Source organism: Ischnura elegans (assembly GCF_921293095.1).
Source record: "Ischnura elegans chromosome 13 unlocalized genomic scaffold, ioIscEleg1.1 SUPER_13_unloc_4, whole genome shotgun sequence".
Taxonomy (NCBI): Eukaryota; Metazoa; Arthropoda; class Insecta; order Odonata; family Coenagrionidae; genus Ischnura; species Ischnura elegans.
The window spans coordinates 2,158,947-2,231,035 of record NW_025791660.1 but is presented as its reverse complement, the minus strand read 5'-3'; the positions used below and the strand labels follow the sequence as shown (position 1 = coordinate 2,231,035).

Here is a 72,089-nt window from a genome sequence, read left to right as displayed (position 1 = left end):
TTATCTCCTCCTAAAAGAAGCATAAAATGATATCGATATGCAAAAAATGTGTTTTGAGAGTCACAAGGTATGTCATTACAGCTAATGCGATTTATGAGAGTGCTCAATTCACAGGATAAGTACATGTATAAATAAATAAGTACAATTTTTATTATGGAAGTCGAGACAGAAGGCATACAATGGAATGTAATGGGTGTAGACCACAGAGTCAATTGGATTTCGTATCCACTGCTGTTTATGATTTTTTTATCGTTTTGAAAGGATGGAAACTCAGATATATTTACGTTTGCTGTCATCCATAGAGAATTCATATTTTATCATAAATATTATTGATTTACTTCTTGGTCACATGGAAAATATTAGCTAATATATGCGTTTATATGGTTTAAGAAGTAGTTGCATTTTATCAACTGCTAAGATAGTTCCAATTCCCTGTCCATTCATATTTTGATGCTTACTTTCAGCCTACTTCTATGGAGAATGGAGAGCTGATTCAGAAAGAGACAATGGCCATGGAGTCTATGACGGAGGCATTGGGTAAGTGCTCTTAAGTGCTTGAAAATGACTTCACAGAAAAGACTTGTAACTAATTCTTATTAGGCAAATGTCCCAAAACTGGATTTCAGAATCCAATCAAATTTTGCGATCCTGGCATGAAATTTTTTGTGCTTTCATTCCACGTTCTATTCCTCAGAAGCATGTTATTCATCAATATTTCTATCAAGGTTGCTGAAAATTTTATTTTTATGCGCGGCTTGACACCAGGTCCTCTAGGTGACAACTGGACAGCTTAAGCACTAGACTAATGCTCACCCTTTGCAGAGTGGCTCTTATACATGAATACATTTGACCTGCAAATGTTTAACTGGATTTGTAGTTTGAAATATTGGTTGTACATGTAACCCCACATGAGGACTGATTTGAGGACAACTCGCAATGGACTATAACAACAAAATTTGGTTGAATTCTGACACTAGGTTTTCAGACACTCCACTTGTGAAGGATGTAGCATCTGAATTGGTCATTCTTCTATAATTTCTTAAGTTTATGTAAACAGTTCTGCTGGTTAATGTAATCAGGTCGGCAATTGTGTATTAGAACTTTCTTCATGTTTCAGTGAAAGAAAGAAATATTTGCAGTCATATGCATTCATGTGGGAATTCCCCCATACTTTACCTAATAAATATACCTTTAATATTGGTTAACAGAAAACTAGTACTAAGAAATCACTTGTGAAGCATACTAAGCATGAGATTCCAGCTCTCATGTCAATCGTGGCGTCCATAGACAAAGTTGACATGGAACTTGTTGAAATGAGCACAAATGGTTTGTTTCAGTTTTGAAATAATGGGAAAATTCGGCTTTGATACACACCCCATCCAATTCACTCTTTTGTGCTCATGGCAACTGTGCATTATTAGGTCAAACAAGAGAAGTGGACATGGAAGAAGTGAACATGGAAAAAAACTGATTTGGCTAAAAATGAGATAAACTCAATTTTAATGCCTTGTGTCCAGAAGTTATAGTTCTGCAGAGTAATGACCGTAACCAACCAGCCCGTGCTTTCTTATTCTTTGTAGCTAAGATTTCAAGGCTATAGTTTCATCCAAATTTTTGAAAGTGGTATAATGAAGTACAGTGCAACCTCGATATAACGACACCCCACGGTACACTAATAAACACTCGCTATAGCGAATTGTCGCTTTACCGGAGGTGGAGCAAATAATAGCCAATGTACCTGTTGCGAACAGATATACAGGAACAGGAGTGGTGCGGCGACAGATAAACATCTATCCGATAAACGTAAGCATAAATCCAGACGAAAGGCGATGTTTTTTTGCATCACTAAATTACCTTACTCATATAACGACTAACTATTCAAACAATTTATAAGCGCCGCACTGAATAAAAATCGTGCAAAGCATTGTTTCGTCAATCATTATATTTATCGAACGACAGTTTACCACATAAATTTGAGACTGAGCACTCCATTAACTTCATTTCTAACAGATCGCTAGCAATTACAGAGGTTAAGGAGTCTTGATGAAAGTCTTCCGGCGGTGAAACCCTCGCTATGGCGAGAGCTAACACCGAAAGGATCTCGTAAAAACGAATTTTTTAACACGCTTATTATAGGGTCAATTGAAGGTGCATCGGCCATCTCTCGTTATAGCGGGGGTGTCGCTATAGCCCGTACTCGCTTTAACGAGGTTCCACTGTACAACACATCACCCTCATTGACGGTGGGTATGAGAAGTTTGAATAATTCGGATGTAATTTAACTTATAACTGCTAGGTATATTTTTTCATTAGGATGCTATACTTCCATTTTGTACATTGCTTTACTTTTTAAAAACCACGGCTTTAATGAAAATTGATTCAGGTCATATTCAAAATTGAAATAATATCTTGCATTGTGGTCCTTTCTGCAGCTAATCGATTTACTATAAGGGAAGAGCTAGGGATTTAGAAATTGGATACTTGTCGACCACCTGGTATTCAGGAATCATTGATATTTTTATCTTTTTCAAATTAAGTCTATAAATCGACAGTGAGGAAATACAAAAGATATTGCTGCAGACTTACTCATGAATCCGGCATTTAGGGTGATTGCTTGCTATGCCTAATTTATGGTGAATTGAACCCTGCCAGTGTTAAGGAACGATTTTAGGTCGCCCTAGGATGGAGCTGGGAAGTAATGTGGTTTGAATGCGTTACGAATTGTACAGTTTGCCGATTAAATTCCTGTTTGCATGCAAAGCCTTTTATCTAAATGGTGGAAGCATTATTCAAACACTGCAAGCTTTTTGTCATTTTAAGATTATACATAACTGGTCTGTTCTGAAGGAAACCAATCCATCCTGACTCATTCATGCTTTCAATCAAAGACTTGCAGAAAGAGATAGGGGCGGCACTGTGAAGGCACATTCAAAGAGAGAATCAGAACTCTTTCCACTCTACTGTGATGGGGTGTGCATTCACTGAAGCTATAAATTAAAACTTTGGATCCAGATCCGATGCCATCTGCAAATTCGGATCTGATGTATCTAATGAATGGCGATATCAATGGATATTTGGATATGAGGCATCCTATCTGACCATCCTTAATGTTAACCTAGGTATGAGATCAATAATACCCTAGGCCTTTAAACTTGAAAGAATTTTATCAATATTGCAAGGTACCGTGGTTACTTAAGTTTCTTTAGAAATTGAAGGGACTGCCCTGCAGAGAAATTGATCTTCAATTTTTTCCATTGTTGTCCTTGGTTTTGCACCTCAAATATTTCGTTTTTTGAATTCGTGTTATCCTTGAAGGTAAAATCGTAAAATATTCCGCGTTTTTGTCCACCTATCTTCCCCTCAATGATTCCTTAAGCTAGCAGTCATTTGTTTGTGGGCTTAAATAACCTTCTGGCACCTGCAGTTCCAGTCCGTTTTTATTCTGTATATCTTACGTGTGGTACTGCCGGGAAGTACATATTTTTGTTTAATAATAAGGGTAATTGTTTCAATTTAACATTGTGTATGTCATGCCATTTGTAAATTGACTTAACGGTTACTTTGATGCTTAATATGGTGCACTTAGGTGTTTTTTGAAGTAGATATTTGAGGTTAGCATATAATAACTTGCTGAATTTCTCTCAGCAGCAGCGCCAATCAATTTGTGAAAAAACGTTTGGAAACCACCATAGAAAATTGACTTACACCTTTTTTATGGGCATAGCATCTAACTGTAACATTGGTTGAAGTGGCTATTTTGATATTTTTCTAATGGCTATTGTAAATTAGGCCAACAAATCGTAGGTTACATGCTTGACTTTACTTATTTTAAATGTGGATTTCTTTTCTAGATCTCCCAGCTCCTGAAAGAGCCACCGGTTTTTTTGCTCTCCTTGAACCAAAAACTAGAGCGTCACATTCAAGAAAAGCATGGAAGGTGACGGATAAAGACATTGAAGTGTGTGGTTCCCTGCTTGCTGATAAAATAACTCTGTGCTCAATTCCTGGTGATGGACAGTTTCATTCGAAATCTAGGCATGTGTCTAAAATCAGAGGAGATAGAGCAACAACGACTGTTGCGGGGAGAACAGGTGGTTGTGATAATCCAGACTCCACAAAGGTTTTCAGGGTTACTGACAGTGGAAAGAATGACACCAAGGCAGTTGTGCGAGAAAACAAAGAGATAAGTACTAGCATGATCAAACATCCTGGGAAGCGTGCCAGATCAAAGGACAATTGTTACCATTGCTTCAACTGTGGGGATGCATTCAATGCCAAATATGATCTCATCGAGCACCTCAAGATTCATTGTGGTTATGGCAGTTTGGATATAGATGCAAATATGTCAATCGGAAAACATTTGGCCCTCAAAACCCTTGTCTCAAGAGGAGAAACTGATAGTTCTTATCAGCCCACCTCATCCAAGAGTTTGAATAAGCCACTATGTAAAAGGCAAGGGGTGATACAAAAAGGAAATGGGGTTATTAAGGAAAACTTTGGTGGAACAACGGAGAAGAAAAATGTGAGGGAAGTGAGGAGAAGCTCCATTGCAGATGGGAAATCGTGCACAGATAGTCCACGCACAACAAAGAAACCTTATTCCTGCGGTGAATGTGAAAAGTCTTTCTCTCGAAAGGGTCACCTTATCAATCACATTCGGACTCATATGAAGGCGAAACCTTTTTCATGTAACGAATGTGAAAAGTCTTTCTCTGATAGGAGCAACCTTCTCCGTCACATGAGGATTCATACAAAGGAGAAACCTTATTCCTGCGGCATATGTGAAAAGTCTTTCTCTCTAAAGGGTCTCCTTGTCCAACACATTCGAACTCATACGAAGGAGAAACCTTATTCCTGCGGTGAATGTGAAAAGTCTTTCTCTCAAAGGAGTACCCTTGTCTATCACATTAGGACTCATACGAAGGAGAAACCTTTTTCATGTAACGAATGTGAAAAGTCTTTCTCTGATAGGAGCAACCTTCTCCGCCACATGAGGATTCATACAAAGGAGAAACCTTATTCCTGCGGTGAATGTGAAAAGTCTTTCTCTCTAAAGGGTCTCCTTGTCCAACACATTCGAACTCATACGAAGGAGAAACCTTATTCCTGCGGTGAATGTGAAAAGTCTTTCTCTCAAAAGAGTACCCTTTTCTATCACATTAGGACTCATACGAAGGAGAAACCTTTTTCATGTTGCGAATGTGAGAAGTCTTTCTCTGTCAGGAGCAACCTTGTCTGTCACATGAGGATTCATACAAAGTAGAAACCTCATTGCTGCGGTGAATGCGAAAAGTCTTTCACGGTAAAGAGTCATCTTGCCTATCTCATTCGGACTCATACGAAGGAGAAATCTTATTCCTGCGGTGAATGTGAAAAGTCTTATACTACCAAACGAAACCTTGTCTTACACATGCGTGTACATAGGAAAGAAGCCTTATTCTTGCATTGATTGTGAAAAGTCGTCTCAATAAATTCACGTTTTCTGTCATTTAAAAACAGTCTAAGGATTCTAATTAATTAGTGTTCATTAGCTTAAAAGGTTAATATTTATTATTACTTTGATAGCTGCATGCTTGAAATGAAAGAATTGCGTCATAATGTGAAAATAATACAATAATATTCATTTAGGTCTGTGACCTAATTTCTCAATGTTCAAGTAACTTTACTTTATTTTCAAGGGTCTAATAAATCATTATTTTATCTTTAACTGCTATTATAATGGTAGATGGAGTGAATGGTAGAAAAGTGTTCGAATTTAAATGGAAGCCATGCATCTGAACACTTTTGATAAAAGTTTAAGGCATTCAGCCTCAAGAATATTTTTTAATGTAGTATCAATTCTAATTGTTTGGTTAATTAATGTTAGTTTGTCTGATCGATGTTAGTTCATGTAGTGCTTCTATGTAATATTAAATTGATATTGAATTATGAAATATCAAATTGATAATGTATGACTGATTATGAGAGTTCTAAACTATAGAGTAAGTATATTCTAGAGGGCTTACGGCATAGGAGGGAATCGTATTGACTTTTAATTTTCAAGAAGCCGATAGATTGCTCCGGAGTTGCGAGCAAGAGGCGAGAGTTCCATCGTTCAAGGTCGTTCTAGTTCCCTCCCTTCTTTCCCTTCCTTCTCTCTCTTCCCACTTCCAAACTCTCCGTCCGTCTTCATCGCCTCCGGCTGAGGGAAGACGATCTTCGCCTCGGACCGAGAGAATAGTCTAATAGTCTCTCTCCTATCAGCATGCGGAATCGAGACGTTGCGGCAGGGTCCTATAAGAGGGGCTATTTCACGCTTGGCGAGCTGCGTCCTCCACGAATCCATCGATCTTCTCATCTGCTTTGATTTCCTCATTATTACTTAAACAGTTTTACAACATGCAGCTGTGAACAAGTGTTGAAACGGTCTAGTGTACTTCAAAGATCGAAGTCTAAAGGCCAGGCAGAAAAGGGAAGGAATTTTCAGGGGGCCTTGGGCGCTATAAATATATATTCTTAAACGAAACGAATAGGCTATCAAGTTAATAGCGTCACGAAAATATTTACTTGACCACCATGGATTATGACGAAATTGTGATAGGAGATATGCTCGAATATCGAATGGAGTTTGGAGTGGTTTTTATATTCAGCATGGTAATACTATGCGAAACTGATTCCTTTGACGAAGAACTGCAGCCTTTCGCAGAGCGGCCCTGGAACATAGGGAAAATTGTGATTTAATAACGCCAATGGTATTTTCTCGGAATACTTGATACTGAGCTACATTGTGAAACTTAATGAGCACCATTAAATAAGGGAATGAAATATTATCCGTGTACAGCAGGGCGGATCGCAAAAATCGATTTTTTCAAATCCATCTGGCCCAATGAAAAAAGTTGTGGGACTGATCGAAAATAAGACTGGAAAATCTTGAGATCTCTACGTGAACCCCTGACCCTTGCTCAAATGCAATTCAGGACATAGGGTCAAAATTCGAAAAATATAATATTTTTATTCATTTCCTATAGAGTTTGCCGAGTTACTGCCCTTTTAGGACAAAAATTTCGTGCATTTTGACGCATCTACCTCCTTTTAGCCACAAAATGCTTCATTTGAGTCCGCGACCGCGAAGAAAACATTGATGTGAGTAAACTCTTTTCGGGGTTCAACAAAATTTATCCCTTAGGATGAGCCCCGAATCGGAGGTTGAAACGTTGGCCATTATGGAAAAATTAACCCGGTGGGAATCCCGAGAAGACTTTACCCACACTGCGAGGGATTTTGGAATAATGCTTATAGCAAAGGGATGATGCCTCATTTTGGGGCGATATTTGCTTGGTACCATCATAATTTTTTAATTAATTTAATTTTTATATCTACTTTTCACTCGGAAAGGAATCGTTAATCGCAGATTTTATAACTTTTGCTTATCTTCCGACGGGGGAGGCAAACCTCCAAAAGTGGGACCCTATTTATTCAACTTACGCCACACATTCCCCTTGAAACTTGTATTGATAAGTCCTCTTCTCTTTCTCTCATCACATATATATTCAATACTGCTTCATTCAGGGAAACTTATGCTCCTCCTTGCACTTACACGCAAAAATATCGCATAATTTAAAACGTTCCTTTAAATTTGTTTGAGTTCTATACTTCGATAAAACCCTACATTTGGCCTATTCTAATTTTCCGCAAGTTACAGTACTTCCTATGAAACCACTAAATCCATTTAGTCACATTCATAATGGAAGAGAAGCGCGTCACCATAGTTCGCACACATTTATAGCCACTCGAGAGGCCTCTTCATAGACAGCAGGCTCCTTCCCTACGTTCTCGGATCTAAAAATATTTCATGACTTCTCCAAAAGTTGGTAACATCGAGTTGTTTAACGCCGACTAGGCGCCAAATAAGGGACAAGTCTAACTACGCATCGATTTTTACCCTCTACCATCTTATTATTCATATTATCAAAGATGAACACCCTCCTAGCAGCACACGCGGGAAAAATTTTGCTGCATTCGAGGCGTTGGAGGGAGAGAAGTGAGCGGGGAGGGAACGGGATCGGCTTGCTGTTCTTGTATCCGCGACGCTGCATGGGCGTTGGAATGTTTTCTTTGCGGGCGCGGACTCAAATTAAGCATGTTTTGGCTAAACGGTGGCAGATACGTCAAAATGCACGAACTCTTTGCCCTATGAGGGCAGTAACTCGGCAAAATCTGTAGGGAATGACCATAAAATATTATAATTTTCGAATTTTGACCCTCCCCCCCCCTTAATGCATTTGAGCGAGGGTCAGGGGTTCACGTAGAGGTCTCAAATTTTTCAGGCCTTATTTTTGATCGGTCCCAAAACTTATTTTCATAGGGCCAGATGGATTTGAAAATCGATTTTTTCGATCCGCCCTTAGTGCTTAGGTCTGTGGACAAAATATTAATATTACTGAATAGGAGAGGGCGAGGTTGAGAAAGGGCAGGCAAAAACCTAATAAATTTGGAAAAGAAAAATGGGATAGAGCGTGAATAGGTTAGAGAGTTTCGGTGTCCCAACGAGGGATTAGCGAGTGTCGGTGGTAAAGGAAGGGTCGGGAACTTTACACAGAGTAACGACGCGATATGTGGGGCTCAACAGGGAGTAGAAGGAAGAGGAATAAAAAAAACAACGGGAAATCCAAATTGTGCGAGAGAGCGCCGCACAGTGGTGTGGATACGGAAAAATGCAGACAAAAGTAAGTTTTTGGACTTTTTGGAAATCAACTTTTACTAAAGAGTTATGTTGCCGTATGGGGTACCACACCCCATGCGTACTTTTTATGAAAAGAAATTGTTAACATAGATATTTTGCGTCACTGTTGCGCTTTTTCTAACGGAAACGTTCTTTTTCTGTTTTTCGAAAATGACGTATTTTAGATAATGATTTTTACTTTACTGCGCTAATAATTTTGGACAAAAAAACTTTGTACTATACGAATATAGATATTATACTATCTTAATATCTATATATCAACCCTTTAGGGATGTTGATGATTGCTGCAGGAGTGATTGAAGAGGAATGTCTTCGAAAAAATTGCTTAAATGTTGAGTTACAAAACAATGACGTGGATTTGCGCGAAAACCTAAGTTGGCGACAAGAAGTTAGAGAATTATAAAGACATAATTAAAAAAGCAGCTGTAAGTATTTGATAATAACAGAATAATAGCGATTTTCGTGCGTATCCGCCGTACGCTTGAGAGTAAACACGCGAGAATCGGCGCAATGTGGGCACGTGGTTAAATGTGTCTTCCTATATTTCATTGAAAAGGATTTAAAAAGTAAGAAGGCAAATTGGAAGAGAACAAATTCCCCAAGACCGTACTCTTTGGTGGGCAAAGTGGAGAGGTGGTTGGAAAGTTAAAATGCTGACGGGGGGGGGGAGTAAAACACTGAAATCAAGCAAAACCACTGTGAAACCAAACAATCGCGCAACTCAAACACTCACCTTGCAGATTTTCTCTGAGGAACAAATTTCCGCGTAGGTCTCATTCACAAACACACACTTCCCACCCCCTACTTTGCCCACCAAAGAGTACGGCCTTGGGGAATTTGTTCTCTTTCAACTGTTCAGCAACCGCAGATAAATCAGTCGCTTAATAAAAGAAGTTGAACCTTTTATTGTTATTTTATATTTTATAACTATCCAAACTTACTAAATGTAACGATAAAATAATTTCGTTTCTCGATGTTAAGCGCATTTTTGACGCAGGGAGAGGAGGAGGAAAATATTTTATTTTATCGCATGCATGCACGACTTCAATCGCGTTTTGGTAATCTTTTGATTTAAAGACGACAGGCTGCTTGCACTAATATTGGGAAAACCCACCATTGACTTTCGTTCCTTCCGATCCGAAGTGGCAGGAGACCCGTAACCTGAACACCTGCTGCACCCAAGGGAAGTGAGAAGCTGTCCTTAGTCGGAACATTCTGCTATTTCACTATGGTGCACCACCCAAATTGACTTGATTGCTAAACTAGAGGCAGTTTGACTGCAAGTAAAACACACGTGTTAACACTAGAATGACCGGGGCAAGCCGCATGCCTATAATGACCGCCAGCGGTCAATTGATCATTCGCCCTTTTCTTGCGCTCTCTCATTCGTTTTCCCTTTAAGTTTTTACGTAACGAGGATAGAAGTGTTCTGAATAGTTTTTCATGTTTTAATTAGTTTCACGGTCAGATTTAGTGTTCACTTAACAAAAAATATCAATTACTTCAAATACTATTTCTGTAAACACAATGCGTGTCACTTGAACAGTTAAAAAATAATCCATGGCGTATTTCAATTCTCAAGTAGCATTTCATAACACGTTATTTGCTGAAAATTTCTGGGTTAAGAAAATATATATTTGAGAAAAAATTTAAAAAAAGCATTAATATGAAGCAATAAAAATTTGGTGTCAAGGTTCCTTAACTCTCTTAGCACGTTTGCAAATATCTTGATTACGTTCACGGCGTTCAAACATGTATTTGGGAAAGACTCATAAGAGTTTAAATGAAATAATTTTCATTAAAAACAAAAAATTGGACCCAAGATTCGTTGTCCCTTCTTTACCGTGCATACTTACTAGGTACTAGATACTTACTAGATAGATTACCTCTTAGTAAGATATATTTTGGAGACCAAGCGCGAAGGGACAATGAGAGTGGCATAGGGAGAACCGATCGACCCAGAAATATATATTCAATCACGTTCAATGTGAGCGTTGCAGAAAACATCTGTGGGATGTGCAGAACGGAGGAATGTTGAAGGATACCATCAGAAGAAGCAGCGATCAAGGGAAAGCAAGGCGGAGTGAAAGCGAACAAGTTGACGGGGAGATGGTTGAAAATATCCATGATCGGCTATATGACAGGCGGCACGAACGCAACAATAAATTTCAGCTAAATGAATGTTTATCACTGACCATAGAATGATCTACCGATTTGATCGATAGAATTTTCTTCCTTATAGGAAAATCTACTAAAATTGGTAGCATATTAATTGCGTATTGCTTGGTTTCGCTTATAGTAGGACCTGCCCGCCTTTGTGACGGTGCAGGATTCCTCGTCCCGTCCTTCCTTCCCCGTCCTTTCCCTGGAGGCGTCGTCGGGCTCCTATCGCGGCGGCGCCTCCTTTCCTTGTTCCTTTCTGTCCTTCCCCTTTTGCGGGCGAGGAGAAAAGCTGACCGCTTCCTCGCCTCCTCCTCTCAGGCCTCCTCGCCTAGTCCTCGCCTCAGGAGTGTATCCAGCGAGCCCGACCCAAGGGTTTCGTTTTCATTGACCATAGAATGCCTATTAGGCTTAGTTAGCGGTGACTCTTTAGGACGACGCATACCATGGTGTTGCTTGTGTCTCTCCTTCACATAAAATGTAAAATCATACGTAAGGAAATGAGAATCAAACTTGAGTATCAGTCGTGTGTGTTAAAGTGCACGCTATGATATTTGATGAAACTGACGCCAAGGATGGGCTAAGTGAGCTAAATTACGGTATTAAATGCAATAACGGCCAATTGACCGCTGACGGTCATTCTAGGTAAAAGCTGACATTAATCTGGGCATGAATTTTTTTCACTCAAAAAACTTCATTTTCAGATAATGTGTTCCAAAATATCAGAAGTCAAAAATCTTAGCGTTATCGGTCGGAAAATAACAAAATGATGCACGTAATAACATCGCGAAATGTTAATTTACCGCCTCCGGTCATTTTTGTGTTAACATATGTGGTTTTTACCCTCCATATACTTACACTTGAATAGGTTTGATTGCAGGTCCGCCGCTAGAATGCAAATCCGCGCAAAATTTAAATGCATCACATTTAATTAATCGTAGAGAGCGCAACTTGGTGGATATCCATAATAGCACGAATACAAGGATCAAGAACTGAAGATGTGGAAATAGCAAAGTTCTTGACCCTTGTATTCGTACATCACATTTCTTACAATGCGGTCCAACCATATCCCTCCAAGTTATACTGTGGAAGACCCAGGTCCCTATGGAATAATAGGGGTGTTAACCTCAAACGAAAATACCCATTTAAGTAGATGATAACGGTGAGTTTTGGCTAATAATTCACATTCGTGAAAAAATTTCTGCAATAGGTGCATTACATTTTCTTTAGTGCTCCGTTGAATTTTGTGCGCCTTTGAAACGGCCAGGTTCGGCGGGAAGTCAGGCTCGAATGGCTGTGACGTCACACACAGCTACTTCCCTGACTGCACGCTTTCGGTGAACGCCGTTATCCGAGCCGTGCTTGAATTTGTGGATGCCGTGGTGAGAAATGCCTTCGGATTGTGGTTTTGTGAGGGCTAATTCTAATACTGTGCCTAATATGAGTGCTCTGATGCTCATTTTTCATCATTAATAAATAGAGGGCAAGGCAAGAAAAATACCTAAATACGCAATATTGACGTTTTTAGCGCTCCGGAAATTCAAGGAGTCAAGCAGGCAAGTTAGGAGTCAATGCATATTAATTATGATAGCACTGTTAAATATTTTAATCGTACTTATGAGTATATTTTGCATCAAATACTTAATTTTGTTACGATTTACTCAACCTTGGCTTCCATTTTTATTCGAATTATCTCCTAGTAAACTCTGAAATGGTTCTCCAGGGGTGCATTTCATATTATATCACAAATCCCTGTCACGCAATGCTCGTTTTTTTAGTTTTAAAGGCTTTTGATAATATATAGCGTATAAAAACTTAGATGACATAAGGGAACTAATACCGTAAAATAATCACTTTTGTTCGTCTCAGAGATGTCTGAATCATGATATGGAATGGCGAATTATTGTAAATATTTATTATTGTGAATGTTACTGTAAGGCTCCTTGCACACGCACGGATTTTGGACGGCCGGTAAAATACCGACCGAAATTTTACCGGTGAAGCGCTGCTTGCACACACGACGGATTTTCACAGGTCAAAAGATAAGTTGCTTGGTTGTTGAGCTGGCGCAGGGGATCCGCAGTGGCATTGGCCGGTAGCTAACCGACTTTTTACCTGTGCCGGTGCGCGGTCGGTCAGTGTGCTATCTCCTATGCCCTTCCATTGTTCACCATTGGAAAGTTGACGGCCGTCCAAAATCGGCGTGTGCTATGGGTCTAAGGGTTGATAACTATTTCAGCGCTGCCAGAAAATAATACGGCGATTCAGCAGTTTGCTATATCCAACTTAAAAGAGAATAACATATACACTATGAAAGGGAGAGTTTGTCCTGAGCACAAAATCAGAAGAAACCACAGGAAAAATAATTTTTGTCACTTATTCTTCCGCCATACCCAGAGGAACAAAATTTACAAATTCATTTGGTTAACAAGGTACAAAATACTTGATGGCATTACATTTTTTATACTCACTCCATGTCAAAGCTTGATTTATTGGATCAGAGGGCTTATGAATTTTAATTTCAAAACATTCAATTATATACTGTACATTGCTGTAATTGACTTAAAAGACAAAGGTAGATCAAATTTGTTATGCTTCGGAAAAAATATTAAATTTTTTAAGCGATGTGAAATAAGAGGTAAAATTGTGTGGATAGTAGAAGAAACTCTGGTCTTACTGATTTTTAATTGGTCTCCTAATCTCTTTAAGTTGTCATTTAATTAAATTTTGATGATGGTGATGAAAATGTCTCTGGTGGCAATCTTAAATATTCCAGAGGGAAAATCAACGACGTACATTGGATCATTAGGTATTTCTAAGTACCTCTTGGGGTAACTTCATTATTAAGTCAGTTATAATATTGTTTTCACCAACTCCAAAACTCTCGGCTGAGAATGTGCTCGAGAATATTTCATCAATAAACATTATGTTTGGTTACTGTATGGCAATCTCTGGTGTATTAAATCTAAGACTAAGTTAGCATCAATTAACTTCGGTGTTCATTGAATAGTAGCATAAACATTGTTCTTAATCTTTTGTAAATTATTTCCCTTCAAATAACTTAAATTGAAATTGTTTTCGTCCGTTCGACTTATTTTGGAAGACCGCAAGTAAAACAATAAACCACGTTAACTGACGTTGTAATGCTGGCATTGAGTATAAATTTAACACTAACATTAAAATAATTTTCACAGCAATAATGAGATGTCTTGCCGTTGATGTTTTCGGTCATCTCGCATTGCTGCAGTTAACCATTTCCTTCGCACACGAGAATTAAGAGGCACAGCAATAAAACGTTTTCCCGGATTTCTTATTGTGGTAGAATTACAAAGCGCTAGGAAGCAATACAGTATATACGCCTTCTTCCTAATTTCCTCCATTTTCACCCTCGTTGTGTCTTCTCTGACGCAGGATCACAAGTTTTTCGACGGGGTTGACGGGCTCCGCGAGAAGTTAGCTGTGTGTGACGTCAGCATGCCTTCGGCAACTATCGTGCGCTCTCGAAGCGTTTGAGCCGGCCCTCGGATTCCACATTTTCGCTTAGTCTTTTTGGGATTAAATTTTTGAATAGAAAAGCGCTGAAACTGCCGCCGGTATCCTCTCGGTGTGCACTTTCATTTAAGACAGTAAAAAAAATTGGTGAACAACCCTATTCTCTTTTTTAACTCTTACGAATTTCGGTCGAAACTGTTTGAAACTTTCAGTTGCACGCTTTGCGTCGATGCCCACCACTTATTGACAAGTACTCTATTGGTTATACTTTTTTGTGATTTGTAGTGATCTCGCAAGGAAGTTCATGAGTTTGGATAACTATAAATTATGTGGTTCTGTGACTCAATAATTCCTAACGACCACAGAAAGAACAATTATTTATTTGGCACTTTGGCGTCATTTATTCCCATTTTTAGAAATAGTTTTGAGATGAGGAGAGATACTAAGTCGTTGGATTTTTCCCTTGAATTAAAAATGAAATTTTCCTAGCGTGTAGGCTCTTGTGTAGCCTTTGCAAACAAGAGATTTTAGGTGTTGATTTTCTCGCGGAGAGTACTGCTGGAAAAAATACAGGAGATACAAGGGAAAAACGTGGACCCACGAAAAGTGATTTTGAACGAATTTAGAGCTAAGTAAGAGATTTTGTTCAAAATATATAACGATCATTTCCACAACAAATTTCAATGCAGAAAATTTATAAGAGATTTGTAAATTTTTACGAGTGCTGTGTGGATGATTTCTTTGATGAGTAAATTGCTTTAAGGCCTGAAAAAGTAGTTGGAGTGAAAATGTGAGTGCTACTGTGGGAGTTCATCGGAGTCTTCAGGAAGGAATTGTGAGGGTACCCCGTTCAGATCTCTGACCGAGGTGCACCGTTGCACCTTTCTGCAAAAAATTGATTGACAACAATTTATATGTTAACTGAAGGTCCAATTAAACACATGTTCTCATAACCAAAAAGAGTGGCATTAATGCATAATTTATGCTTCACTGCTTACTGTGAGCCATTGTAATAGAATACATAAATCGTGAAGCATAAATACTTATTAGGATGAAATTCTTCCTTTAATTTAAAAAATAACTATTGTTACTTGCCAGACAAACACAAACTGACAGACAATTCTTGCGGCGAGGTTATGTTGTGCTGCTCAGATGATCTCTTTTACCAACATCATATTGCTGAGAACATCGTAATTTCTAGGTACACGTAGGTTCAAGGTGCACCGCTCTTTCCTACTGAAATGCATACTATTGGAACCCTTCAACAGGCAAGCAGATATCTCGAAGGAGTCCTGGTACATGGTCATTGTTTAGATTGTTCATCTTTGTTAATTACTGACCAAGATAGAAGAAAAAAGATGCTGAGCGAAGCTCATGGCCCCTTTGAGTGAACTAATGAAGTGGACCAAACTCACATGGGGCTGGCTCTAGGTTATGAAGCATGGAAAAGATAGATAAGGCTTTGAACATCTAAGGAACATATTGTACCTCAAACTGAAGAAGCTGACCCTTTTTGACGTTCAGAAGATAGTTCAGTTGAAGAAAGGCAGTGACTTTGAAGACCAGCTTGGTAAACTCGCCGGCTTGTAGCAGAATTTCATCAAAAATCTTTTTAAAAACCTGAACACATAAAAATCATGATGAGATTTTATTCTAAAAAACATTCCTTGAAAAAACGAAGTAATCAGTTTTTTAGGGATGGACGGATCCAGGATTTTTATCGGAATTGAATCGGATCCTTGATTTTCGGAGCCGGATCTTTCGGATTGGAATTTCAGGTGGAATGGAAGATTTCTTGATAATGGCTTTTGTCTCTCTCTCTGCTTTGGCCATGGGGTTCTTTCCTAGTTTCCGGTAGATGGTGTCAGATAGGAGTTCTGATATCTTCTTTTGGTACTCCTCCTTTTTTATGAGAACGGTGGCGTTTCCTTTGTCCGCAGGCAGAATTAAGATGTCTTGGTTCTCACGCAGAGCCTTGAGGGCAGTCCTTTCTTCTGCGGTCATTATCAAGTAATCTTCCATTCCGCATGAAGGAAAGAGAGGCCTGATAATATCTGCGCCCAAACCACCAAGGCTGTATGGATTACCAAAGGTACACAAGGAGGGTGTACCCCTAAGACCCATCGTAAGCCAAATCGACGCGCCTACCTATCGTCTTGCAAAATACCTGGCCAGAACGCTGCAGGACCACACATGAACGACTAATACGCACGTAAAGAATTCCGCCCATTTCGTGGAAATGATAAGGGACATGACCATCGCAAATGAAGACATCATGGTCAGCTTCGATGCTGTCTCACTCTTCACCAACGTACCCATTGCAGAATCAGTGGCGATTGTGAGAACCCTCGTTGACTCAGGAATACCAAAAGACTTTCCTGACCTAGTCAACCACTGCCTTCGGAATTCCTTCTTCTTGTGGAACGGTGATTTCTATGACCAGTCAGACGGAGCAGCGATGGGATCGCCACTTTCACCTGTGGTGGCCAATCTATTCACGGAGAGGTTTGAAGCGGAGGCCATCAACACCTACGATAAGAAACCTAAAAAATGGCTGCGGTATGTTGATGATACATTCATTATCTGGCCCCACGGAACAGAAGAACTGGACCGATTCCTTAATCACCTCAACAGTCGGCACCAAAACATCCGGTTTCCGGAAAAGGAGAGAGATGGCAAGCTACCATTCTTGGACGACATGGTCAGGGGGAAAGGTGATGGGAGTCTTGGACATGCCGTCTACAGAAAGGCCACTAAATCAACCACTACCTAAACGCAATGTCACACCACCATCCCGCCCAAAAGGCCTCTGTGGTATCCTCTCTACTCCACCGCGCCTTCACTGTCTCCGACGCCGATTCCCTGGAATCCGAGAAAAGACTCCTAACCACAGCTCTACGCAAGAATGGATACAAACAGAAAATGGTCCTTAAAAAGGGGGGAAAATGTCGCCAAGCTTCACGCCCGGCCACCAATGGAACGTCACATCACTGAGGAGGATTCGATGACACCAGCAGCGAAACTGACTATCCCGTATATCGCGGGGACTTCGGAGAGGACCGCCAGAATTCTCAAAAAACATGACGTGGTCACCCGATTCAACTGTGTGACCAAGATCCATGACGCTTTGCCCGGGCCGAAAGACCAAATCCCACAGGAGCTATACGAGGGTGTCTACCAAGTGCCCTGCTCATGTGGGAAATCATATGTAGGAGAGACGTGTCGAGGGATGGCCACAAGGATGAAGGAACACGCCCGAGCCATGAGACAGAAGCAGTTCAACTTGTCGGCCATCGCAGAACACGCATGGAGTGGGCCGGGACATACCATTGAGTTCGACATGGCAAGTATACTGGTAAAGGAGAGCCGTTACTACCCACGGCAAATAAGAGAAGCCCTGGAGATATACAAAACGAAGAACTTCAATAGAGACCACGGCTACCCGATCGATAAGACATGGAAGAGTGTCCTGGCCAATCAGCGCCCAGGGGCCTGCCTATATAACTCAGCGGAAAATTAAGCTTCTCCACTTCGACCTGAGGACGGAAGCAAGATGGCTCTCGAAACCGTCGTCACCCAAAACCGACGAACGCGGCTGGAGCGCCCAAAACCCATACGCACCATGGGTTAAAATTGTTTTGCACGTCTTCGCAAATGCTTTTCATCCACGTTTCTCTAGCCTTCCGCACTTTACGACATATTTTGTTCCTTATCCTCTTGTAACGATTCTGTCCTTCCTCTGTTTTCGCAGCCTTGTATTTTCTTCTTTCATCAATGAGATCTAATACTTCCTGCGTGATCCATGGTTTTTTCATAACGACTCTTCTTTTACCAAGAACTTCTTAAGCTGCTGCCTGCAGACCACTTCTAATGCTTTTCCAACTCTCTTCTATTGGTTTGTTGGTCGTATCCTCCCCTATTTTATTTTCTACAGCCTCTTTAAAAGCCAGTTAATGCTGAACCTCCCTCAATTTTTCAACCTGCCATATGTTTTTTCACGGCTTTCTTCAACTTTTTAAATTGAAGGCGTCATTTCATCATAACTAGGTTATGGTCACTATCGATATCTGCCCCTGGATAGCTTTTGCAGTCCTTCACCTGGTTCCTGAATCTTAGTTTCACTAGAATGTAGTATATTTGGAATCTTCTACGGTCTCCTGGCATCTTCCACGTGTATCTTCTTCGCAGGAGATTTTTGAATAAAGTGTTGGCAACCACTAGCCTGTGCTCCGTGCAGAATTCAAGTAGCCTTTCTCCTCTTTCATTTCGGTTACCCAACCCATATTTCCCAGTTATTATTCCGTCTTGACCTTCGCCGACGACGGCGTTCCAGTCACCTAAAATAATAAGATTTTCTTCCCCTCTTACCTGCTTGATAACTTCCGCTATATCTTGGTAGACATCTTCTACTTCTTCGTCTTCATAATCTGACGTAGGCATGTAAACCTGTACCACTACAGTAGCTACGGGTTTAGTATCTATCCTCACCATTACTATCCTTTCATTAAACTGCAGGTAGCTTTTAACACGCATCCCGGCGCTCTTTCTAAGCATTATGCCTACTCCAGCATTACCATTTAGCGATCCCGTGTGTATCATTCTGATGCTTCCACTCCAAAAGTCTCCTTCCTGGGGCCAATTCATTTCGCTGATGCCTAATATATCGAGGTTTATTCTTCGCATCTCCACCTTCAAGTTCTCTAGCTTACCGCAGGTACGAAGTGATCTGACGTTCCATGTTCCTATCCGTAACATTCTATCTCGTTTGACCGATGTACCCTCTCGAGTAGTCCCCGCCCGGAGATCCGAATGGGGGACTAGTTTACCTCTGGAATATTTTACCCGAGAGAATTCATCATGTCATTATATAAATTGAGTGGAGTAGCTGTGACTCCTCGGGATGATAATGTGGTGGTTTCCCTTGCCTTCCACATCGCAGTACTACAGCCGTTAAAGTAAATGTTACCACGCCCGTAGTGGAATGCGTGTCGCTGTACCGACCAGTATGGTCTCCACCTTCGCACGTTGGAAGAAGAGCTGCTGCACTCTCCCTCGAGTGATGAGAGGCATAATTATTGGCGGCCCCCAGTCGCCAAGTCACGGTATCTTCACAGGTTTTGGTATCTTTTAAATGGTCTACCTTACCCAAGGGTAGACCAAATCCCCCTCAGAATACCGCCGCTTTTTGTCCACGACTCCTTATTCGACGAGAGAACTCGCTTATCTCGCAGCTAACCTCTATATCTAAAGGTCGACCCACCTTCCGCAACCCGGGGGACGCACTCGGTGGCTATAAGCTCAGCCACCGAACAATCTTGCTTGTACTATTTTTCATCGTCAGCATCCACATGGAAAGGCCATGCGAGTACAGACTCATGGCTCACTTCAGTGTTGTCATGAATGTATGAGCTAAGATCCTGTTGAAAAATATTGTACTGTAATTGTTGTACTTCGTTTTTAATCTCATAGATGAGAATATCTGCCAGACCCCTGTGATCCCAAGAAAGAAATCCTGCATCTGCCTCTGAGAACTGGTGATATCCCTGAATTGGACCAAGTTCTCAAGTTTGATAAAAATCAAGTTCAATGAGAATAAAGCGTGTAATTGGTGGACAAACAATTGGAGATTTCGTGGTCAACCCATGGAGTTTGCATAGGTTGGCAGTATTAGTAGTTGAAAACATCAGAAATTGTTCCAAGAATAGTTTCTGATGTTAATTTAACTTCTCTTTTTGCGTACTTTTTTGTATACCAGAAAGAGAATGCATCTCTTTGCGAATTAATGTAGCTAATGTAGGATTGAGTTTGAGGTCTTAAGTAGGAGTGGACTATGGGGAAGTCAGTAATGGGTCGAAAGTGGTGACCTGCATTAAGAGATTAATTATTAGTTGATAATGTAATTCATTGAATCACGTGTACTGTTAAAGAAAGGTCTTTTTCAGAAGTTCCGCATGTGCTCCATTAAAGGGGTCAAAAATACACATTATCATTTAATTGTGTTAATGCTCGTTGTTACTATATTATTCATTACCCATGCCTTCATCAGTAGTTTTAAATACTTGAATTTGTATTATTATGCATCAAATAATATAATTTTGAGTATTATTATAGTATTTTAACGTGAACAATTTACATTTGCATTTTGAAATTTTACAGCAGTGTGATACTGTATCCGAGTTTTTTAAACCGTAACCATCCCTGTACAACTAAAAAATCCAAGTCTCATCTAAAATATTTGAACCACCATTTTTATTCCTGATTGTTGTCCGGTAATTTGCCAGGAATTGATCACACATGTCCACTCCACCCATGTGAGAATTGTAGTCCGCGATTGGCACTTGCATTTCGGAAACAGAATAACAAACAGGAGTTTTCATTTTTTTATGTATGCTAATAGTAATCAATTCTGATATGAATAAGTTGTCAGCAAATATGTTTGTACCTGGTGGTATTTTCACTCATCCACTAGTCCTAAAAGTACATCTCCTTGACCAAGATCTGTTCTCTGAATGTTGGCAACAGCATGATAAAGGGTGACTTGATTCGAAAATATACCATAATTTTAACCATAATCTTACTCGTTTCCCTCTAATACATTGCTTGCAGCCATATCTACCCTAGTAGAGGTTAATTGATTCATCCACCAAACAATATTCTCCAGCGCTTACAATTTTGAAAGTCTAGTTCAAAACCTCAAACTAAGGTTGAACTTTATATAGCCTATCCTTGCCATCATTCTTCCCATTATAATAATTATCTGCCAGATGCAGAAACCTTAACATTCCTTCAAACCTGTTCCTTCGCATTGACTGAGAAAGTATTTCGATGGTGCAGTCTGGAGATGACCTCCGATAAAGCCATCAACTAAGTAGACGGTGACCGGAGAGAGGCAATATTCCAAACACTTCATAAATCACTTCGATTTGTACGTACGAATAATGTACCAACATTTTTAACAATTGTTCATAAAATTTGTCTTGAATTTTTTCTGCTGACAGCACTGATGTTAGAGCTATTTCAGATTTGTTTCACCTCTGCTCCATCACTAAGGTACGTCTTCTCTTCTCAGCGGTAAATAGGAGCCCCTATGCTGTTTTCTTGACTTATGTAAGTAGACGAGTTCAAAATCAAATAACAGTTGCAATAAAAGATAAGACATTGAACACCTAAGCAAAATTTATTATTATTTAATTCATCGAAATTAAAATTGTTTAGAATAATTTAGATACCATTTGTTAACGAATGAATCAATATTTATAAGTAACCATGATTAGCCTAGTAACGAAACTTTTCTATCACAGGTATGTTGTTTAATTCTGTACACAATTTTTAATTTACCAATGAATTTGTACTGCACAATTGTATTCAAATTTTTGTAACCACTTAATTAATTTATTTTCTTTATTTTCTTTGTAAACATTCATTATAAATAAGAGCCCTGAGGAAGGAGAATAAATCTCCGAAACGTTGGCCAAATGTGAGTTTAATTTATCATGACCTATACTCCAAGAGCATAAACATTACATTGTTGTTATAATAAGGAAGGTCAGGAGAAGAAACTTTATTCAATATTATACTTCATGAAATGGCAGGAACATAAAACTGTCTTCGATCTATCACTTAATTAGGTTTATAAAATTTTTACTTGTTCATAAATCAATAAATAGAATGAAACATACCTATAAGTCAAAACTTGACATTTTGGTGCCACAAGTGCCCAGACGTATCTTTAGATACGTCAAAACTTTATTGATTAGTTTTGTTATGAGCTTGAAAGAAAAATGAATCTCTTTAAAAAGATAATATTCTTTATACATTTAAAATAAAACAGGTCAAAACTGGATTCAGATAACTCAATGGTTTATGTGAAAATTTAATTTTCACATGACCATAGCATAGCAATTTCTGAGTAGTTCATGACCAGTCATGTGTAAGTAAGCATAACAATAGGTAATATTGGCTTAAATAATCTAAATCACTTGTATACCATTTGAAGACTTTATTCTGTCATATTACGTAAAGAAATCTCATTAACAACAAACCACAGAGTATTTAGGAAATTTTAAATTGTGACGTATCTAAAGATACGTCTGGGCATTAATGGGTTAACACTCGAGCTATGTAGCTTGTTGACGAATAAAGTTCGCCAGTCTTCGAAAACCAAGGATTTCAACGTTGTACTTACATTCTGGTCTAAATTGGCCTCATGTATTTCTATATTGTACTTTAACTGTCTAAAGTGTGATATTTCAAAGCTGAAAGTATTGTAACAGGTTCTTTTTGATCGACGATAGGAACCCAACACCCATGGCCTATAAACTACGCCGCAAAACCGGCTGTGTATCAAATCTGCACCGATATATCAGCCTCAAATATGAATGTACAAGCTTGAACTAATTTCTACAAAGAAAGATTAATTTTAACAAAAATCAAGTTTTATCATATAAAATTTATATATCGTGGTCAAAGTACGCCAAGTGCCCGGCCATGTAAAATTATCAGGCTTGCCCGCACGAGGTTTAACGTACAGTCCTTGCATACCATATGCAGGACCATGGGTCAATGCATCACACAATATTTATGAAAATTACCGTAATATCACACGTAAAATAATGGTAACATAAGGCAGTTTTAAGAAACTACAAATTAGGTAGACAGAATGAGAGAAGAAAAAGGCGAGTGCAACATATTCACTGATAGTAGAATTTCTGGTGAGGTTTCCATGGGTTTTTCATCAGGTGAGATGATTGTATGCTGACGTTTCGATGGTAGAGGCAGCCATTCAAACATTGGCCTACAATGAACTCACCTGGTGAGAAACCCGATAAGACTTTACCATCATAATATGCGGGGAAAGAGTCGCCATTATGAGAGGAGGCAGAGTCCGACTTACCATCAATTCTGTGCTCCCATCCAAACAAAGAAAAGACTTAGAGACTGAAGGTGAAATTTTGCGTATCGAACTATTGCGGCCCTGTGTGAAAGCCACCAAGGCCGCCAAAATTCGACTTGAGACTGTCCTGAACTCCTCTTTCTGCTGAATTTCAGAATACGGATTGGCTCCACCAACTTGCTCTTCCTACTCCACCTTCTTGTTCTCAGAATGCAATCCTGGACCAAGCGCTCGCCTTTATATTGCCTCTCCTCCCATCTGAATTATCTCCATCCTTACATAGATCCTTTTTACCTGTCGTGTAAGATATTTACCTCACAAGTACCGTAAATTGGCGTCATGGCTGTATGTCAAAAAACACCAAAGTAATAAATAAAAAGAACAATATCACAACGTGGAGGTTTTCGGGGTTACTACCGCGTAGTTTCATCTTTGCGGACGACAGTTTTTCTGGCATTGTAGCAGGCGTCTTTAGGTCAATGAAGTGGAGATTCGTGGTATCGCCCGTCTCTTATGCACCCCGTCGGAGGCCGGTGTCTTCTCATTGGCTGGTTCATGAGGCCCAGGTGGCTTCTCATTGGTCCTCACCTCCCGGATCTGTCCTGTCTCTCCGGGTTTACTCTTGAGGACTCTTCTCTGTGTGTTAGGGATGTGCTGGTATCCATTCTCCCTATTGAGGTTGTTCGGTGTCTTCATTATCTCCATAGCTTCCCTAATGATCCGAGGGAAGTGTCTCTTTTTATTGGCAATGACTTTTGCATTGTCATAGTCGGGATTGTGATTCGGTCCACTCCACGTATCCAATATCAAGCCAATTCAATGGAATAAACTTAACCAACATTTTTATTCAATTCAAAAAATTAAATAGAGTAAACATAAATAAAAACACATGCAAAAAACCTTTAGAGAAATTAATGTAGATTCTTTGAAAGGAAAAAAATTAATAAATGATTGATTGGTAGAGGTACACGCTCAATCTCCATAACATTCAATAATCAGGTGCGCAAACATTTTTATTTTGAATTTATTTATAGTTTTAGATTTAGATATGAAGTTAGGAATATCATTCCACACCCTTATACATGAGTTAATGGTGGACAATTGGTATACAGTTGTTCTACATTGAGGAACTTTGAATCGTTTTCTGACTCTAATAGATCTATTTAATACATTGGTCAATATATGCTCTGCCACAGGTGCAATTGACTCGCTACACCCCACAATCGTTTCCTGCGGGGACTTTACCTTTGGCTCTGCTCTCCACATGGTTCACCTGAAGAAGCCTGCTACAATGCCAGCGAAACTGTCGTCCGCAGAGATGAAACTACGCGGTAGCAACCCCGAAAACCTCCACATTGTGATCTTGTTCTTTTTATTCATTTATTTAAGAAACCTTTCACATACAGACACGTTGCCAATTTAAAGCAATTTTTTTAACAATTACATGAATAAGAGACAACACAATAACAATATGAAAGCTAACAAAGCATTAACCAGTAGAGAAAGGAAAACATTCAATTGGCGGACGGATGGGATGGAACTTGTGAGGTGAATTTTTTTGTACGGCAGGTAAAAAGGATCGATGTAAGGATGGAGGGAATTCAGATGGGAGGAGAGGTGATATTAAGTGGAGCGCTTGGTCTACGATTGCATTCTGGGAGTGGGAAGGTGTAGTAGGGAGAGCAATCGGTTGGAATTTGCCAGTATTCTAAAATTCAACGGTGTAAGGGTGTCGCCTGGCGTCTTGTGTCAGCTCGGTTTCGCTCTTGGGATAATGGAAGATTCGCAGAGTCGCGTCCGAGTGATGGGTCCAGTATCTGAAACTCATAACACGTTGCGACATCTCGCGTGGGATCCATCCTCGTGCATGACCCTGACACCCTAATCCGATTAACAACTTGCTCTCGCCTGGGAATTGGTCTCCGCGTATTTCTCCAACCCTTAATGCAGCAACACGTTGTAGTATCTTGGCGTGGGAAGGCGTATGAAATTCATTATCATGCGGCCTTTCCCAGCCAATAAGAAGACGCCGAGAGAGTCACGGGACGGACGCGACACGGGAGGAAGCCTCTTGAAGGGAATAGACACGAGGAGTCTTACGCTGTATCTCGGAGGGGGAGTTTGTACCTGTGCTCTGACAATTAAACGTGTGGAACCAGACTTGTCATCTCATTCTGCCTTCTACGAACCTAGCCCTTCCTATAAGCTTAGTGCTTACAAAAGGCAAATATTTTATTTCATGAAATCTTCTGTATTCAAACAAATGAATCACTTGCGCATTTAGCTAAATGTAATGTAATTGCCGGAAATCAACTTAAAGTTATTATCTTTTGTGGAACCCTAACTCAAGCGTTAGCTGCACAAAAAATGCATTCTTTTTATTTTTCATGAATGCTCTGAGTGGTCACAATAAATGCTGCAATAGTTGCAATACTACGGGAGATGCAAATTTATCTCTTCGGCACAAGCTTCACCCAGTGCACGTTATGACTGAACACAATACTATGCTCCTTTTGACTATGCTCCTCCGGTTGACCGCACGCGACCGCCGGCATGCGCAATGGCTTACCTATTTTAGCACCACCATGCAGAATACGTACTCATACGGAAGTAGGGGAAAGTTAATTTGGTGGTCAAGAAAGCCCACATCGAGAGCCTAACTCCGCTCTTAGTTGGTTGGCGTGGATCATTCAGTGTTCATTTCTGAGTGAAATGCCTCCATTTTTTGATGTTTTCTTGAAAACCGTCATGTTAAAAAAACCGAAAATCCGATGCAACATGCGGAAAAATACATTTCCGGGTATCTGAACTTGTCTCAATTCCGCGACATTGAAACAGATTTTCGAAGGAGGAATTCATTTTTTGCGTAAATTAAGTCCTGAAATACGTAACAAAAGATGGGCATTAACCATTTCCCGAGGATGGGGAATACAATACTCTCGACCGGTTTGTTTTATGTATATAAATCGATGCAAAATACTACTTTTTTCGAAAATATAAAGAAGAATTGACAAAAATTTGCAAAAAGTACCGTAAAATTCAACATTTGAGTGCGAAATGTACTTCGAAAGCATTGATGTTTTTACAATAATAAATTAATAAATTCCTTGAATTGAATACCTTAATTTATGCAACCAAGATTCTCTGTACGTAGTGAAGATAACCTTGTCGCATTTCAAAACTGCCCCAAAAATACGATTTAAGCTACAAGGAAAATAGAATAATTATTATTTAACCTCATTCGAGTGAATATTTAAGAGTTCTGCTTCTATTAACTGACTTACTATTTCTTTAACCGCTTATACATTAATATTGCGTATATTAAATAATTTTCGCTTTCATGATCAAACGAATCAGACTGAACCTGTCCATGTTGTGTTGGCGCGAAGAAGGCTGTTGAAAAGCAAATAAGGACGTCTATAAATCACATGGAGTCATTAAACAAGAGTTGCAAACATATGGAAAGCAGTTACACATGAATCTTCTCAGTACACAGCAGTTACAATACGAATGATGACGTCTGAAAATCCTGCCGAATCGTTCAAAAGGAGTTCCAAACGTGTAAAAACAGTGCCTTACGAATACTCTCCGCAAAAAGGAGTTAAAAAGGTGATTACAAATGAGTTAAAAAGTCTTCACATTGTCAATTTTTGGTATAAATAAGTCGAAATTGAGTTTTACAGCATTCCCATGAGAGATTTTGGTGTTTTAAAAGGGTTCCAAGGCAGTTGGAAAGTAGAAATGTTTCCCTGAGAAACCATGGCTGGCAATACATTGTTTTCAAGAAGACGCATTTTATTGTCATTTGTACAAATAATTGCATGGTGATTGTGGTGCACGCATTTAAACTAAAACCCAAACTGAATCTTTGGCCTTTCCTTAAAACAACGAATAAAAGTTTATGAACCAGTATTTGCTACTACAAATGTAAATAAAAATGATACGCAAACGTATAAGTTATTTTAAGCGTGAAAATTCAAACCCCTTCCCCGGATTTGATGACTTCTAACATCAAGCAATATTATGTTCTTTCGAAGTACATTATCTGTAATTTTATCATCAATTTCGTATAAAAAATATTTTGCGATTTATTCAGAGCTTTTATGGGTTAGCTCGGACAATAAAACTCATCGAAGGGTTTATAATGTAAATCTAATTGCCTGTGAAAGTGAGTTTTAAAACGTGAGACTTTATTTCTGACTACTATTTCGGAAATTTTAGGACAGCGAGAAATTATTCCTTTAAAAAGAATTCAACGCGACCATGCTCCTTTGTTTTCCACATTATTTCTCAATGAAATATAGATCTTCCCTTTGTGCAGCTACACACACACACACACGTACTCCACCTCTCCAACACCTGATCCTTTTTTTCTGGAAACTTACCCTTCCCAATCCCAACCTCGTAATAGAAACGGCGCACAGCGGTCCGGATTGCGACAAAGTAGAAAAAAAAATCAGATTTTCGTAGGATTGTTTTGAAAATTGCACCACTAATGTTTTTTTTTGGCATACTCACTCCATTTCTGCAGTTAGTTTTACATTAATAACATTACTTTAGAAAATCTTGAGGAATTATAATTCATAATTATAATCCTCCCTAGGATACCTGGAATTAGGGTGGTGACAGAGTTTCCAATGGAGTATATGCACCTCATTTGTTTAGGGGTAATGAGGAAGATGATGGTGTCATGGACAAGTGCTTTCCATAGGTTGCAGCTTCCATCCAGAAGCATAGCTTTTCTCAATCAGGATATTTTGGGAGTCCAAAAGTGTGTGCCCACTGATTTTTCAAGGAAGCATAGGGCCATAAGTGAGTGAGTTATGATTGGGAAGAAGAATTTTATTTTTTGGATTTTTTATGATGGACCTCTTGTAATCGAATTTTTGGATAATTCAAAGTTTTTAACTGGTCCCTTGATGTTCGATTTATCCAAGTTTCAGGGTTGGGTTTGGAAACAATATCATATTAAATCCAAAGATGATTTATGTATACGAAATGTGGCAAGGTTAATAAAACTATTGGCTTGAAACATTAGCCGAAAATAAAACTTCGTGTGGATTCGAAACTTCTCATCATAGGCAGATATAGGGGGAGGCATGTGCAGTTACAGCAAACCCTCCATCGTAGGAATTATTAGCTAATCCTAAAGAGAGCTCACCTGATGCTTCCACTACTGCACTATCATCTAAATGGTTCCACACATAATTGTTTTGCTCAAATAGGGTAGGGTTTGAAATTATACCAATACTCTGAATATTTTCAGGAATTTCTCCATACACTGTCTCAAAATGATAAAGCCAAGTTTTCAACAGAGGCACTATCACAAACAGGCAGGGATGGACAAAGCAACAGACTTATTTTCAACTTTGATTAGAGAAGTTGCAATCGCTCGAGAACATCCCTTTTTTGCTCATGTACTTAATTCAAGTTTTCCCCCTTTTCTGTAGAAGTGGAGGTCTCATTTGTGTTGGAAAGAATGCGGTCCTCTTGCATCAATCGATTCGAATTATGCATCTTCATCAGCCTCCTCGTTACCGTTTCCGGGGATAGCATGCTCCATTTGCACATCCTCGGGCTACATTCGTCATTCTCCTTCAGGAGCTCGAGAATTTTCCTCTTCCTAATCACGGGGCGATCTGGAGATAATGTGACCTCCTGATACGTGTATTCTATTACCATTATTCTCAAAGGGTCTTGCATCAATTTTCAGCTCATGTATTGTCTGTATAAAAGCAAGATACCCGAGTTTGAGGAGCTCTAGCGTCTAAACGAAGCAATCAACTTCAATGCAACAAAAAGCATACGAAAGAAATTTCATTTCTGTGTTGTAACATGTACTTTAAAAAATCTTCGGCGTCATAGTATTTCCAGTTCTTAATATTTTTTCCGCAAAAATACCCGTTTTATGCGCGTAAAATCAAGTTTTCCTAATTTGAGCGCTAGGAATTACCGCAGTTTTCGTTCCTATAACTATAACCTTGATATAAAGAAGCCACATCTATCATTAGTAATTTGCCAAAAACAAGCTTTTTATACCACTAAAATTAACGGAGTTATATACAACGCAAACCTCTGCTAACTTCCAAACCAGGGGATCAATTGAAAATTGATATGTACCTACTGTTGTCCTCCGTAGAATGTTAGTAATACATATACGTAGATCATACACTTTAAATGTCAGCAGTAAAACAAAAGTATTAAACAGGCAGCGAACCGACAGCGCAGGTGCGGCAAGCTATGGAAATTGGCTGGTTTGAGGAAGAGTTTCTTCGAGGCGTTGGAGAGTGAGCAGCTGTTCTATCTGTTGAAGCTTGGTCGAAGCTATTTTGATAGTCTCTTTAATCAGCCGGGGAAATTATTATTTCTATCTGGTGATGAGTTTAGAGTTTCCGAAGTACACGTAGTGCATTGGCCTTCCCCATACATGCTCGGCGATGGCGGATAAACGAAATGATCTATTGTTGGTTGTTCTTTCATTCTGCATTTCAAGGCTCGTGATGCTTGGCACATGCACGAGTCTCCGCGAGAGCACTCGACTCGGTGCATTCGTCTTTGTTTCTGAATGGCACTTGGCCTTTCATATGGGGTCGCCTGTCTCCTTGCCACAGGATTATTGCACAACACGACAAAGTCACAAAAAGTGCCACTATGCCGTGTTTTGCCAGAACCCTTGCACCTTTTTCCGATGTCTCGGATGCATATATCATTGAAATGCAGAATGGAAACGCACCAAAGGCCCACCAAAAATTGACAATTTCCTTTATCCGCCATAGGGAAGCACGTCCAAGTATGACTCCGAAAACGCTAGGAAATCTTGGAAGACAAGTGGTTCCTGAACTGGCCGCATTCAGACGCTGATGAGCTGTCCGTCAATTTTTTTTCCGCCACTATACCTATCTTCAAAACTTTATCGCAGGTGACTATTAAAACCTCTCGAGCAGTATCCTCCCGGACATCAGAATGGGGGACTACTTTTACACCCGGAATGTTTTACCCAAGGGAATTCCATCGTGAGTGATAATTTAACGTTGGAGAGACAGCGACTCCTCGGGACAATAATGTGGTTGTTTCCCCATGCCTTCATCATCGCAGTACTACAGCCGTTCACGTAAATGTTCTCACACCTGCAATGAAATGAGTGTCGCTGTACTGACCACCGTGGCCCCTACCTTTACTCATATGAAGATGAGCTGCTGACTTCTCCAGATTATGCGAGGCATATTTAGAAGCCTAACATCGCCAAATCACGGCATTTACAGAGGCTATGTGTATTATTTAGTTGGCCTATCTTGCCCAGGGATAGGCTCATATCTGCTCGAATCACTGCCGCCTTTTCTCCATGACTTCGACATATAAACTTGCTTATATCGCTGCTAAATTTTATGACTAAATGTCAACACATCTGCATCCCCGGCGGACGCAGTCGGTGGCTGCAAACCTTTAACTGGGGGAGCGTAAAATTTTTTCTGCCACTGTGTGCGGGACATGAGCGGGGAAGATACTTTTCCATCGACCAAGGCGTGTGTCTAGCAGGTAGTGCACCCTCATAATCCGGGATTGCTCACCCTACCCCCTCACGACAGACCACGAATGTAATACGTCCTTGGTAATTACTCAGAGACTGAAGACCCACCACCAAAAGTATAAAAAAATAGATACAAATGCGTTCACATAAGTTTCCCCGGCTAATGTACAACAGCAAGATAAATAAATTCCTATGAAATGCAAGGACTCGTTGGAATGGTTTTCATCGTGAATGCGCCGCGGAAAGCTGGGAGCTCTTTCTCTCTCGGAGAGGGGATAATCCGGGTAGCGCTCCCGTGGTGAGGGTGCTAAATCCTCGAAAGATGCCTTTGTGCTCTCTGCTACTAGGTTTGGCCGAGTTCAAGCCGCCGCCGAAAGGTCGGCAAGGAAATCTCAAGGAAAGGCTACCAATTGTAAGAAAATGTGGTCAAACTTTGAAAATCGTTTTCCCAGCACTCACTATGCAGACCGTTTAAAAACGTTCCCGCTCCCTAAGGGATAACCCATTAGTGCATAGCGTCCGACTCATCGGACGTGCGTATATATATTTTTTCTGGGCTCCAATTGACATGCGCTACATAGTAATACTCAATTAAGTTGGCATGGAGATCTGTCTATACAGCTCTTCTAATATTTTAGTTGACTACATAAATGTATCCACTTGAGAAGCATTTATGTAAGATATGACATTCGAAGAATTTCAGTCACCCGCACAGGGTAATTCAATTATTTTTATTTAAGTTTTTTTTTCTTAATACATTGATAACATGCATATCGCTTTTGTCCTTAAGGTTGATCTTATTCTTTCATATTTCTTCAAGTTGTCTTTTACTATTTTCTATCTATATTACCAAAATTGACAGCCGTTCGATATATCGGGCGCCATGCACGGGGGTCGATTCTCGTCGCTAATCTAACATTGGCTGCTCTTATATTTAACCAATTTTTTTATTTTAAAATTAAATATAGTATACTAATTTATTAGTACAGTATATTTTATTTTAAAATTAATATAAATTTATTTAACGATTGAACGCAAGCATATTGTTAGCAACTATCCATAAAAAAGATTTTTTCCTTGGCAATAAATAAATATAAACACCCAATGGCACCTCTGGAGGCGAAAATGATGCAAGATTACCCTCAAATGTAACATCATATAAACTATATGATTGGAGAAAGGAGACTCCTCTAGTTAACCTAAAATGCATTTCTTCATTCTAAAAAGGTATTGAAATGTGAAAGTCGACTAGACTTTTTCTTTATTTTTCACAGATAAATTTTTAAATCACATTTGCATACAAAGTGTCATAAATTTTAGATATAAAAATGTGAACCTAGCTTTGTAGGAGGAACTTATGGCATTCCTCTGCGATAAGATAATGTCAGGATACGCTTAATCTTTTTATATGTAATCTTTAATACATGTTTATCTGTCGGCTACGTGTTTCCAGACGGCTGAACGGATTGCGGCTAAAGTTTGTAAATAGATGAATCCCTTGCTCGCTCGCTCCGTAGTACTTTGGCTGCGTCCGACGTGTCCTCTGAATCATTTTCTCATTACCAAACCCTGCAAGTGCGCTCAGCGCCACCTGGTATCCACTCCCCACCCTCTGCTTACTCTCCCACCCTCCGATATCATCCCCATTCACTCTGCCAATATTTGTACATCTTCCACCTCCATTGCTGCCTTTTCTCGCAACTTCACCATTCTAAGGTTAATGGCCCAAGATTATCCTTGCTGTCCTTTTGACGGTGAATTCCGACAAATCGTGACGAATCGCTCAGCCACGAGTGATATACAGAAATAGGAATAAAACAGCATATATTTTAACAATGAAAATAAATAACATGCTGAATACATTAAATTAACAAACTCAGTCATAAGCGTTTTTTATTCATTAATATCACATTATTTACAAAAAGTTGACAAGAATAATTATTTCAACAAAGAATATTCAAAGAACACATGATTAGGTCTAAGTAAATTCGGAACCAATTAGAAGATGACAATTAATACTGGACTTAAAGCCAGAAACATTGGAGTGAATATTGTGGACGTCTTTAATCAAAAATGTGTACTGTAGGCTGCTTCATCCTAATCTGATAGCCTGGGTGTGCCCTTTTCTGCAACTACTCTCCTTCAATATTCATAACGAAAATCCAAAAACTCATTACTTGGCACGCATTTCATAGAAACATGTAGATGGCCCATCATCCCTATTGACACAATATCATCATTCACTTATCGTTGTGCAGGCGAAAATTAAACATTAGACTCCTCAGTGCAGCTTTGCATGAGGTTTAAGTAGAACATCTGTAAGATTTATATGAATTATCCTGTTCGTGAGAAAAAGTTGCATGCGTAAACGTGGCTTATCTGAGTGAAAGCACACAACATGAATAGAGTATCTCACTTTTGAGCGCACGACGAAGTTGGGATTAGAAATAACAGGGAATGGCTTGGTGCAAAATACGCAATAAAAATAATAATAATACATCACAATTGTGCGTTTACACATGTGGTGGTCAGGGCCGCTCCTTGTAGTGATGGACGTGAATCGGACTATGCATAAAAAAGGCTGCGTTCACACTTGTGAGCATATATGTATATCTGTCAAGGTACCCGCTCACTGCAAAACACTTCCAACAAATGTTACATTGATAACGTTTATCTTCAGTGTGTATACGAATGGGTTACTAGGTCGCATCATGGCGTGACAGACTTGCTGCAGACGTTGCAGAAATAAAGCAACTCTCGGGTATTTTGCACAAATGTACTAAGAGGCTCATTGTCGAGAGGGACATTCAAATTCGCCGCACGAGTAGGGTTTCTCATTTACGTGTTGTTTCGCATGTGACTCTTAAGTGAACGACTCTGAGTGAAAGATTATTTTGGCGGATTCTGCGTGAAAAATTTACGTTCGTTTGCATGTGTCCCACCACATAGCTTCTTCTGTAAAAGGAATTATCGCGCATTCTGCACGACTAAGGCTTCTCTCCCGAGTGTATACGAAAATGTGTCACTAAGTGGTTCTTATTCGAGAAAGAATTTTCACACTCGTGTCATGATTTAATGCCTCTCTCCCCCATATGCAAACGCATGTGACTGTCCAGAGAACGTCTCTTTGTGAAATGCTTGCAGCAAATGCTACAAGAATAAGGCTTCTCTCCCGAGTGTCTTTTAATGTGTGAGGTGAGGTGACTTTTCCTAGCGAAAGACTTTTCACACACATTGCATATAAAAGGCTTCTCTCCCGTGTGTGTTCGCCAGTGACTGTCGAGAATACTCTTCTGAGTGAAACACTTGCCGCAAATGCTACAAGAATACGGTTTATCCCCCGTGTGAGTACGTACATGTCTAACTAAGGTGCTCTTAATCGAGAAAGACTTTTCACACAAATTGCATGAAAAAGGCCTTTCTCCTGTGTGCGTGCGTGTGTGGGCAACAAGTTTGTCGCTCGTGGTGAAAGACTTGCTGCACACATTGCATTTAAAAGGCTTCTCTCCCGTGTGTCTTCGCTCGTGACTTTTGAGAGTACTCTTCTGAGTGAAAGATTTCTTGCAGATTCTGCACGAGTGGGGTTTCTCTCCCGTGTGCGTGCGCACATGTCTAACTAAGTCGCTCTTCTCCGAGAAAGACTTTTCACACTGGTTGCAATAAAACGGTTTATCCCCCGTATGCGTGCGAATATGTCTAACTAAGTTGCTCTTATTCCAGAAAGACTTTTCACACTCGTTGCATGAATAGGGCCTTTCTCCTGTGTGTTTACGTACGTGCGCGTAGAGAACGTCTTTCCTAGAGAAGGACTTGCTGCACATCTTACATATAAAAGGCTTCTCTCCCGTGTGTGTTCTGAAGTGAATATTGAGATGACCTCTATGAGTGAAAGACTTGCAGCAAGTGCTACAAGAATACGTTTTTCCTCCTGTGTGTGTAAGTTTGTGTACGGTGAGGTCCCTTCTCTGAGTGAAGGACTCAGTGCACTCGCTGCATGAATAGGGTTTACCTTCCTCTCTCGGACCCACGTGATTGCGTACATTTCTAATGCTAGATGACTTTGAAGATAAACTTTGTGTAGTTGATTTCTCTCCTACTGTGAAACTTCTCGTCAATAGTCTTGTGTTTGTCTCGTCCCCTTTTCCTCCACTGGTTTCCTTGATGAGCACATTTTCTTTTGGCATGGGCTCTAGTCTTTTCCTCTCCTGCCCACTTAAAGCCTTTGAGATGGTAGGCTCGCAAGAACTGCTGTGTCCGCTTGATGGATGTGCTTCTAGAGACACATCTACGATTGATGATTCTGCTGCAGCATCAAAATTACGACCAACAAAATGAATTTTCATGTGTTTCATTAGCTCCTTCTTGTTGTTGAACACATCTCTGCAGTTGAAGCAATTATATGAATCTTCGTTTGAACTGTAACTGTTCCCTGGATTTTCGATCAAGCAATTAAGTACCTCGTTGTTGCCTCCCATGATGGTCTCATTGCCACCTCTGTCATTTCTACTTATTCTGATAAACCTAAGGCTATGCGAGGTATTTGGTGCATCACAACCACTTTTCTCCCCAACAACAGCCATTGCGGCTCCACCTCTGCTGCTTTTAAGTGATTCAATGTCTTTGGTATTACATTGTCTGTCATCAGGAATTGAGCAACTTGATATCTTATCAGAGTCAGAAGCACCACATTTTTCCAAGTCTTCATCTATCAGATTTTTCTCTATCTCTTCATGGGATGATCCAGCCTTGGAAATAACTTGTGTCGCCAAAGGTGTGGTACTAATGCATTCATCAATTGAATGAGTCCTAAGATTTCCTTCTGCAAGCAGATATGAAGTTGATGTTGTTTGCTCGGGCATTTCTTCGGCAGCCGGGACCCCTAGAAGAAAATTTCAAATAGCAACTAACACAGTCAAACATAAAATTTAAGACTACAACATCTTCTACTTAAAATCCATTTAATGGATGGAAAAATGCACAAGTCAGGTGGAACAATAGCTGCCCAACTTGGACTTGAACCTAGAGACTCGATATGAATGAATGGAGGGGAAAAGAGCACAGCATAAAAATGACGAGGGCAACAGGGGTGTAGTAGAGCAAAAAAGACGAAATCATGGGTTAAAATGCTACCTACGTATACAAATAATCAAGCACACACATACGCATCACACATATGACTTCCAATTGCAGGAAAAGAATAAAATTATACCCCTTTTAGAATTGGTCCTTTAAAAAGGAAAAAATATTTTCTTTTCAACCGAATATTTAATGATTGGTGAGTATTTTCTAAATTGAAAAGGTTCCTAACAATGGCAATCACAATAAATTTTGTGGTACTGCAGATGAGTATCTAGAAAAATTATTTTGTCTTTTTCCTGGATTAGTTTTCATAGAGGTAATTAAAAATTTAAAGATAGAAGCAATGAACCAACAGCCAAAAGAAACTCCCTTGAGTGAAATATACCCCACTGTCATGAGATAAGCAATGGTTTGGAGCGGTACCGGGGGCATATATTCCAAGTATGGCACGCAAGTCTGAGCTCTCATATGTGTTGGGATAGTAGCATTTCCACTCTTTTTCATTATATGCAGTTTAATCATTTCCCAAGCTATCTTCTGCAGAAAACCACTCCTAATAACTTGAGAAGATATTTAATGAACCTTAAAAATGCCAAGGACAATGGAAACAGAAATTTTCAATAATTAGTAAAAAAATGACCGAGGGCTGCCATCTTGTATTACGTCCTGCAGTGTAGTTTTTGCACAGAATTGGTCCACTAGATCGACGTCAATTTTCGTTGTTGTAGGATGTAACCATATCAGATTTATTTTGGCTATCCCTTTCAGCATCAATGGCATAATCATGATGCATTTTAGAAAGAATAAGGACTAATTTATTATTTTGGGTCAGTATGACATTATCGTACAATTCTTCTGTGAACTTAAGAGAGATAAATCCCCTGCTTTGCTTTTGCAAGGGAAAATTTCTCTCCAAATTCACCACTTATTTCTTTTTTTTGCACTAACGCAGGCCTTTTTCTTTCAGCAATTATTTTGGCTAAGGGAACAATAGATTTTTCTTCCCTGCTGTTCATTATATACATTGATGAACTATGCTCCCACATTAGCAGTAAAATACGTTTATTTGCTGACGACCCTTTCATCTATCGCGAAATTAGAGATCACTCAGACTATGAAATTCTATCATTGGACTGAAACAACGTTCATTTCTGGAGCCAAGAGAGGGGACTCGAACTTAATCTGAACAAATGCATGACGGTACATTTATTGCTGAATTCGTACAACTATAACCATGTTCATGCAGTGGATGGTGTTAACATAGTGGCAACATACGAAGTGAAGTACCTGGGAGTTATGATAACCGTGACCCTATTGTGGGGAACACACATAAGAAATACTTGCGGCATAGCCCTGAAGAAATGAGGATTTGTCAAGCGTATTAAAGGAAGGTTTTCCGATGAGAAAGTAAAAGATAGGTGCTATTTTGCACTCGTCCGACCGCACCTCGATAATGCAACGAGCGTATGGGATCCGGCGAAGAAAGACTTAATCGGCGAACTGAAAACAATCCCAAGGAAGGCTTTGTGGTTCGTCAAAAACAGCTACCTTTGTACAGAAAGCATTACCCAGATGTTATGTGAATTGGACTGGGATCCACTGGAGACTCGAAGGCTGCACGCTAGGCTAAGATTTCTTGAACAGTTGAGATTGGATTTCTTTAAAAGCGACACGGAGGACAAAATACTAGAGCCCCACTATATTTCCAGGTCCGATAGAAGCGATAAATTAAACGAGTTGTTTTGCGGAACGGGTAGATATGGGAACTCGTTTTTCCCCCGAGCCGTAAAGGATTTTAATAAACGCTCGTCCTAATTCCCATAGGGCATCTCCTTTTTATGTAAGAACAGCAGAAGTCCTAACACCCTACCACACGCCTTTCAGGTTATTATGCAGATTGAACGTTGAATTATTTGATTGATTTTAAGAATTCGGCTGTTTCTTAGCCATACTGATTTCATTTCTGGAGCATACCTATAAATTTAATATTATGTCAACCATATTTTCTCCTCCAAGGAAGCTTCATGCCTAGTTGTCACTAAAACCTAACAAAGCACCATTGCTAATCCCAAGGACAAAAGGGTGAACAGGAATGCACTCATTTAAAAGATTTTTGCTAATTTTCCCACGAATTCAAAATGGTCCAAAAGCAAAGCCAATTTTTGCCCTCATTTGACCAAGTTCCATGTTTGAATGAACCCTGAAATTTACTTCTCATACTCAATTCTCAAACAAAATGCTCCATTCTGGCTTTTTGGGTTTATAATTCTGAGGATTTGCACATCCCCCTTTTTCACCGGCATTTCTGGAAAAAAGGTGCGTGGCTACTACGAGTAAATTTTTTTCTTTCAATAAACTAGTCTCAAAGCTTGGTTGAAGCAAGGCAGCATTATTTTTATTCATTTAATATGACTCTTTAACTGTCAAAAATGCCAAATAGAGAAAATTAAGATAAAATTCTTAGCCATAAATAAAAATTCTTAAAATTAAAAAACTCTAAATGTCAGTTACATACCCAACAGTTTCAGTGAAACAAAAATATTTTGTTAGGGAAGACCATTAAAAACGATACAGATGATTACAAAAAAAGTAAGTAAATATAACACTTCTCCCCTATCCAATTACCACTTAAAATAAAGACAATAGGAAATATGTATGGATGACTAATTCAGGTTCTTCATCCTTCAGAATCAGTCAAAATAATATGATTTCAGAAGAGACGACTTTTCACATTCCTTCATTCTCCACATGGCACAAGGAAATCCAGAGTTTTCTCATCTGAAAGCGGTCTGAATTTCACGACCAGTTGATGCTGTTGATGGTGCAGTGCCTGGCCGGATAGTAATGGGCGCAGCGGAAAACACGGTGTGATTTGACACGTTTGAAGGCATCCCTACATACATTAGGTTTTATGAAAGCATGGCACTGTGCCATCTGAAAGTAGCCTAAGCCTTATCTGTATACAGCTACTTGTAGCCCTTGAAAGCACTCACCCCCTGCTTCCATTGCAGACTCATGGGCTACTGTCAAATTCTCAATAATTGCTCTAGTCACAGTAAAAGTTGGCTAAATAAAAGCATAAACATATACATCCTCCACATTAACATCAATCCCTCCAAGTATAGTTATTTGCAACCCGTAAGAGTACTCACCAAATGCAGACTCATGGGCAGTAGTTGAACTCTCAAATGGGTCCTCATCCTCACTTAAAGTAGGCTGGAAGTAATCATCAAGATATTAATCATGCACGAAAAGAGATTCAGGTCTTTTTTTGAAAGGATTGATTTAAACTTTTTTATAAACCACATTACAACAAAATTTGGAATTCCTCACAAATTTTTCCTTACAAAGTAAAAACATTTTCAACACTTCAGGGAATTAAATATTATTCTATTTATTTCAACATGTAAACGGTCTTTGATTTATGTTCCGCCTGCATTGCAATATTATCTTCATTTGATAACTCTGCAATGGATGTAATTTAGTTCATGTGATACCATATGATAATTAAGGTTTCTTTTGCAACGAATGAACCGAATGAACGTAATGCAAACTAGGCATCTGTGTGAAAAAATGGGATAAAATCTGACGCTGCTATATTGCAGAAAAAGATTTCCACACAGAAAACTAAATTTTTCAGTGAAAATCATGGAACTAATGATGAACAGCAGGCTTTTGTACAACTTTGTAAAGTGAAAAGTAGAAACAAATTATTAAAAAAGTGCTGCATGCTAATGTGGAACCTAGGACCTCCAGATAGTAGCCAAACACCATAACCACCACACTACCACTGCTACTTGAAAGGAGACCATTTCTAGGGGAACATATTAGGTATATAAATATTGAACTGCATTCCACTTTTAAAACCATTGGTTATATAACCCAATATGGGAGGATATTTGTGGACAGCTCCCACTGAACTACAACACTACAGAGTTTGATTGAAATGTGAGACCTGATTTTCTTGATGAGCTATGAATTATCAGTCCTAGGATTTCATGTCGTAAAAAAAGTCTTCATGAGGCATGATTTATTGGTTGCAGCATATTTTATTGTAAAATAAATATCATATTGATACTTGCATTATCGGTACCAAGATTTATAAATAAAAAATAAATAAAAAAAAGATATGAGGCAAGAAATCTACAACAATTAAACACAAAATAAAGAGGAAAAAATGACTTATTTTGAGATAAGAATATGTACTCTATTCAGTTATAAGTAACTTTGAATCAAGTAGGTAAGACTGCCTGTAAATACTCGTACGTAAGCCGAACTAACAAGGGGAGACCACGAACCTTGCTACGACTTTTTCAATGCCGTATTTTTTATGGCCTTCGGAATGGTAAACACATCTCTGAAATTGCAGTGGTTCTGTTGTATGGGCCTTAGTTAGGCCGCAATTAATTAATTTTCATGCGGTTCACAAGCTGCCTATAGTTCCATGATATCGCACTACTCAGCAGACAGGTCAGGTGGGGTAGTGGTAGTGTTTCAGGCTACCACACAGGGGACCTGGGCTTCATCATGGCTATGTATTTTGTTGTCTCCATTGTGATCATACATCGCCACCTTTTTCAATAATTTTAATAGGGGTGTTAACCTCAAACGAAATTATCCATTTAAGTAGAGGCTAACGGTGAGCTTTGGTTGATAATTCACATTGGTGAAAAAATTTCTGCAATAGGTGCTTCACATTTTCTTTTGTACTCCGTTGAAATTTGTGCGCTTTTGAAACGGTACTTATTTGAGTAATTGGTAACTTTGAATCAAATGGGTTACCTTTAAAGCTGTGTAAAAATCAAAATGTTCTGGCATTTTCCATGATTAACATTTTTTACCCACTATCTCCTTCAACAATTAATTAAATTCCATACATACCTGGGCATTCTCCTCAGGAGATGGTTCCTCCTTTGCCCCGACCAGCGTCCAGTCCCGGTCTGCCACCATGGCTCCTGTGCCCTGAGCTTCCACCTTTTCACCTTGGGAGGCAGTTAAGGCATTGGGCTGCAACATAAACCCCATTCATCATCATTAATGCTTGAGATACAGAAAGATAAAAAACTTTTGAGAATTCCTCACACCAATAAAATTAAAGTTAGTTTCAAATGGATATATTCTTCATACTACCCTGCAAGCTGCCTCAAGGTAATCAATGTTAGGAATTCATAATATTTATAATTATTTTGTTAAAATTACCACTTTTACCATTTGTCAACTTTCCCGGTTCCACCACTGAGGTAATTGTCTGCAGTCATAACACAGCTACAAGGGAAGTGTCACATAACCGAGATATATTTGGTTAAACTATGGTACTGACCCTTTTCTAGGTTTTGAAATAAAAACCAATGTAAGTATATATTTTAACTTGCAGTTTTCAAGAAAACACCATGTCTATTTGAAAGAACTAAATTTCCAATTTCAAAGTACAGCTTTTCTCCCTCTCAAACCACCGAAAAATTCCTATCCCTACTCTTAAGTGGTGTTTTCTTGAGGAATTTTTACATCCAGGGACTACATAAATTGGGAATGCAATTTTAGTAGAACATCATTAAATTCCAGGAAATAACTGAACCATTTACAACTTATTTTCTCAAAAGGTATAAGACAGTGCTTTCAAACACGTGAAGTTGTTTCAGGTGGAAAAGGAAAATATCTATGATAAATATAAAAAACAAATGATAACTTCACCACTTTAAATTATAAATACACTACTTACCATGGCTTCAATACTATGCAATTATCATGTTTCATAACCTTACAAACAAACTTATATGCTAAGCTACACAAAGCAGAGTAACCAGTTCATTGATAAGCCACAGAAAGTCTAGCAACCAGTGATGGATGAAGCAAGAAAGAAATAGACCTTGGAATAGTAAAGGCACAGGGATCATTCTACAAAAAAGCATGATCTACTCACAGCTGAGAATTCAAATACAGAGGTAAGGAAACAATGCATCAGATTCTAAGTATGGAACATATTTATAAATGGTGGCTTCAAAATTTACAGCTACAGAACAGTAAGAGATAATCGTGAGTTTAAACTTCCACGCAATATTGCTTTGATGATCTCCATTTTCAAAGCAATTGACCTGTTTTAATTTCTCTTTTAGGCTAATGGTTTTTCTTGATAAATTCTTGATTTTTCTACCTGCATTCCTATTTTTTACCATTGTTCTCTTGGTTTTCCCTCTGTACGGCTCTATCAAAATCACCTACTGCAGCACTGTATTCCTGTGACAAAGAGGGCATACGACTGCAGGAAGGGAATGAAGCCATAGTGTGTGAGACTCTAAAGCAGACCCTTTATGTGTTCGTATGCCACCACTCCATTTCTCCCGTGTGAATACTGATGACCTCAAAGGCTTTAGCATAGACCCTCTACCTGGAAGTCAATCGCCTGAAAACCTATGATGGCAAAAATTACGTCTCATACCATATTGCTTAAAAAAACTCATTTCCACTATCTCCACACATAATTAATGATCCAAATTAACTATTGTCATTCTGTTAAGGAGACGAGATAAATTACTTCGGTAGGGCGACTATCTAGACCCAATGTCAAGTAATGCTTTTGGCCATTGCACAGCAATGGATTTCGATTAATATGTAAACAAAGAAGATTTGACGAAAGCAATAAAATGCGTAAAATGATAGCACTTTTGTGTGTACTGAGCGCAAGTTCATGTGTTGTCATGAGAGCGATTACGTTTTATGATTAGGCTACACTGCATTACCATGTTTCCCCGACGAACGAATTTGCGCAACATCGAAATCGCACTATACGAGGCATGAGTGTATGACCATCCAAACCAAAAATTTCCAATGGCAGTGGCAAAGTACCAATTGCAGTACCAGTAGAACATGAAAAATTCATTTTCCTCATACTTCTTTGGACACATCACGCACAAAACAATTGAAATAAAAAGGTGGCGTGGGGAAAAAGCAGACTTTGTGCAACCTGCTTCGTGTGTCTATCCCATTGTGCAGTTGACGGGAAGGAAAAAAAACGGAAGCTGCACAGGGTGATTTTGAGTTTTACATGGTCAGCATTGTAAGTGTTAACATCACAAACAATTGATATCTTTTGTCAGTCGACTAGCATTGCCTACGCCCAACACTCAATTCAAAAATGGTAAAGAAGGTCTAAAATATCCATCATCCCCACAGTAAATTCCTCTTCACTTTCATCACAAAATCCAAATCTGAAACAATTTGATCCCTGTGATCATCAATGTCTCATAAGGAATGCGAGTTATTTAGTTGAATCTAGCTAGCAGCTACATCATGATGTCACGGTCAATCTGTTTCACTGTACCCAAGTCAATATTACTCAGTTTAACTCTCAATTCCTAACATCCCCCTTCCACTCCATGGTAAACGGAAGTGAAACTGTGTTTGTATGATCACATAACAAATGACTGCTTAGTGCCGAGATGACAGAGAGATTACTTGCTCAGTGAGCAAAGTTGAGCGGTCAATTTGGTAAAATACACCAAATCTGTTCATTACATTTAACTTTAATTATTCAAACATGAAAGCTCTTCCGTAGTTGTTCATGATTGAACAGGCGAGGCAAAATGCAGTATGTTTCTGCTGAGAGGTGTAAATAAATGATGCATAAAGGAATGACATTGTGTCGTGTAAAAGAAGACCATATGCATGAAAAGATAAGCAGATGTTAGACCATAATTGTGGGCTGTATGAAACCAATTTTAGTTTTGTTAAATTATGATGGTGAAACAGTACAAAATAAAGTTCACTAACAGTATTACCTGATCAGAAGAGTCTTGATGTACCAGTTTGCTTGAGACACCATCAGAGCAATCATTGAGTACATGTCCTTCCTCATCATCACTAATCTGATCTTCTTTAAAAGAAGAGCACTTGTACGTTACTGGATCACTCTATTGGAAAGAGGGACAACGATGGATACCCATTTTAATCAATTTGTATACAAATAAAAAGTGATCATTAACAAAGCTTGAATTACATGGTCTCTGTAGAAAGTAAATTATTCCTGATGAATGATTCTGGTCTCTTTGTAGAAAACAGATTGACTTAATGAACCATTGTGATTCCACGAATAAAGTCCTTATTCCTTCCCATATTATCTAATGAAATCCTTAGTAGGAAGAAGGAACGGGAACATTTTAAGAATAAATAGCTCTTAAAATTATTGACTTCCCGCATCATTACAATTAATTTCTAAAAAAGAAGCTAAGCTAAGAGCACTGCTTTCTAAAAATATTGATAAAAATCTGCGAATAAGCAAATTGTCAATATTACATCAATAAAGGAAAGATTTCAAGACTATGAACAACAGCAGCAGAAAATTGAGTCAGAGAAAATATAAATCAAAGAAACAACTTGAGTGAGGCATGATATCAGGTCATGCCGCACGGTTTCAGCCCTCTAAGGGACGGCCAATAAGGGATGCGAGGCAAAATGCAGTATGTTTCTGCTGAGAGGTGTAAATAAATAATCCATTAAGGAACGGCATTGTGCCATAGAAAAAGAGAAGAACACAAGGCAAGAGTATACTCACCAGGTTATCAGTGGCCAATGCGTCTGAGGCATCACTTGAAATTCCAGCTGGCTGTGAGGTGTCGATAACAGGAGAGTTCCCTTCACTGAGAGGGTCTTCACTCTCATCTTTCACACAAAACTAGAAGAGAATAATGAGCGTCACTCAATAAAAACAACACAACAATTACCTCATTCGATAATTAAAACTCCTCTTTTAATTGAGACCACTCCAGCTGGCCAAAATACACATGAGATTCTTGCGACTCACAGATCAAACTCCAGCATATAAATGCTCAACTAGGGTGGGGAGAACTACGCCACCAACATCAAATGGTTAGAATGAGAGTATTGGCCACTTACAGTAAGGGCACCACAGTGGGAACGATACATCGAGGTTCCACCGTACATTGAATTGTCTTCATCATTTCTTCACCTAGGCTTACAAAAAGGATCCACAATAGTTTATGATGGTTCCTCAGTTGAAATAATGGAGGATGATGGCTTGAACGAATAGAGGGCAATCATGAGACACAGCTTTGTAATAGCCACCACTAATGGCTTGAACAGAGATTTGACAAGGGTATCCAAAATTATACTCCCTGGGATAAGAGACATTTCTATCAACAGATTATCAATGCTGTACAACTGCTATTGACTTGCATGAAAAAACATTTGTGTGGTTCCACTTCCTGCCTCATGTGTCACCACTAGAAATACAACATCTGAACGTCGCATTATGCCAGTGACTTCCCACATAAATTATTAAATTTATAACAGACACACCCCCATTCCTCATACAACCAAGAAATTTGTAAAACTGAAGGTGATTAGACTCAGTTTTCACTGTGAATGCTGTGAATGAGAATATAACTTACCAACTTATCGTCCCTGGGCAATAAGCAGTCTGGCACAGGAATGTATACTTCAGTCATTTGGGCTGAGCATGTGAACTCTGAAGTGTTTTCAATGGCATCTTGAATGCAGTCCTTAGACTCCACACAAGGCTCTGACTCCTCATCATCTGCCCCCCCTCCTCCAAAACTCTGCAGAAAAAGTAACGGATAAACCTTTATCTCTTTAAAAGCACATATATGGAATACTCTAAGCATTGCAAAGAAGAATGTTACACATATTGCCTCTGCTATTATATAAAAAATAGCCTGGTCTCTGCATGCCTGTTAATCAAATACTGAAAAACTTCAGCGCAAACTGAAAAAAAATTGACAAGAAGATCCCTGATATTCCAAGTTCACACAGTGTCTTTTCAAAATATCTTGGGGACCATGGAATCTGCCCTTTCACAGCAAAATACATGATGGAGAATGGAATTATTTAGATGTACCATTTTTCCATTTTTTCAAATCATGAGAGATCAAATGAGAGACTGAAGATGAATTTTTTGCTGTTAACAAAATGAATGAATAAAGTTCCTTATTTTTGCACTCCATTTGCTTCTGCAATTGTCACTTTTGTAGTAGTAGCTGTTAACAGGCCAAATTCACTATTTATTCTTTTCTAAACAGTAGTATCATGGAAAAAACATGTGGAGCATGTTTTCAATACATTTATTATGTTCTTTCTTCTTGTTAATACTCAAATAAACTCTGGAAGAGAATACAGGGTTTAATATTTATGCAGAAAGAAAACAGACCTCAAAATCATCCTCTGTTCAAAACTATTTCATGAAATGGTTTTTTAAATTACCCTGTTGTTATTATCCTTAAAACATGCGAAACCAATCACACAGCAATTATGTATTATGCTCGAAACAAAGTTCCTACTGCCTGTCAATAGATGGCTATAGCACTGATTGTTGGTCAATTTTGAACTACCAGAATAATCATGACTCAAGCTTAGACATTAGGTAAACAAACTGCTCAACAACCATGATGAATACGTCATGGCATTAGATACTTAGTGTTGAGAGAAGAGCACCATAAAGTTAACTGAGATGCTGCTATAACAGAAACACTGTTACACAATTGGTATCATTGCTTCAAAGACAATCTTTTCAATGATGACAACTGTCTATGTGAAGAAAGGCCAAAAACCTCCAGAGAAAATCAATTGGAGGCATTTCTCAATGAAGACCAATGCCATACTCAAGAAGAGACTGCTTTGTATTTGGAGTTGCTCACAAAGCCATTTCCAAGTGATTGTGTGCATTGGGAATTTAGTGTCGAGCAAGGAAATTGTGTTTCCAACGATTTAACAGTAATTCCACAGCATGAAATGCTCAACCTCACATTACAAGCCAAGAACAATGTACTATCGTTTTCAAAAGTATGTAGACACCCACGAGCCCCACTTAACTGATGTGGTTGGGTCGGTAAAAACTTGGGAGGTTGGCACATGAGGTAGCCTGTATCTCTCACCAGTACGCCAGCAATAGCCGACGAGGACGGACGCGGGGGCGACCGGGCTAGCGAGACAGGAGTCAAACTACTGGCTCAATTGCCCTAGCGGATAGAATGCACTGAGGAAACTCTCGTCCACGCACAGGTTCGGTTGTAGGATTGTTTTCTTGCGGGCACCATGGCGAGGATTTCCTCTCTTCAGATTCATATTTGGACTCACCGTGAACACGGAATGCGTATGTGGCTCCGTAGTGAGTAGGATTACTTTACGCGCATTTGTTGCACTGAAACTATGGGGGTGGGATTCTAATCTGAGCAAATTGTAACATTTTTTTCATTTTGTGAATGATCAATTCATAACATAAACATAATAGATTTAGTTGACTCGAGAAAAAAATTAACACCGAATTTTTTTAGCGACTAATTTTTTAAAATTAATGACCCAATCTGCGTTAACGCTTTCATTTCTGAGAAGATTTATTGAAACAATGGAAATAAGCAGGGGAAGTGGCTAAGGTTTTATTTTATCCTTGCGACTGTCAAATATCCGTTGAGGAAATGGATGATATCCAGTCGGTCATAAATATATAATTATTTATTGTTGTCCGATCGGTGTGGTCCGGTCAGGTTGTTTGGTCGGCTATCTCCAAGGCCTCCGAGGTTATAGGGCCCCCACAACGCCAGCGTCTATCTCGAAGTGTATATGAAAGGTGTAATAAAAAACTCAGATTACTTTAAATTATTTGTAACAGTTATTGAATTCTACGCTCTGATTATTTGCTTTACTTAGAGCATAATCAGCTTACAAAGTTTGCACAAAGAATTACTTAAATGAAGATTTTAGAAGATAAAAGAGAACCTTATGCTTTTTGAAAGGGTTATTTGAAAGTTATCTCGGAGGGTTTCTAGATTTCAGTTCGGTTTAAAGGTAGAAATATACTAAATAGATAATAGAACCATCATACCTAGCTAAGTTTTTAATTTATTTAATTCTCATTTTTCTTAGTATTTTTATTTATGAAATCGCTACCTTTTATTAACTTTAATCTAAATTTTAAGAGCCAAAATAGCGCCAAAATCTATTTCTGGGTATGCGATTTCCCAAAATTTTCCGTTGGAGAACCCCCGAATCATGGGCACTAGCCGAGGTCACACAATCACCCCAGACCGATCCTTCGTCCGATTATTTAGGGTGAAAGATTTCATGTACCAATTTACTTCCACATAATCCTTGGAGATATTTGTAGTTCGCACTCCCATTGGAAGCAAAGGGTTGGTGCTTTTTATTACACAACTTCCCACACTGTTGAACAAAGATTTTGTCTTGGAGACGTCACGACGTCTCCAGGCCGTTGGATGATCCGAGACGTATTTTTGTGCTGATTCGGAATCAGGGCTTAGATTATTTCCATCACGTCTAGTTTCATGAGGACAGCTGAATGTATGTTTTTACTTTTACAAAAGTAGTAATTTATTTCATTTATGTATTATAATAGCAATAACAGGCAAAAATCAAAATTTCCTGTCATAGCATATTGTCCTACGATGACATGCCTTCCTATCCCAACAAAACATCTAATTAAACTTGCAATAACCTATCGTTTTTTTCGTTGCAATGCAATATCAGCTTCCAAAAAAGTATGTGACTGTCGTCACGTAAAGACGTGTATTCATCTGCAGACGGTTTGAGAATCTTGTTGCTCACAGGAAATGTCAGCTTATTACATTGTAATCGTTGTGAAGTGTGTCAGCTTTCATCGTGGGGTCAATCCATTTCAAATCACCGAGGCAATGTTGGTCAACATTTTTAAATATCCTGATTTTTTATCATTGGTTCACTACAAGTAGACAATCACAAAACACCATTTGAGAAAAATTTACAAGCCATTTGGAGTCTTCTGTGATATGTAGCAGATATGTAAGGCTTCTCACTGGTTGGACTGATGGAAAATGTCATATGAATTTTTCGGTCCTCATGATTCGGCGCGAAGATAAGGATCATATTTCTGACTACTATTTTTGTGAAACAGAAATTAAGGGAATAGCACCGAAGTCAAAACACACAGTAAATATCCAAACAACCTAGGGTCAGCCCCACACGTGAAAAATTTACCAGTGCTGGAACCACACAAAATTTTAATGATAGCGAATATTCAGAAAGTATGTGAGAATGATGGATTCGAAAACTCGAAAGACCCAATTCTCTGGCCAGTATATCTGATAGACCTCATTTTATGACGCAAGAGGATTTAAGTGATCTATTGCACAAATTAAATTTGTATAAAAAGCACAGTGAAATCTTAAGATCACAATTAAAGGGTTGGAATATGCTGGATCCAAATACAAAAATTTCCATGAATCGATCTCTCAATGACGAATTTAAATAATTTTTTCTCATGAAAACAATCTTAACTTCTGCAATGATGTTCTCTCTGAAACTTGCTGAAATTGATACTCTTAGTTTTGAATACAATACAGATCATTAGGATTTGTTCATTGATTCTTTTAACGTCAGTTAAAAAGGCTGTTTTTTTAACATAATGGAATTGAACTCCCCTCGAAAGCATTAGCTCATGGAACTGACATGAAATAACCTTATAAAAACAGTTATTTAAAGTGAACAAAATTATATGAAATAAATTTTTCACTACGCAAAATTTATGGAAAAATGAAGGGAGCTGCATTTTTACTAGGCTTACAGCTTGACTACACGAAATATTATTGCTTCTTCTGCGATTGGGAAGGCACAGACAGAAAAAATCATTACTTGAAAAAAGACTGGCTGTAACGTAAGCACTCGTTCCTGGCTTCAAAAATGTTCTTTTTCAACTTATTTACGATCCAAAAAATTCATTTTGCCACGTCTAAGTATTAAATTAGGGCTTTTTAAAAACTGTATAAAAGATATCTGCAAAAATTGTGAAGGTTTTACTTATTTGAAACAAATCAAATCAATGAAAAACAAAAAAAGGATTTTTTTGTTGGCCACAGGTTTTTTAAAGAAGCACTGAAGGATTAGGAATTTTGACAGCGAGAGTTCAACAAAAACAGCTCTTAGAAGGCATTAAAAAATGCAGTTGAAGGTTTACTAGGAAATAGAATGGCTAAATAATATCGCGATCTGGTGGTTTATGTAATAAAACTGCACAAAAAATGGGCTGCTCTACGTATTCAAAACAAATCACTTCATTGGCACACACCTGGACTTTTTTCCTACAAACCATGGCACCGTTAGTGATCAACAAGATAAGTATTTCCACCACAATATTTTACTGATGCACAAACGACACCAAGAAGAGTCCAGCAACATGTTATCTGATTACTGGTGGACACTGAAAAGGGATTCGTCAGAAGCTAAATATGGGAGAAAATTCCGAGTAAGTGCCTATTTTTCACATTATTTAAATTCACAATTTATTTACTTAAACGGACTTGAAAGACCGAATCAGTTGTCGTAAAAAAAACCTTGACATGATATAAAACATCTGCGCCCAGATTCGGAATCAGCCCGAAAAATACCAGGGGATCAGCCAAAAACATATATAGGACAGAAAAAATTATTTCTTGGTTGATCAGTGTTATCGATTGAGTTGCAAACACCATGATCTAGGGCTATTATTTTGATTCTCACAACTAGTGTATCTGGCTACTAATTGAGTATTGTCGATTATATGAATAGAGATTTTTATCAATGGATATTTGACAGTCGCAAGGATAAAATAAAACCTTAGCCACTTCCCCTGCTTATTTCCATTGTTTGAATAAATCTTCTCAGAAATGAAAGCGTTAACGCAGATTGGGTCGTTAATTTTTAAAAAAATTAGTCGCTAAAAAAATTCGGTGTTAATTTTTTTCTCGAGTCAACTAAATCTATTATGTTTATGTTATCAATTGATCATTCACAAAATGAAAAAAAAATGTTATAATTTGCTCAGATTAGAATCCCACCCCCATAGTTTCAGTGCAACAAATGCACGTAAAGTAATCCTACTCACTACGGAGCCACATATGCATTCCGTGTTCACGGTGAGTCCAAATATGAATCTGAAGAGAGGAAATCCTCGCCATGGTGCCCGCAAGAAAACAATCCTACAACCGAACCTGTGCGTGGACGAGAGTTTCCTCAGTGCATTCTATCCGCTAGGGCAATTGAGCCAGTAGTTTGACTCCTGTCTTGCTAGCCCGGTCGCCCCCGCGTCCGTCCTCGTCGGCTATTGCTGGCGTACTGGTGAGAGATACAGGCTACCTCATGTGCCAACCTTCCAAGTTTTTACCGACCCAACCACATCAGTTAAGTGGGGCTCGTGGGTGTCTACATACTTTTGAAAACGATAGTACATTAAAACCTAGCTGGAAACAGTGCAAAGGCTGAATGCACCCACCAAATTCCCCAGACATTGAATCATCTCATTATTATTTGTTGCATTCAATAATACATGGTCTGGCAGATCAGCAGTTGCACTCATATGAATACATAGAAAAATGGCTTCATTCATGCATAACCTCAAAAGATGAACACTTAAACCATTCCCGTGTTCAAGCTCTGCCACAATGATGGGGAAAAACTCAAGATAGCAATGGACAACAATCTTCCTTTCACACCTCTCCCATAAGATATTCTAATAGCTACATTTCCATCATAGGGTGGGCAGAGCCTTATTAATTAACCACAATTATAAATTATTAATCACATCATCCATTAAAATACAAAATAAATACACATCACGAAGTAAATCTTTAACTCTACAGTTAGGTGAAAAAGTTTATCATCACAGTTACCTGCATAAACTCAAAGGTACTCCAAAAAAATCAGCCAAAAACATTAATTACTCCTTATGAACTAAGAAACTATTTCTGTCAACACACTCCATACTCATTGAGCAAAATTGATCCACAAATTAAAACAGCATCCCATTCCAAATATCACACAATTAATACACAAAACGTTATCAAAACAAATACAAAAAAAGGTTTCAAGAGAAAAGACCTCAAAATAGATTGTACGAATTAAGCTACTCTGAGGATGAATTAATAGTCTTTATTTACGTCGATAGCCCCAAAAAAATAAAGGCATGCATATCATAAAAAGAATTATCACAGATTTTCCCTGCACATAAAATCATTAAAGGTTACATGGGAATTCCACTGGGTCAGGTTCTCCAACTCTATCTTACAATCAGCCGAAGTTTCGATGTACGAGCTGTCCCTCGTCATCAGTGCACCAGGACAACTCATCGAAATAGAAAAGTCGGCCATGATGGAGTAGGAGAATCTGGCCTGGCTTAACTCCTGACTAAGCTTCTGCATGCCATATCCTTTTCAAATATTTTGAAGACTGTTATGAAGGATAAACATCTCAGTACCTTAAAAATGTATTTCCAAACACAGGTAACCTTTGAACTTATTTACGCTAAGGTCACATTTAAACTTGCTTACCATAAAATTTGAGGAAAACTTTCCAATTTTACAATTTATTTTTAGAAAGAAAATAGTTTATCTAAACGATAGTGTAAAAATCTATTTTTATAAGTACAAATGCAAGTAATTTTAATTAAGGCATTAACAGAAATGGTTCTAGTCAAATATGCTGTGATTTAAATAATCAAAGTTGATGCAAATATAAAAATTATATTCCAATATTGGAAAATAGTTAATAAAAACAAACTTAACAAATACAGAAAGGATATACCACATCCAAGTTCCTAATTTGCTTTCTAATGTTACATTTTTGATGAAAATGTTTTCTGTGTTAATTTTTCCGCACTTAAATTAATTACTAATACTTTGCCAGTCTTGCCTTCATTGTAACCACCATCTATTCATACAAGATGACCTGAAAATAAACAATCAATTTCCGAAACTTCGCAAAGATATTTTTAGTTATACATACCCATAGCCTCATGAGGTCATAGTTAAAGGTAAGGAAGAGGCTCCGAGCTAAAGAAAGATAAAACGTTCGCGTGCACATGTGACTTTATTTGACAACGCATTGACAAACCAATTTCTGGGTCTCTGACACTTCAATCTTTAGCAGCAATGCGTCAGGGATTTTTTGGTTCACTTTAACATGCTCCAATTACCTAATCAAATACTTAAAAATGTAGCGTGGTATAGCACAGTGGGCAGATTGCTTTTTTGAGTTCATAAATATTGAATTTGAATGCCATACTTTCCTAGTAGTTTAGCACACACTTAATTTTACCAGAAGACAAAATGTCTTCAATCGTCGCAATTGTAACACCAACTTCAACATTAATACGACCTTGCCAAGGATTGACGGATAGGGCAAAACAATTTACGAGAAATTGGACTTGTTACACTTTTCCGTAAACCGTTTCGCAAAATGCATCTTTGTTGATTCCTACTGCTGTCGACATAAACCAAAGAGTTTCACCACTAACTCTGTAATACTTTTACTACATCCGTGTCTTCAAATAAGAAATTACGATAAGTACTCACCCTGAAGCAACTACTCGGCAAACTTTTTCTCAGAATGGCGTTTGATTCTAAACAAATCTTTTTGAAAACACTGAATTCCGTAAGTTTCTTCAAACACTGTGGACACATGCTAGTGGGCAGGCCATCTCCCACAGCAACCTGAGATGTTAATAAACAAGTTACACAGCAATAGAGTTAGGAATTAAAACATAAAATGTAGTAAGCACCATTGTAAATAAAATCGATAAAATTTAATGTGCCACTTACTTGTAAACCAACTAAATCATGTAGGGCATCCTTCACAGTTATTTTGCATGCTACATTCGAAGTGAATATGCTGTAATAACAATCATGCTTCTCCCTACAAAATCTGCAAAGGTCTATTTCTGGATTCCTATCTGAAGATTCCGTGATAATCCCGGTGGTGCGATTCATGCTTTCGATTCAAAATCTCATTCACTCTTTAAATCAGGTTTATCGTTAAAGAAATCATCCACTATGCATTGACATAGATCACAAAATCTAACAAGGAAATTACATTCACTAAGATGATGAGTTAAATGAAATACATTAGAATTCTCACAGAAAGGAACACAAAATCCAACACATGATGAATCGATGGAAAGATATATCACGACTCAATAGCATGGATTGAGAAAATTTTCAACAATTTATGACACGACTGTAAATTCATCGGACAAACATCCACGATAAGATTAATCCATAACCTCCATAACGTTCTCTTGTTATTATATGACTATACAATCAACCTCAGTATAAAACTCAAGTTTTCTAGTTGCCATTTTATCCGCCAACAGCACACCTACAGAGCAGGCCAAACATCGGTGTGTGTGTGAAGAGTAATTTATTTCTATAAAAAAATAAAGGACCATTTCATTTAAAATTCATCAAATGTTCGATTGATTTTAGTGCAAAAATGTTTGGTTAAAAGTTATTCAATCACCTGGCAAGAAACGAAATTTAAAGCCCAAATTCGTCGGCCACAAGGTCACATTACATCTACAGTCTTTAAAGAAATGAGAATTTATGAGAAAGAGTTCAAATTGTCTAATGCAGAATTAAAAAATTTAAAATATTTGTTATTCAAATAATGCAATAAACCAGAATGATGCATCACATATTGTTGGAAATATTTGATTTTTCGATTTTAGGCCTTTTGCATGCGCAATCCTCTAGCGGTGGAATACGCAAATGAAGTCCGGTATGTAAACTAATCCTTGCTAGCCTGGTCAGTAAGTGTTAGGGCGTCAATGAGCATTGAATACGTGTAAAATATTTGCTGTCTTTTCTGTCGAAATGCGATTTATTTTTGAGGTACAATGTAAATGTGAGCTTTTTATGCAATTTTCCTTTATTATTTTGAAGTTTTTGCGTTGGCGTAAGTCATAGAAATGAACATAATGTATTAGAAATTTTTAAATAACAGAGTGCTGTATGCATGGTTTGTTTGAGGAGTGAACTGGTTTAGAGATAGAATGAGTTATTGCTGTGAAAATATGAGTATTACCACTGGGAATTTCTCTGAGTCTTCAGAAATGTATTTCGAGGGTACTCCGTGCAGGCTTTGCATGAAGAAAAATGATTATTATTAAAACATATACTTTTCAATTGCTGGAAGCCAGATAACTGTAAAGGGTGCCTTAGGCGATTTTGTTGACTTAATAGTAAGTGAGGGTTTACATTTCACTGATCTCCTTTGTTATTGTTTTATTCCGTTTTATGGGTATGTTTTCTACCACAAGTCTGTAATCTCTCGCGGATATGTTTTCAATCCTTTCGTAGGTTGCTGTTGGAGATGGCCTGCATGCCACTATATCTACACTGTGCTTGAAAAAGCTCATCGAAGTCAATGATTTCCTAAATATTTGTCATAAATCGGACGGAGAACTGACAAAATTTTCGTGTAGGAATTACCTCAGGGTGAGTGCATCTTATTTTATTTCATTGGAAGCCTCGTATTACTTTCAAATAATGTGAAATCATTCACATAACCAGATATTAACTTGTTCGTGTTAAATTACCGTGTAGCCCGGCCTTAATAGTTCAAAGTTCATGTGGGCTAGAATAAAATTTTTGCCAAATGTTTGTAATTGTGGTTTCAACAGATAATAGCAATAACTTGAAAATGTAATTAATCGTGTATTTGATGACTCACTTGCCATCACGGGCAAAGTATTTGTTTATACGGTACAGTAACACGTACGGGTTAATGTCTTAATGTATGAACGCGAGAGTGAACGCCATAGTGCACTGTGTGTCCATCCAACTTGTGCGAATGCATGCACAGAAAATAGAACTTGTTCTAATTCGGTTCATGCATTCATACATGTACCGTTCTGGTCCACAAAAATCATTCACGAAAACGTACAATAACTCTTACCTGTTAATGCATCGTGTAAACAGGCCTTAATGCTTAGTGACTGCATCAATGTATTACATGAAAAATGAACTGAAAAGCACTTCTTATTAGAGACCAAAACTGAATGTATCATTAAATTTGTTATTTAACAATACTGACTGTTATGAAAGGACCTCGCCAATGATCCACGGAGCGTGTAAAAAGTCCAATTTCCTGCTTAGTGTTTCCGAATCCTGACGAGGCATTAATTAACTCGCTGTTGGTACCTCAATGGTGACGACCGAAGTCGTTTTTTATTTTGGTATAACCAAGTGTTTAAAATTCATTCAGTCATGAAAGTGAATAATTTGAATTTACCAATGACCAACTCATAACACATATCAATGAAGGTGAAGAATTTTGTGGAATATGTTTTCCATGTATTTCTTTTGCTTTTTACCTCCTCTTTGTTTTACAACAGAACAATTCAGCTGCAAAAAATATCCAATGAGGCATTTCAACAAATCAATATAAGTATTTTAAAACAAGTTAAGATTGTTGATTTGTGGCTATTTAGTGCTCTATTCATTACCATGTTACAAAATTATATACTTATGCATTTTTTATATTAGTTTCGTAATTGATTGATTTGATAACTTTATTATTTGTTTAAATTACATCTGTCAGATGTTAGTATAAAAAATATAACATTTATTGCTAGGGAAAATGGGCTCATTCCCATAGGTGTGTTATTTCTAAGAGATATTTTGCTGTGAAATACTATTTTTTTATGTATTTAGATGTTTTTCCCATGCAGGAGTCCTCATAATTCTCGCAGGGGATATTAAACTTTGTAGTGCTTTTTAAACCAGTAGAGGTCGTTTCTTTACCGTTCTTGCTTAAAGGTCTGTTTACTCCATGCATTTACCTGTACCAGTTATTATCTAAATATGTCAACCCAAGAATGTAAACAAAAATGCACCTTGTAACCACACAACTTGTGTGAATGCATGAATAGACAATAGATCCTGTTCTGATATGGTGAACGTATATGTACACATTAGATTCTGGTCTTCTAAAGTCGTTCATGCATTCACTCAATTACTTGTGTATGTTAATGTGTGGTGTAAACAGAAGTTAAAAATATGAGGTGATGATTTTGAATCTCGTGATATATTTTTTGTCTTCTTTTATGGAAACGCTTATTATTTGTACATATAAGTTTTTTTTGTTATTAGACTCATGGATTAGAGAATGGGACGTTTAATTTTATTGATCCATTTTGTTTACTTAATTTTGAGTACATGGAAAATTGTTAGCTTTTTTTATTTGGTTTACACTCAAAGTTGAGGTTATTTCTAGAATCATATTTACGCATAAGTTTATTTACTGATGGGATGTGGTTTTTTTAGATCAGTTTTATTTAATTAGGAGTACATGAAAAAAATAATTGTTGGTGTACAGATTGCAATGAACTACTTGAACGGGATAGTCTTCTTTTCTAGTATATTTGCAATTTTATTTTAATGGCTGTCTTCGTGGGCAGTTTTTAGTATAAGTGGTGAACGACTTTGCTGAAGGAACAATTTGTGATAGTTTATGTAGCAATCACTAAGTCCGAGAGGTACTTCATGGCTTGCACTTGGCCACATTTCATATATGGTCTTTTAGTATGAAAAACAGTAAAAAATCTCATTAATGTCGAATGAAATAAGTTTTAAAATATCCATGTTTAAAATAATGCAATGCACCTCAATAATATTTCACTCATCGTTAGAAATACCTCATTTTTTGATGGTAAGCCTGTTGCATACGTAAACCTCTAGTGGTGCAATATTCATATAAATAATTCATGATTCTCAATATTCTTGTTGCTAGAGAGCTTCTAAGTTCCCAACAATTACCAAATTCTTTCATGCTACAAAAACGCCCTGTGACATCAGCAAGTAAGCAGACTCACTCCATGACAATAACAAAACAGTAACAATGATAACAAATATCTAGGACGATAATGATTCATAACTTGAAGGGTGTGTCAAAAACAGTTGTTAATAGTTTAAAGTTTTTATGGTGCTTGCATTGCGCAATGGTTGACTCCGACTTCGTAAATATGCATCCTGGGAACATTCTGATGGTAGATTAATTCATGGCCACTTATTTCTTCTCCAGTAATGAAGTTTTCTTGGTGCGGAGTTGAGAAGCCGCAAAATTGAAATGTAACATAAATTAAATCAATAATCTCGTTTGCTAGTAATCTAAAGCTTGGTTTGTGTCTCATTTAACTGCTGTCATTTACTCATTGCTTTTAATGTGTACTTTAATGGTGATGGTACTTGTTGATGATGCATGATGGTACATTACTTTTAATGGTGCAATACTGGAATATGTCATGCTAACGTTTTGGAGAAATACAACAGATCATATTTTACGCTGATTTACTTAGCATTCCTAAGGTCTGAAAGAGAGACATACCATGTTTCAACCGTATGTTAGGTTCAAGTGTTATTAAATTTGAACATTTGCACTTTTGAGGCTAAGGTCACCAGAAAATTAAGTGAGAACAATAAGCTTATACTGTGGAAATCGCCATGGATGAGGAGGATGAGAAAGTAATAAGTGCTATTTGCCAAGATGGTGCTGCATCTTCCAGTTTGCATACATTCTTTAAACCTGTCAATTATTCAGGATGAATATTTCACATGACTGATGATGGAATTAAGATATTAAAAAATAAATTCTATTGAGAGATGCATAGGTTTTACTAAAACTGGGACAAATAGTCTACTGGCACCACGTAAACCTATTGTTTACTGGGCTCTGACGTCACGCTCAGCCAACATGGCAAAGGGTTGTATTGAGCGCAAGATTAATATCCATTTTTCCGGCGTTACTCGTGCGAGTTTCTGAATCAACGTAACTCGAGTGGGGTGCTCCTCACACCACACAGAACATAAAAAAATGGGTTAGGCATTAATTTATTTGAAAACATTCCTAGGATTAATGTATTTTTATAGCATCATTGAATCTACAATGCGTCATGGCATGAAAGAGTAAACAATTTAATTATTATTATTATCAGTGCCCAAATGCTGTACAATATAGATGAACAAATGGAATTAGATTTTATAGTGAATGAATCTCATAAAAGGGGAAAATTTAAGTTTGAGTTTAGCATTAAATCATATGAAAGTACTTATGGATTATAGTGTTGACATGTCTGAAACAATGACCACTGTGACCCGGTGCTCCATCTGAGAAATTTTTGTTCACACTTCAAATACGTACCCGATAATACTTGGATTATCCTGAGATTATTCTTGGTGGTGTTCCCTCCAAAATTGTTAACGTATTCCTCATCTGTCTCCTACGAAATTTACTTTCTTAGGGTCTTCAATATGCACTGTGAATAATGTTATCAGGGCATATGCATGGTAGTCATTTTTGCCGCTCATATTTCCGCAACCTATCAAAGTTTCCTAGTCTAGGTTTCTAATGAAGATAAACACTTATTGATATTTTTACACCTAATTTTCCTCATCAGTGATCCTTAGAATTTTTCTTACATTCCTTGGAAATGTAAATCATATTGCTCACGTACATCCAATTATTGCACGAGCAACAGAACAATTTTGTTTTAATGTCTTTATTCTGCGGACAAACAATACATCTACTACTTCTTCCTTTTCTTTGCTTCATAGCACTTTCGCATGTTGATAAATCATCTAAATAAGCTGTCTTTCTTTTCAGCACACTTGAGATCACTGTATTTCTGATCTTCTCCTTATAAATGACTACCAACTCCCTCAAAAATTTTTGCAGGAATTCTGATCTATACGTCTTGCTTCCTAGATTAATGTTATTGTACAGACTGTCCCAACAGTGGTGTGTCATTTTTGACCTCTAATTTTAGCAACTTCCACTCCAGCAATATTCGTGAAAATTGTCATACTTATGGGGAAAGGTCCTTTGTTTTGTTGAATGCAAGCAAAATTTTAGAATTTTGATCTTACAATGTGGGCTCAAACCAAAATTTTTAATTCGCCTTATGGGGTTTCAATGTTAATAAAAGTCGAGATTGAAAAAAGTCAGAATTTCATTGATCAGAATATCAATTCTTAGGTTTTCGGATACAAGGAAAACAAAAAATAACACTTTTGTTCATGAAAATTCAACTGTTGACCCAGTACCGTCACAGTCAAGGACATATGGGTGACAAAAAGAATAGCATACAATCAAAGGTGTCCATCCATGGGTTTTAAAGGGTGCTTAAGTCATTTTTGCAGTTCATTTATCAGTATTGTTGATTTTTTGACCTTAGGAGGTCACAATGGGGGTCAAGTGTCTTAGAGGTAAACGTCGGGCCATGGTGAATACCAGCGTGTCAAACCATGGGTTTTTAAGGGTGCTTGTGACAGTTTTGTAGTTCATTTATCGGTATTGTGGATTTTTTTACCTCAATAGGTCATAATGGTAGTCAAAGGTCATAAAGGCATAATTTGATGTATCGAGGAAACTAATGTCCCCACCCAAAGGGTGACCAAGTGAGTGAATAGTGCCCATTTTGTTAAGTTGTTACCCTCCTGAGGTCATAAGGTGGACAACATTCACTGAGGTTTGCACAAAAATATCCAGGGAATTAACCCGCTAGCCGGAAGGTTTTCAAGGTTGTCCCAAGGCAATGGAGCGGTAAACACCATGCTAAATTAAAGGTTTAAAATGTGTTCTAAAGGGTGGTGCCGTTTCCATTTCAGTGTTACTAAATTAGTGATTAAGAAGGGTATGGTGGGTTGATTTGAGCCAATTTCAAAGTTAACTGTGTATTAAAATGAATGTAAAATTTTGGTTTATATTAATGAGAAGGTAAAAGTCATATGTATAAATAATAATAAAAATAAATATAAAGCACCCATTATTCAATGTGCCCTCCCTCCCGTGCCAAGCATAATTTAATTAACTTGACGAATGATCCAGTAAAAACGTCCTCAAGCATAATTGGGGTAATAACTCTGCACATCGTATTATATCTCTTTTCTCTTCTTCAACATTATTAAATGTTTTTTATACATTAACTGCTTTAAAAATTCCCATAAAAACAAATCGCATGGAGTGAGGATGAGGTTTCTTGGTGGCCACTCAACTTCTGTCCCCATGGACACCAGCCGATTTCCAAACTTCTCTTTCAGCACATTGAGGACTTCCTTCGACCTGTGTGCAGGAGCTCCATCCTGCTGCAACCACACTTCCTCAGCATTTCCGAAGTTTTTAAAACCCAATATCCTGAAAAGGCTTTCCTCCAGCATAGCCTGATAGGTGTCTGTCCTCACATTCTTTTTTCAAAAAAGTATGTCCCAAAAACATGGCCAGCTGTAATGGCCATGAACACCATTACACCATTTCAGTTTAACGACCACTCACTCTGTGCCTTGGGATTACTTGTCGCCCAATATCGTGCGTGGGTTGAAGACACAGCACCATTTTAAAAATATATTGCTTCGTCCAAAAGCATAAGCTGAAACATAAAGGCAGTGGATGAATTTCATTTTTAATTTAGATACATCATACAAGTTGATATGATATTATCAAAAGACATAAAGAGCAAAGAAAAATAACATAAAACAACAGAATGAATAAGATACTAACCTGAAATGTGAACAAAGGGTTTTCATTAAGCTTGTCAATCATCCAGTTGCTGAAATGGTTTCAATAGCCATGATCTCCTTCACGAAGCTCCTGCACCATTCTCACTTTATAAGGCTTCAAGTTCAGAATTTTTAAAGCGAGTTGTAACACAGATCTGGAAATGTCCAATGAAAGTGCACGACGGTGGATGGATCTTGATGGCTAAAGAACTGAAGCCACAACTGCGTTTCTGTGCTTTGATAAGATTGTTGGGTGCCCTTTACAATTCCTCTTCTTAAGATATTCTACGTGAAAGTAATAGCACTCATCACTAGAATTTCTATTTCTAAAACTCTATTTTAATGAAATATTCATTTTTACATTAAAGGAGAAATAATCTTATCGCAACATTAGTGCGTAAAAATAGCTTGTGGGAGCTCTGTACCATCTTACTAAGAGGCCATCATTAGTCATTTCTCGTGAGCTGATCATTTTTTACTTTTATTTCAGAGGGGGTTTTCATTTATACAGGCCTTCGCAATTTTGGCATGCAATCTGAGGGATCACTGCATTTTTTTAATTTCTAATACATTCAAAATTACTATTTTAAATGTAAATAATTATCGCTATGGTCTCATTTTGGAGTAATAAGGACATAAAAGTCTTAAAAATTAACTTTTTTTATTAAATATTTACTAGAGGACCTGTTAAACCTCACATAACCTTCATTTCTCAAGCTATTTATAGAAAAATCATTTCTTCGTTCGTCTTGCAAAAATCTGCCGGCTAAAGTGACCTTCTTCTCCCAACCATGGAATGGATTATATTATCATTATGTTATGAATAATTATATAAACAAATTGGCACCTACCTTTAATTTTTTTGGATAGTACTGTTCATGGGTTATCTCTGTTGAATGTGATTATTTAATATTACTTGCTTACGTTTGGATTTCAAATTGTTCTGATGAAGAAGCATTTGCAGTTCTTGAACATTAGTTTGCTTTACTGTTGGCTCGTGTGCACAACACCTACAAGCTTTCGTATCTGGATTCCCCATGGGGGTAGAGGCTAGCCAGTGTGTTCAGCTTAGAATCCTTTACCTTCATCTTCATCTCGTGATCCTATGTCTCAGTAATCTCACCATAAATCACAACCAATCCGGAGAAAAAAAGTAAAAAGTTATAATTATCCTTCTTATCCATTACGTTCAGTTGAGAGTATCGCAATTATTTTTGCCAGAGCGATATCTTGCATTATTGTAAATTCGTAATCCCTATCTTCCATTTTTTATAAGGCACTAATGATTAGTTAAGCCCATTCTCTGTGCGTTTAAAGGCCTCTTTTTAAGCCACAGGATGAGCCGATATTGTGCAAATAGCATCTGACAAATTGATGCACCATTTTTTTCTTAAACTCCTGCTATTTGAGAAGTGTGATTGTATCATTTGCAATTGAGATTTCTATAAAAAAGGCATGAGAGAAAAGTTTGCTTTAAAAAAATATAAAAATTTTCCCATGTCAGTAACAAACTTAATTTATTTTACGTTTCAGGATTGCCTTCTCTGTATTGGAAACAGGAGAGCCAAGGAAGGAGCGTTTACAGATTTCAACCAGATTGCCTAATCTATTGGGTAAGTTGTTTCAAATACATTTATTCCATGCTTTTCTTTGAATTATCCATTACTGCATGATTGCCTTACTTTAATTGAGCATGCCTTTCTAGTGAAACATTTTATCTTATACAATCGACCAACAGAGTTTAAACGTCATGTATGCTAAGGATGGAGAGCAAGTATTTCTTTTGTTGTATCCAAAAAAGGTTTTTCACCACAGTGTACCTCTTACTTACTCCATAGTTGCAGAACATTGTTCCAAAAATTTATTTCAAATGTAATCCACCAATATCTATTCCACGAGACGTAGTGCTATCGCAAAAATATATGTACGAAATAACTTTTTAACTGCCTCAATCAGAGGTTAGCATTAGTCAGTTCTTATGATCTGAATATTTTTGGCTTTTGGATAATGTGCTGTTAAAATCTATCATATACACTCATCTTACTATCGAGAATATCTACCATATCATTTTTAAAACAATCGGTGTTACTTTAAATATTTTAGAAAGGCCATATGTTACTGTAAAAATGGAGAAAATGTTGGGCCGGTGGCCTTGCTAATAATTTATGCATAAAATGTGTTTAATTATTCTGCAAATATTACGAGAGAAAAACTGTTAGAAAAATGAAATAGAGATAAAGGACGTCCTGAAATGGCATGATTCCCAATTTTACTATTTCATTTCTTCAGAGAAGCAGAAAAACAAAATTTTCCTAGCAACCATAACGAAACAGTACCAACTGAAATAATTAAATTTTAAAAATTGATTAGCATCAATTTCAAAGTCTGGCTGAACATAGAAAAGTCTAGCAAGTGTGATACCTGAAGTTCTATTTCATTATATGCAATTATCACAATCCTAAATAACGCAGTTGAATTTTCGTGAACAAAATTACGCTCAGTTTGAAAGTTAAAGATACAATCTTCAGTGAGCTACTTTTCATGGTGAGGTGATAGAGAATAATTCTGAAAGGGGATAAGACTATTTAGACATCTCCGTTACCATTGGGAATGGTTCAAAGAATGGTACACTGCGCTCCCGACGGAAGTACTCCAGAGCACTTGTCCACAGGCGATACTTTCGTTACGAGAATTTCTTTTCTGAGCGGTCAAGAGCAAAGTCAAAATGGCAAAATGAACAAGGGCAGGCTAGCTGTATTATGAGATTGAGGAGATGGTTCGTTGAATATTAATGGTTATGGTGGAATATAATTCGAATAAACTTCATTTCAAATGTCGTGGTTCCACAAAGTAAAACAAGAAACTTTGGGCTGCATTTCTCACACCCACCCCCGCATACCTCTTCTTAAATAAAGTCAGTATCTTAGTGAAGTAAAAAGTGGGTACTCTACGGTTTACACACTTGCAATATATTTACTAATTATGGCTAACAACTATTATAAAACATATATCCTTTTAAATTATTTTTCTATCCCGCTTTCCTTCAGATTTTAATTTGTGGCATGAGATGATGTGTCTAACAGGGTCCCCACTCAACCGTGAAAACCTTAAAACCGTGAATAAGCCCTGAATTACGTCTACCATGAAAAAACCTGGAATAGCCATGAAACCTTAGACATCTCTCAAACTTTATTGTAGAACTAGGATTAGCGGATCGAAAGAAAAATCTCTCTTTCGATCATGTTTCAAAGCCGAGTCACGTGTAGTTACTGTCCACGCATTTTTCTGCACACGTGTATTCGAAGCACAATTATTAATTGGTCCATGTGCCATGACAGCACATTGACCTTAAGCCTGCGATTGGAAGACATTTACCCTGGCAAAAAATCAGGCACTTCTTCTCTCCTTCCTGCCACCCTGCTCCCTCCATTTTCCCATGCACACCCTTTAGCCAAAGTTGAATTTTGCTAGCTATAGTACACATCATAAGAGATAGCGCTTTCATTTCTGCATTTGCATTGAAGGCATCTTTTGCGTTTGTTACATTTTAAGTTAATGTTTGGCCGATAATTGGTACATGATCAACATTTCTGCTTAAAATGCCTGATCTAAAAATGGTGAATTTGATGACATTTAGACTGTGAAAACCTGGACAAAACCGTGAATTTTGTGATGTAGTTTGAGTGGAAACCCTGGTCTAAAAATTTTTTTACAATCGTTTCTACGACTACATGTCCCTTTAAATAATTATTGTGGCTTTCTGTTATTAAAGGATGCTTCCAGAGGTGTTTGAGTTTATTTCGTAGGAGATAGGAGAATGTCTATGGAGAGATAGTGCTTGTTATCACAGTTAAATTAATATCCTACCTGTGAACGCCAGTGTCTTCTTATATTTGGGATTAAGAGCAACATACTGAATTAAAGTAAAAAATATTCCCTTTATTTCAAAAGGAATGTTATTAATATGATATTTTATGATTGATACTCAAACCAAAACAAACAAATGATAACCATGAACTTTCCATTCTATTCGGGTTTCTTCACCGCGTTGAAGAAACCCGAATAGAATGGAAAGTTCATCAAACCAACGCCGCGAAAATCTTCGAACCTACAAATGATAACCATATTATAAATCTTGTCCACTTTTAAAGAATCAGGTGGAAACGTGCACCTGTACTCCTCCCCAAAATCTGGATATGTACTTTCGTCGTCTGAGCATTGTGCAACTTAGGAAATTTTACTCTTAAATGGGAAACAGAATTGTTTTTTCCGTCCAATTTTCTAGTAAAAATATTCAACCTGTAATGAGTGAAAGATAGTAAATTTTTTCTCCAGTATAGTTAATACAATATGAGACCACTTCTAATATCTGTAAAAAGTTCTATTTTACTGAAACAACTGGACAAGATTGTGTATGTTATTAGGGCCACGAGCATGAAGAATTTAAATTGTAATATATGCCATAAAAATCAGATAAGTGAAATATCCAATGGCGTTATCCATATGATTCATTTTTGTTTCAATTCATGTACACCAAGACACTGTGGTGATGAGGAATTTCCAATACAGATTAATAGGATATCAGGGGGAGATAAGAAGTGGAGTATGCGAGGAAGATAATCAGGGGTGGTGTGGGGTGATTGGGGCCTTCGGCTGGGGCTCAAGATCTTATCTTCTTAGCTGGGGGGCCCTGCCTGCTAATATTTATGAAAATCCCAGGTGCTGAAATGGATTTTGAAGCCATTCTGCATTTAAAAAAGTAGATTTACACTAAGTGTGCCATGGACGTAATATTATGTCCTTTAGATCTTTCTGAAAATTGCCATGGACGTAATGTTATGTCTTTCTATTTAATTGGCTTTGTACGTGTGAAGCCGTAATATTTCGCCCATGGTACTTTTCCACCATACTGCTTAGTGATTCTGTTATTTCAAAAATCAAATCCTCGATGGAAAAAGAGTTCTTTTAATGTCTTGAGGATGAAAAGTCCTTTGCAGCTACTGGCATCCTTATCTTAGGCCACTTGGTGTGAAAATTCTTTTGCGGAAAGAACCGTTCGTTGAGGGTGCAGTGACCCTTTTTGTCATCCAGGATTCATAAGGCTTTGCTTGGAACAATGCTTTTTATAATTTCCATGCTTTAAAGAGTTAGAATTGAGTGTAATTAAAAATTGTTATGCATGTTATGGCGGTATATCATATGTTGCAACTCTTTTATATTTCAAAAACATTAGGTTTTCATTGTTAAGTTATGTATTTGAAAATTAGCAATAAATGTTATTCAACGCATTCATAAAGAAGAGAAAAGTCTCATTTTTACTGAAATATACATCAATATAAATATTTTTTTAATGCTGATGTTTTAAAAAATATACAAATTTAGTAAAAACGGCTGGATTTTTCAGTAGGGCTTTAAATTTAGCACCCAGCACTCAAAGTGTAAAATTACAATCTTGTAAAAAAGTACTGTAAATAGTGAGAATTGCACAGCTTATAAAATTCCATTATGTACATTGGCTGTTTTTCTCAACCTCCAATGGGTTATGATCAGCAGATGAAGTGATTGAATAAAATTATTCCATCCTAAACATTGAGCACACTTGTGGTGTCCTTTCGACATAATTGCCTCGGCGATTGAGGGATTGGTCATGCCAGTAGACACGACTTAATAAATCTTTATAGGATGTTGCCATCAATGATTCCCAACAAATTTAGCCTTCGTCCATTAGCTCATTGCCCGTTTTGAAACACTTCCATCCTAGCCACGCAATTCTATATGTCAGATGGAATCTTTTAAAAGTAAGACGAAGTGATTAATTATAAATTATTCCATTACTAAAGACTCAGCACACTTGTGGTGTTCTATAGACATGATTGCCTCGATGAATAAGGAATTGGTCGTGCCAGTATACACGTTTTATTATGCCTTCTTCATAGGATGTTTCCGCTAATGACTTCCATTAATTTTGCCTTTGTCCTGAAGCTCATTGCCCATTTAAAAATGCTTCCATCCTAGCCACATCTTTACTTCAGCGTAAAGAAGGAATAATGGATGAATGGAGATAAGAGGATCACCAATTGTGATCACCAACTCAGATGGAATCTTTTAAAAGGAGATATTGTCCATTTCCAACATATTTTAAGGTTATGCAGTCGATTTGGTAGTCCCATGGTTAATTAAAGTTATAGCATGATATAAGTGATGGTGTGTAAGGGGAAGATAATTGAGAACTAAGGTAATTAGCATTTCTTAGAAGAGAAAAGGAAGTGAGGAGGAAAACCAGGCGCAATCATGCTTTCAATGAATAGCACCAAAAGGAATAAGACTGCGTATCATTTGACGAAAGAAATATTACACTTGAATTGCCGTCCAGATAGTAACCATGCAAATATTGATAATTTTATGATGTATTTCCACCCATGCTGGCATCCCCATTAAGAAGTTAATCAGGAACATTTTTTTTCTATTGGTATACAAGAGGGAAGACACACATAATTATTTACGATCTTAATTTAGGAAGGAATACACTTTTCCACAACATTTCAATGTGAATGATGCATTTCAGCTCACTGAGTCATCATCTGGTACAAGAATTGTACATCAAATATTGAGATAAAGTGTTACCGTCTTCAATTTAAATATTTCAAACTTCTACCATGTAGCACCTGCATCTGATGAATTTCTTCTATTGTTCTAATTTCTTTCTTTCTGTTTTGCTTTTTTTCAGCAGCCTCTTTTCCCATGTTATCATGTCACATCATAGATTTTCGTGCATATCATCTCTATTTTCATTCTAACCTCACTTTCCACATTATTATAGGTTCCTTAATAAATAATCGGTACTTCTGCTTGGTAGAAAACTGTCCCGACATTTTTAGCATAGTTACATCTGTTTTGGTCTCCAACGGAATTATTTCCTCATAAAAACGATGGTTGTGAGTGATTGAATTTCAAAATAGCCATTCCAGATCATTTCATTTTTAATCTGCATTGCATAGTTAGCGAGATATTTTTTCTTGGGTCACGCTAATGCTAGTTGTTATGTTCCCACACTGCTATTGACAAATTTTAAGATAATAATTTGATGTTTCTTCTTTTTCTTTGCAGTCAACATTTATTCTTTTCAAACCAACGCTGAGATCGTTACTCCTTCGTGACCATTGCCACCACGCCTGCTTTATATAGCCAACCTCTGCTGAATCCACTTCTGCTCAAATAAATTATTTCTTTTTTCCCCAATCATGGTGAGCAACATTTCTAACAGCAATGCTGAGCAATTTGTTGAGGAGAGGCTTCTTGCTGGATTGGTAACTGGCTCATTCCTCCAGCATAAAGACCTACTGGACAAGTTGGAAGATGTGAATAGCAGAATGATAAAGGAGAAAACACTCTTGCATGTTGGAGTGGGACTTGGAAAAGCTGATTGGGTGCAGGAGCTATTGGCAAGAGGAGCTGACACAGACATTACAAATGAAAGTCAACAGAATGCATTGTCTTCAGCTGAGGAGATGGTGCGGCAGTTCCCTGATGATGCAGAACGCTCAAAAGTTCTGAATTTGGTTACGTTGGTTCACAGGAGGGACCAAGTTATTTTGCGTCGTCTGGAAGCATCTTTGAGTAGAAGCACTGATCATGTGACACCCGTGGCTAGCCCAGAATGTGATATTGCATCTCTCAAGTCCTCCGTGGACTCATTGAGGCGAGAGATGAAATCTCTTGTGCGACAGCTGAGCTCATCGCTGGAGGAACTGAAAGCGCAAGTGTGTGGATGCGATGTACTGTTGCATTGTCTGGAAGGGGCCGTTAAGTCAACAGCGGAGGACGTGACATCTATCAAGTGTGGTCTGGGAAAGGAGGTGTATTTAATTCAACCTACATCCGATCCGGCCAGAGCAAGGCAGGAGTGCGTGGACGCCATGATGCGAAAGACACGGATAGTGTATGGAAACGGAGTTGATGAAATGCGTAGATTGTATGAGAGACTGTATGATGGAGATGGATGCACTGCTTGTGTTATTAAGTTTTTAAGTGGGGATGGCCGGGTGAGGGTGATGGTGGACAATGATTCTTATAGCATTGGAAGGATGAAGGAGAAGGTTGTGGGTTTTGATGGGACTCAGGGGAATGGGAGTGCATTGATATCGTTTTGTGATTTTGAGAGTGAGACGGTGTATTTCGGTGCAAAGGATTCTTCTGGTGTTTGGGAGAGTGTCCAATGTGCTAGGTTAGCTTGGGCCCTCTCACAATTATCCCTAAAATTAGTTTTTGATAATGAGGGGAGGCCATATAGCAAGGGAGATGTGGATCGAGAGCGTGAGTGGATCAGGGCTCTAGAGGAGTTGGAGGAGAGGAGGAAGAGGGGAGGGAGATTAGATGGGTGTATCAAATTAGCATTGGATGGGAAGACACCAAAGGCAAAGTTATGTTGGCTTGCGGCAGCTGTCCCTCGTCTTATCGCTTATAATGGATGCACACAAGGAAGAGCTATTCTGCAGCAGCAAGCCCCTCTCCTCTTCTCTCTCTATTCTAACAATGTGATTGGAAAACTTTTAGCGAGGGCAAAGGTGGGTCCTACGTCTATTTTTTAGGGTTTTTTCTTTACATCATGGTCTTCATTTAACCATTGAAATCATTATTTGAAGGTGCTTTAGTATATAAATTGGTAGTTAATAAATGTAAATGTAAAAAAAGTTTTGAATAGTTGAAAGATTTGTTCGTAATTTAATTTTCCATGATTTCCCAAAAGTGGGACTCTCATTGGTTTGGCATTTAGAGGTGAAATGAAACTTCTGGTACATTGGCTCCTCAATCCTTAGCTGTTCCTCCTATGTGTTCTATAAGTAGTTTGATTTAATGAGAGTGGGGTTTTGTAATATTAAAATATTTAAATACAATTTATTTTAGTCAAACATTCTACTTCTTGATATTCCAAGATGCAGATTTCTTTTTAAAAGATAACATGTATTAAAGATCGTATATGTCATAAGTTTAAGAATGGACGTACATTTAGGAAAAGTCACAGCTTCAAATTCAATTTCAAGCATTTTTGACATAATTATAAACTTTCAAAACTACCAACCGGGTCCATTGGACCCAGTCCGTCGTTCTAGGGTTAAGAAAGTGACTTCAAATTAACTAACTCTTACGGATAAATAATGAAGTTAAAGATAAATAATATAAGAAAATTGAAGAGTGTCTATATTCAAATCCATGATATATCAATCCAGTGATAAATCTGTAAATTCCAAACAATAGGGAAAGTCTTCCAATAGTTTTCACTTATAAAATAAATGATTTTTGTAGAGCATGGGCTTCTCGGAAGATATCTAATAATTATGCCTATAATGTCTTCCATTGCATTCTTGTAAGTTGAGGTAATATTTTATCTCACTATGAATATTGACCTAATTTTGACATTGCATTTTGTTTGCGATTGCACTACTTTTCATTCCATTAATTTATATTTTCTGTTTCAGAGATGAATTTGGCCTGATATACTTAGGAGATTGTGATGGAGCCAGTGCTGAAGAGGAACATCCCGTTTAATATCATTTATTTTCTTTAAGCCTCTCAGTTTTTATTGGTTTAACTTAATTACTAATGTGTTAAGTGTAATCATTACAAATATCTTATGATTATACTCAGACATTTATGTTGATTTCATGTTTACTAAATGACACTTTTTCATTTGGTAGGTCATTACATTTTGAGATGCATGTTGTTTTAATCCTGTGGGCACACAATTTTATCAGCCTTTTCCTAGTCATGCCGCTGGGATATTTGTAATTTTGATTATATATCACTTTGCATCTCATTTATGCTATAAATAAATGGAAGGAATGTATCGTTTTGGCTTACCAATGTAATCCTACAATTTATCTGAAAGCCATCGTGCACATAAATCTATTTGCGGCATATTCCGCTCTCTCCAATTTCATAATCATATTTTGCCGGATGTTCTCATGTTTGTGTAGCCCTTTAGTGAACATTAGTTTGTTTTGGTTCATTGCTCTCACCTTTTTTGATCCATTCACTTGAGAGACATTTTCCTATAGTTTGCAACTATAATGATGTAGGGATAATATTGTGAAGTGCAATATATTCGTTAAAGATTATTAATTTCAAAGATACAGTGCACAATTTCAATGTGATGTAGAATTTTATTTTGCAATCTTCAGTCATACTTTAACTAAGGCTTAGATGGGATTTTTTTCAATTTGCAGTTGTAAATGTATGTATATTTTTGGTATAATTGTATTATATTCTTTCGTGGTATTATACTATATTCTGTTACAATACCATTCAAGGCACACTCAGAGAAATAGCATTTCATTGAATGTGATGTAAATAAACTAAATTTTTTTAAATTTATGCTGCAAACTGTTGTGAAGTTTTATCCAATATTGCATATCATGCTCCATAGAGATAAAATAAATTCATTATGGCTTAAAGTTCCTATGATTTATTTTGCTTTGAAATGAGTTTATCCCATATGATGCATCAGATTCAATCACGACAATTTTTCTAACGAAGTGCAGGAGGACCACCTGATGTACACTTCCTATTTGCCATGATGCTTTTTAGTGCTGTGCTCCATAGCCCACCTCATACTTAAAAATTTTTAATCTAATCGCTAATCAAAGGTATTATTATATTTTTCAATTTTGTTATGCATATGATATGAATCGATTTTAAGAGTAAAAATTATAATTATCCAGCTCAACCCGCAGTTATTGTAACTACATTGCATTTTCTACCAATTATGGGTTCGTAAACTAGAACCTCCTTTCCCCCCAAATTCTAGTGCGGTAATTTTTACTTGCATTATTACGTATGTACAGACCTTTCATGTATTTAATACACTCCCCAATAACTCGAGGCAGTGGAATAGTA

General features: G+C 37.8%; 4 protein-coding genes across 4 annotated transcripts; 3 read left to right on the top strand and 1 right to left on the bottom strand.

Moving 5' to 3' along the window:
* The first annotated feature begins 506 nt into the window (after positions 1-506).
* LOC124173278 (zinc finger protein 418-like) lies at positions 507-6,401 on the top strand. Its single transcript, XM_046552797.1, has 3 exons — positions 507-537; positions 3,852-4,688; positions 6,370-6,401. The coding sequence occupies exons 1-3, from the start codon at positions 507-509 to the stop codon at positions 6,399-6,401; spliced, it is 900 nt and encodes a 299-aa protein (XP_046408753.1).
* Positions 6,402-16,625: 10,224 nt separating this feature from the next.
* LOC124173277 lies at positions 16,626-17,147 on the top strand. Its single transcript, XM_046552796.1, has one exon. It carries the CDS (start codon positions 16,626-16,628, stop codon positions 17,145-17,147), a length of 522 nt encoding a protein of 173 aa, XP_046408752.1.
* Positions 17,148-17,197: 50 nt separating this feature from the next.
* LOC124173276 (zinc finger protein 2 homolog) lies at positions 17,198-45,312 on the bottom strand. The gene is made up of 7 exons (XM_046552795.1): positions 45,279-45,312; positions 44,423-44,542; positions 43,650-43,781; positions 40,756-40,881; positions 39,027-39,090; positions 34,152-35,674; positions 17,198-17,236 (listed from the first exon to the last, which is right to left on the bottom strand). Exons 4-7 carry the CDS (start codon positions 40,822-40,824, stop codon positions 17,198-17,200), a joined length of 1,695 nt encoding a protein of 564 aa, XP_046408751.1. The 5' UTR covers positions 40,825-40,881; positions 43,650-43,781; positions 44,423-44,542; positions 45,279-45,312.
* A 9,148-nt stretch (positions 45,313-54,460) lies between these two features.
* Positions 54,461-70,759, top strand: LOC124173250. The gene is made up of 4 exons (XM_046552771.1): positions 54,461-55,139; positions 62,730-62,809; positions 68,304-69,760; positions 70,673-70,759. The coding sequence occupies exons 3-4, from the start codon at positions 68,438-68,440 to the stop codon at positions 70,676-70,678; spliced, it is 1,329 nt and encodes a 442-aa protein (XP_046408727.1). The 5' UTR covers positions 54,461-55,139; positions 62,730-62,809; positions 68,304-68,437; the 3' UTR covers positions 70,679-70,759.
* The last annotated feature ends 1,330 nt before the right edge of the window (positions 70,760-72,089 follow it).

Bases quoted from the DNA above. Each gene is read 5' to 3' on its own strand.
- LOC124173276 (XM_046552795.1), bottom strand. From the start codon at position 40,824: ATGGTGGCAGACCGGGACTGGACGCTGGTCGGGGCAAAGGAGGAACCA. The intron at 39,091-40,755 runs GTATGTATGGAA...GATTACTTCCAG, and splicing joins CTCCTGAGGAGAATGCCCAG to CCTACTTTAAGTGAGGATGA. The intron at 17,237-34,151 runs GTACGTACTCAC...CTCGGATTCCAG, and splicing joins AGAGCACCTTAGTTAGACAT to GGAATCGGCGTCGGAGACAG.
- LOC124173278 (XM_046552797.1), top strand. From the start codon at position 507: ATGGCCATGGAGTCTATGACGGAGGCATTGG. The intron at 538-3,851 runs GTAAGTGCTCTT...TTTCTTTTCTAG, and splicing joins GTCTATGACGGAGGCATTGG to ATCTCCCAGCTCCTGAAAGA. The intron at 4,689-6,369 runs GTAACGAATGTG...TTACTTAAACAG, and splicing joins GAAGGCGAAACCTTTTTCAT to TTTTACAACATGCAGCTGTG.
- LOC124173277 (XM_046552796.1), top strand. From the start codon at position 16,626: ATGACCATCGCAAATGAAGACATCATGGTCAGCTTCGATGCTGTCTCA.
- LOC124173250 (XM_046552771.1), top strand. From the start codon at position 68,438: ATGGTGAGCAACATTTCTAACAGCAATGCTGAGCAATTTGTTGAGGAG.